Raw genomic sequence first — 72,089 nt, forward strand, 5'->3', positions numbered from 1 at the left:
TAAGATGGTTGAACAAGAATCCAAGATACTTGATTCTATTCACGAGAGCACCTGCGGCCATACAAAAAGATCCAACATTTTGTCATGTACCTCGAGTAAGGACATGGCAAGCACACGAAGCACTGTAGAAGAAGAGGCCAACATTGCTAAACTTTCCCAGGCTGCCAGCTCCTGAGAGAGATCAAGCAACAGAAGAAAACATGGTGAAAACCCTAACGGGCGCCATGATATTCTTCAAAAGTCTGCCAGATCTCTACTGCGCAATGCTTTACAAAATCTGCAGGATGCTACTTACTTGCATACAAGTCTTCAATGATCCTGAGTAGAAAGGAGCCCCATGGCTCTCATTTTTGGAAGGAAACAAAGGCCTCTATTATGATCTAAGTGGGCAGCCCTCAGAGGAAATTCTTTATGGCTTTTATGCCCAATGCATGTTTCTGCCCTCGCACAATATGCTAGCTTTTGAGGAGGCCTAAGTCATCAAAGATAAAAAAACCAACAAAAGGTGAGATCATTGTCCACAATACCAAGTATCCTTCACTAGTCACGGTCATCATTATAGGATTGGACTCATATAAGGAGAAAACACCCATCAAAAACCATCCAAGGAGATTAACTAGGTACTCCATTCATTAGAAAGAGGATCTAGCTCAAAAAAACAAATAAAGCCTCTGATTAGTAAGATAGAACAATATCAATAGATTAATGAGATCAAATTCATTCACAGATACTTTTAACCAAGTGACATCCTTCACAATAACCCACTGGGGATAAAGATTAAAGCAGGTTTTTAAGTGTCAATTCCTACAAATAATCCAAGGCCATATGAGAGAACAAAATTCCAAGTTTGATGTAAAAGGCAACCCCATCTTCCCTTGAGCACATGTCATCAAGCATAGGCCAATATCCCTTTAGCAAAGAAATACATCTTTTCCATAGACTAAATTAGGTACATTATCATTGTGTCATAAAATCAAACTAGGCGAAAACAAAAATAGTCCTACAATCAATCCTTAAGATATCTTCAAGGTGGACAGCCATGTCAAAAAACATTTGTAAGATGTAATCACTTATAGTGCCAAAGTTAGGTAAGCAAAGCAAGAACATTTAGTTAAAATAATGGCATCCATAGAGACAGATGGTTCCAAGGTGGTAAGCACAAAACAATCAAACAAAAGTTAACACTTAGTGAAGGAGAACCTAAGCCAAAGATGTAGCCTCAACAACCTCCACGTGTTGCAAGATAAGTGAAACCCTCACAAATCAGTTAGAGCCCTCTTACACTCACTCTCTCTAGCATGAAAAAGGAGTCCACTAAGTGAGGGATAGAAACACCGCACCTTTAAGTGAATGCAAGGTTGGATACAGGTTGTCAAGTCATCATTAGAGCGAAGAGTAGGTCCTATTGCTACTCCCTTCCTTCCATTTAATGCATACTTCAAAGCAGTACAAGTAGATTACATTGCCATCCATGAATCGATAACACAAGGTATTTGGGGTAGAAAAAAATACCTGATGAGAGGTGACCATCAAGATGAAGCCATGTATGGCAAGAATGGTGAACCAACTCAAGATCAAGGAGAATCCTCATCCCATTTTAGTATATGCTATGTCCATAATGAGGAGCCATTATGCTCATAGGTGAAGACATTAAAAGGAGCGTGCTACAAGAGGAGAAAATCAACGAACAAATAGTCTCATCGTAAGCATATGGGGAGGAGGCTCAATACAAGCCTACAAAAGGAGAAGGGAGGAGGAAGTGTTCTTTTCCACGTAAGTCTCTATTGTAGTGGCACCAAAGAGTAGGACATTCGAGGAGAAAGCCTAAGCATGATCTTGTGATGAGGGAGGCAGTTACTACTGACTTTCCAAGCTTCAAAGTAAGTTAGGTGAGGGTTTTTAGGAGGAAACTCCCATGCAGTTCAGCAGCTCTTCACGAGGTTTCGAGAGAGATTTGATGATGTATACATAGGAGGCACCACTTAAAGGGCCATTCAAAGAGGTTAAAATGTTGTAAATCCACTTGGAAGTAGACTGAAGGGGTCAAGTGTGAGGACCCATTCCGAGACTTTTGAAGTCTTATCCACCAACAAAACTTAGTAGAGCCTAGAATCTAGGTGCAAATTCCAATACAGACCCAAATTAGGGGCGGGGAGAACATCCTCTTGAGAGAGATTCAGAGGGACAACATGAAACCAATATTTTGCAGAGGGTTAGAGTAGTCAAATAGAGCAATCGCTAGAATGACTTTAGGTTTTTGTATGCTACTGGAAAAACCTGATCTAGGTAGTCACAAAAAATGCAATATCCAAAGGGATACCCCTTGAACTACCACAAGGGATTTATCCCACCATGTCAATTATTAGGTAGCTTCAAAAGAGGGTCAAAGGTTACAACAAGAGCCAAATGAACACAAGAAGGACGGTAGTTAAGGTGTTGAACCTTCAAGTCCAGCTATTGCATCTAGTGAAGAAACGTGCTAATGTGTATGTAGTATACTGAAACTCTGTGTGTGTGTGTGTGCGTGTGTGACTTTACTAGTTAGTTTTCAAAGCGTAGGCTTGATCCAAGCTACCAAGTTGGGGTAAGAGTTAGGAGGAAGGATTATTAAGAAAAACTGCAAGGTAAAGACTTATAGTAGTCACCCAAAAGATAATAGAATCAATCATCAGCTCCATTATGCATAGTATTGACCAATACTATGATACCCCTATCAATTGTGTGATCAAAGTGCATAGGTCCATTGACTTGACTCTCTCTCTCTCTCTCTCTCTCTCTCTCTCTCTCTCTCTCTCTCTCTCTCTCTCTGTCTCTCTCTCTCTCTCTCTCTCTGTGATAGTATTTGTTTTGTCTATGCCTTGGTTCTTTTGTTTACGATGAGTTGCAAGCGAGCACTAATCTAGAGGCTCAAGGCTAAGATGAGCTAAACATTTACCGTACATTTCATGAGGGTGTAAAGCATACCTGAAAGGAATTGTCAAAAAAGAGAGAAAACGCAGAGTTGAACTCTACAAATGCTATACAGACATGGTTTATCTTAAGATTACTCAACACAACTCATGGCCAATAGCCATGACTTGAATGAATTAGGAGAAGTTGGAGGATCCCTCCATCCCAGGGACGTGATGGAAAGAGTTGTGGTGGGGACATCGTGCTTAGCCTCCTCCATTGTGCTTATAGGTTTCATCCAAGGCTCACATTTTCTTACAACAAATTTGGAGGACTTTGGCTTCATCTTGTTATGAGTCTGGCATATTCTAGAGGCTTTCATGGCAATACAGGATGGCTTCGGTGCACCGTTTCAGGTTAAATATGATTCTCACTCAAAGGACCCACAATTTGATAACCCCAACCTCGTTGAGACATACAAGATACTTGCACAAGAGGGTGACCTTATAGTCATGGCTATGGATGGGCTCTTTGACTACCTCTACCCTTGCCAAATTATCAAGGTGCTTCAAAAGTGTTTCAAGAGTGGAGACACTATAAAGGATGGTGTTGCTAGCCTTCTGAAGAAGGCAAGGCTAAAAATGCTTTCATAGTGCTATTTGGGGAAGTAACCCCTGTGGCAAAAGTGTAGTCGAGGAAAAGCCCTTTTTAGATGCAATCACCTACGCTTGCACCTTGAAGACCTGCAACCTTATCTAAGCCATTGACAGGGGTGAGAGAATTCATGATGTGATTTCTTGTCAGGGATTGTTGAAGAAACATGTTGTGCTTAGCAATGCATTGGTCAATATGTATGCAACATATGTGCCCTTAAGATAGCACAACAATTTCTTGATAAGCTTCTTGTCCAAAACATTGTCTCTTGGAGCACGTTTCTTGCACTATATGCCCAACATGGCTGTGGGAAGAAAGCATTGGGCTATTTTAACAAGATCCAAAGGGAAGGCTGTTAGCGGGTCGCCGCAACGGACATCTGTAGCATAGCTATCCGGCACTAACATAATGTCAATACTCAAGGAAGTGATTCAGATGGGGCACGGAGACTCTTTGAGGTTGTCAATCTCAAGAAGTGAACCTAACAAGCAAACACACCAACTCCACAAGAAAATCACCACCCAATGTCAGCGAAATCTTCCTATGTCCTTTCTCATCGCTCTAAATCATCATGCCATTTCGACACTCGAACGGACTTGAAATGCAACAAAACTTTAGGAGGAGTTCTAAGACACCTAGGGTACTATCCTACCAAGTATGGTCACAATCCGACAAGGTTCCAAAATCACAATCCATCATGAAAAAAGTCCTGAAAACTACAAGAAATGTCGCCCTATGGTTTAAGAACGCTCTCCTATGGTCAAAATGTCATAAAATAATAATTTAAGCACTCAAATATGATGATTAGGCTCACTAACGCGTAGTCACAAACCTCAAAAAATTCGACAATGTTTACACTTGAATGAAAGAGCAAAGAGAGAGGAACACAATGCAAGTTTCAAAACTCAAAACGGATTACCCAATCATTAGTTGCGATGATTACAGATTGGAGCTTCGTAGTCGCTTGAGCGTACGCACAACAGAGCTCTCTCCTCTTCAAAAGATAAGTCTCCTTTCACATTAAAGTTATTGACCTTTATACCTAGGGATTTTTAAATGGCTAGTGGTTGACTCACATGGACCTTTACAATCATCATGAAACAATTACACCTCAGGGAATTGACCCGCTACTCTAGAATCAAGATTTATATAAAGTATCACTACACTAGCTCGGAAAAATAATAGACTACAAATGTGATGTCCGGCTATGTGTCCGACAAGGTGGGCACTCATTCGATCAATCCTCTAGCATTCCCCCCTTCCTAGCTCGTGTCATCTCTTGACACGACCATGTGCAGTCTTGTCATAGGATTTTCTTGAGTTGTGTCTTAAAGATTGATCTTTAGCTATGTATGCTTTGTGGTTTTGTATTAAGTCTGGTGAAGTGAAGGAGGAAGTCCAAAGGACATTCATGCACTGAGCACAGTGAGGTGTGAGCCAAGAAGCTTCTACAATGAGAACCCTTCTTGGAAATGTGGAAGCTATTGTGACGTCCTTTAATGTCACATATGCTACATTTGTTCCTTGAAGCACCCATCAACTTCATCTTACACTGCATGCTTTTGTTTAACAAATTTCTCATATGCATATAGAGTGTTCCATAATTGGCACTTGCATTAGACACTTTTTCTTTGTTTATTCCAAGCACTCACCTTGCATGACATGTACTTCAAGTTCCATTGCTCAACTCCAATAAGAGCGTATACCAAAGGTACTTTTTTCCCATCGGGTTTTTTCCCTTTGGTAATCTAGGTTGTTGAACCTAATCTAGGAGCCCCCATCATCATATTCTTGTATATATTCCTTTTACATCAACAATAAGGAAATGGCTACCCATAACGATCATCAATGCATTGGAATAAGAGGTACGGATCTCAAGCATGCTTGTCAAAAGCAAATCTTATCTTCAAGGACACAACAAAGCTTCAACACAAAACAATGGCAAGTTAAAGAATGGCTTACAACGACAAGCAATGAAAACTTCAATAAGCGAGCTATCCACAACAACCATACGTAGCTCACACAGTGCTACCTATTGCAAAAAACTCAAATTGCAATGGACCTTGACAAAAAAACCATCAAAAAGTCCACGGCACATAGAGGATCAGTTCTACAAACTCAGACACATCAAAATAACTCTTCACGGCAAAAAGTGGCAACAAAATGAGAAATGTGCAACAAAATACAAAGTTGCTTCGACAATTGAAGTCCAATTATGCATCAACAAGAATACAAAAGATATGAATCACTCAAGGAAGGGGGGAGCAACATCATCCACGACAAAGCACTTGCGAAGCTAAAGACCAACCAAGAAGACAAAGTTAAAGACAACCCTAATGACAAGACTACACATGTTCGTGTCAATGGACGACATGAGTTAGGAAGCGGGGAATGCTAGCGGATTGACCGAATGGACACCCACCTGGCCGAATACATAGCCGGACACCACATTTGTACTCTATTATTTTTTTGAGCTAGTGTAGTGATACTCTGTGTAAATCCTGAATCCAGAATAGCATGTCAATTCCCTAAGATGTAATTATTTTATGATGATCGTAAAGGTGCATGTGAGCCGACCACTGGTCGTTTAGAAAGCCCTAGGTATAAAGGTCAATAACTTTAATACAAAAGGAGGCTTATCTTTGGAAGAAGAAGAAACTCTGAAAAACGTACGCTCAAGCTACTAACCTGCTCCAACTTGTAATTGATGATTGGATAATCCGATTTCAATTCCAAAAGTTGCATTGTATTCCTCTCTCTTTGCTCTTTCATTCAAGTGTAAGCATTGTTAGTTTTGATGTGCTTCGCAACTACGTGTTTGTGAGCCTTAATTGCAGATATTAGTGCCTAAACCATTGTTTTTTGACGTTTTGACCATAGAAGAGTGTTCCTGGACCATAGGGTGACCTTTCTAGACAGATTTGTTGCAACTTTTAGGACCTTTTTCATGATGGGTTGTGATTTTAGTACCTTGTTGAATTGCAACCATACTTGGTAGGATAGTATCCCTAGGTGTCTTAGACCTCCTCCTAAAGTTTCGTTGCATTTCGAGTCCGTTCGAGTGTCAAAATGGCGTGATGACTTAGAATGGTGAGAAAGGACATATGCAAATTCCCTTGATCATTGAGAGGTGATTTTCTTGTCGAGCTGGTTTGTTTGCTTGTTAGGTTCACTTCTTGAGATTGAAAACCTCAAAGAGTCTCCGTGCCCCATCCGAGTCACTCTCCTGAGTATTGACATTATGTAAGTGCCGGATAGCTATGCTACAGACGTCTGTCGCAGCGCGACCCGCTAACAAAGGCCTTTTTGTAGATGTAGTCAATTATATTATGCTCACACCATGGAGACTCATGGTCTTATGCAAGAGAGAAAAATGTGGTGCCATCACAAAAAGTACGAAGAGTTCTTGATGGATAGCCTCTCCAAAATGTCGTCTCTTGGAATACGTTGATTGCATGATATGCCACAATGGTTGTGGCAAGCCTAAGTTCTGGGTTGTTTTAACCAAATGCAAAGGGATAGGCTTTCTTCCATATACAATCACTTAAGCTTGCAGCTTGAAGGCTTGTGGGCTTACGCAAGACGAACACATGGGTGAGAGATTTCACAATGTCTTTGCTACTCATAGAATGATGGAGAAACGTGTGCTTGGCATTGCTTTGGTTGATAAATGTGCCAAATGTGGCACTCTTATGAAAGCACAAAGTCTTCACTATCTTCTCCATGTTATCTTCACTATCTATGGTCAAAAAGGTATGTGATGTTTTCACCGTATACAAAGAGAAAGCCACCTTCCATATGCAATCATCTATGCTAAAACAATGAATGAGAGCAACTCATTCCAAAAAAGGGGTTTGAGTGGCCATCTTAATTTGCACAAAAGTGGTGCAAGGATATAGAGGATCTACTTACACAAGAGCATCTTGTCAAAATGGATATTGAGACCAGCGATGTAGGTGAGTGTATATTGGCCACTTTCAAATCATGGTAAAGGGAAGGAAAACCACAAAATACACACCAAAAAGTTCAAATATTTTGCAATTTTAAAAATTTTACATTGTTGAAATGGCTATTGAGACCATGGTGACATCAAGCATGTGATGCAAGCGACTATATATTGGCCACTTTCAAACCATGATAAAGGGAAAGAAGACCAACAAAATATACACATACATGCTCAAATGTCATGTAAATTTAAAATTATACATCGTCTCTAATGTACTTCAACAAATACATAGATCGCTAAAATCATTAAGGGAGATTTAGTACATAAAAAGGAAAATCATTAAAGGAAGCCTTTTGATATTATCAAACCATTGAACCTGTCATCAACTCAATGTACTTAGTTTGTGGGCATATATTGTTGTTCTTGAAAGATGTTGTGCTTCTAGTGAATTTGTTTTATGATTCTATAAACTTTTATGGATGTCCATGTATCCACATATCAACAATACATTGATTAAAGACTTAGAAAACATATTAAATAGTGTGAATGCCAACATTTGGTAGAACATATGTCTTTATTGTTTGGTATGTAGTCTCTTCACCTTCACTTGTTTTAGAGTACGTTTGGTTTTTAAAAGCAATGCTTTTCCTTTGTTTTATAGCTACATTGAGCTAGCCAATTATTATTTCAAATTACTTGCTTCTATTCTTTACACAAAAAATAATAATTTCTCTTGCAGAAAACAAGTTTGCAACGATGGATCTAAGCAAATACCACAATCAAGCTTCTTCAATACCAAAAGAAGTCCTCTTTTTATCTATTTTATCCAAAAGTTGCTCCCAACGGAGGAGCCCAAACCTGGCTCCTAACACTACGAGTCTCCCACCCTAACAAAAAGGAGAGCACATCTTTCAGTGATTATAATGATAAGGGAGAATAGTGCCACCTCCCCTCACACACTCATCTAATGATGGTGTGTGATGTGTCCGATATATAATCACTTGTAATGTGGAATGTGCACGAATGTGACTAGCATTAAAAGCACCTACATAAAAAAGCACTTGGAATTAGAATGCACACGAATGTGACTAGCATTAAAAGCACCTACATAAAAAAGTCTACAAAAAAGCAGCTTCTAGCATTTATTCTTTATCTGTGTTTAAGAGGAGGAAATACAAGGATAAAAGGTTAACGATATGAATGAAGTGATTTGCAATCTTAACACACAGACACTTATAATTCACTTGCAAGTGTCTCTTGTCCTATTGATACTCATCTTCATAGCTTTCATTAATGAAATGTTCTAATTATAAATGTTGATTTTTTGGTTGCTTAGAAGGATAGGAGTGTTTCACATACTAGACGTTTGCATAAAATGCAGATCTATAATAGCCCTCTCTCTTTCTCACATGCAAATGTTGACTCATAACAAAAAACATCATCTGTATGTGTGCACTTAGAGTTCTCCATAACATTTTTTTTTTTTGAAATCTTCGCAACCATCTGCCAATTCTCACTCATTGACTCAGACCTAAGTACATTATTCCTTAGCTTATATTGAAATGTTATTAGTATTTAACATATAAAACAACCCCCCCCCCTCTCGGGGGGGCCCTCTCTTCCCTATGATGCTTATCTTACAATACTAGTTCCTAAAGTTACCCCCTCAGGAAAAGTGTTTCTTAAGTCAAACTTCTACAAGTTTTTAGAAATTTGAAAACTCTACATCTAAGCAAAATGAGAAGAAAACTTCTCCTTGTAAATTTTAAAAAATATAAATATCTACTACTTTGAGAAGGTTTAAAGGAAAGTGTTTATTTATGTGTATGTATTTAACTAAAAAAAAACAAAAGAAAATTAAAAAAGTGAAAGAAGAAGCTTCTAAAATCAAGACCCCACCCCAAGAGACAACCTAACAATGGATGCTTAGGGTTCTTTGTTGGAGCGAGGCCCCATAGTAGGGGGGACTCACAAAGGGTGCTACTGTAGGGCAAGAAGATGGGAATCTTGGTTGGAGTATTTTCGTGCGACGCCTGTGGACAATGGACACCCTAGGGTGGGTCACCAGACTAATATGCCTTGCTGGCGGCCCCATTTTCAGAGATTTGGAAGAGGATGCCCCTCTCGCCTCTTGTAGCGGAGGGCAAAGGGCATCCATATTTACATGGTCTTCGTGATGATCCTGTTGTGTGGCAGTCGATGGAGTCATGCAAAAATTGGAAAGGGCTTGGTCTGCTTTGATGGCTTGGTTGTTGGTTGCAGCATGACGGTGGTGAGAGTGTTTTTGCTACATTATGTGATCCACATCCATTATACCCTTTGGTTATTGTTGGGACGTCTTACGTGATTCTTTGGGGGCATGTGGGTGACAGTGGTAGTGGCATCGACATGGTGACACTTCGAGCGGATCCGCGGGTGATGGTGACTATGGGCCCCGCTCGTACAGCTCTATGGTATGATCCAATTTTACTTTATTTCTTGTATGGTTTTCTTGCTGGTCCGGTTATCCTTGTAGATTGGAAGGGTAGCTCCCTACTCAGCCAATGTACTCCCAATGTACTCTTCTAAGCTTTGGTTTTGTTGTGAGCTTTATTAAGGGGGATGTCTTATAGGGATGGGAGTCTTTTGAATATCCGTGGATGAGGTGGATGGACGCATTATGCTGGGTGGAACTGGGTATGTATGGTCCTTTGTAATTATTTTTGGCTCCATGGCTCTTCTTGAGCATGGAGATGGTGTATGACTCTAAGCTTTTAATTTATTTTAACTCACTCAATTGAGTTGATTGAGTATTGCAAAATAAAAATAAAAAATTCAAGACCCCACCCTTCAAAAAGACACGATTTCTAGTTGTCTTCAATACTTTTAAACGCCACTTGAAGAACACATGTCTATCGATAGGAAATGAACAAACTTTTCATTCTTCTCCCCTTTGGCTGCTTGCTTTTGGACTGCATAACCAGTCCTTAGTAAAGGGTGGATTTTTGAGTGCAAATCTGGACCATTGAAAAAAGCTTGTCGACCAATGTCACGTGGCAAGTTAATGATAATAAATTTTATTTTAAATTATTTCTTTTAATCATTTATGAAGAGGGTGTTGACATTTGTGTACCCCTCTTTTAAAGAGGGGCATTGAGTATTGTGTCAAACATTATTTTTTATGTTTTTATAATATATTGTAAACTAAATAGTTGATTGTTGTCACGCTTTTAAAAAAAAAGTAATCTTTTATTGCGATCATTATGTTTTCAAATACTAGTCTTTCCTCTTACAAAGAAGCCTTTATTATGAAACTCTTCTAAGTAGGGAGCCAAAACGTTGTTTTCACAAACCTATTAATTAATTAGTTTTTGGGGGAAGGGGGGGGGGGGGGGGGGAGAAAGGAAAAGGGAAGGGTGGAGAAAAGAAAGGTAAAGGAGAAAGGGTTGGGGGGGCAGGGGATTGTTTTTTTTTAATGCTTAAGGGGAAACCATAGGCCAGCACAGGCGTATAGCCTAGTGGTTAAGCTTGAGTTTTTGTTCTCCTACATGCTGAGGTCAAATCATGTCCATTAGCAATGGTTTTAAATCGTGGGTTGATTGGAGATGTTGAAGCATCTTGGGAAGATTCTGTGTAATGAAAAGAGAAAGTAGAGCCGCTAGAGCCTTGTTGTTTATTATGAAACTCTTCTCTATAGGCGGTTCATTTTTAAAAAAGCAAAAGATCAAGAGAATAAAGGGAGATTCTCATGCGGAGTTACAAACCACAGAGAGTTTTTTAAAGGAAAGAAGCAATTCCCCATGTGCACTGAGCAGTGAGCACTGAGCGGCGGCGGCATGCAACGTGGTGGGCAACAAATAGCTCTCTCTCTCTCTCTCTCTCTCTCTCTCTCTCTCTCTGTGCACAGATTTCTGTAAGGACTGAGAAGAGCGAGACAGAGTCGGGTGATTTCAAGAGAGGGAATTGGAGGCGATCGTGAGGAGCCCACACTGTTGCACGAGGGGGAGTTCTCAGAAGGGCTGCAAGCGAAGGTGCAGTCGTAACGGAGGTAGAGGTTGGGACGGAAGCAGGAAAGACAAAGGTAGAGGTACGCGGGTGGATGCTAGGCATGAGAGGCGTGCGGACATGTAGGGGTAGCTAGCATGGAAGAGGGAAGGAATATCCGCAGGTAATGGATTTTTTTAAAAGTAGAGCGAGTAGAATGTTCAAGTAGAAATAGCCTTGTGTAGGCCATAGTGAATTTTACCTTGTTTCTTCAATACTCACAATAGGTGAGTTACATATATTACCATCTAAAAAAGAATTACATATGGAATGTAGCCATGGTATCACAAGCTACAAAGGGATCCACCCCTCTCAACATAGACCCACCTTTGCCTATAAAGGGGGCCACCCTATCCATAGAATTTTGAGACCGGGTACAAAGGGGGCCACCCTATTCAGATCGTGTAGTACATGGCGAACATGGGAGCCACCTAACCGAAAGGAGTTGAGAAGGACCGAAAAGGTGACGAAAGCCACCATACACCGTGGGTTGCCACCCCACTTATGTATTTTTGAATTTGCCACAAGGAGGGCACCGAGAACATAAAATCGAGTAGTCTAAGATAAAGCACCGTAAGAACCATCCCTATATGGGGATGCAGAGGAGTAATGATCAATATCTCAACAAAGGAGCTACAACAGGGGTATAGAAAATCCTGGTATCTACCGAATGCCCCAAAGATACACATAAGCTCAAATAGAACACCCCAACCACCACCAGTAGCAAAAAAACCATTGTTGACACCGATCCACCCGTCAAGAATCCCTTTTGCCCACGGACTTCATGAGCTTGACCCACCCTTCACACCTCATCAACCGCCCCAGTGATAGGTTCCATCGGAAGCTCCACTGTTGTATCCTTGCCAAGGATACACACAAGTTTCTCTCCTTCTTGCGAGAGGCCCCCAGGGCACCGTATGCCCAAAAATGGAGAGTCGGTGAAGCTGTCTCTGAGGCATCGGGGTTGCCCACTAGCTAGAGCCTCCTCGCCTAGAGCCACCCCTATAACATAAGCCTTTCCCCATCCTCGCCCTCTCTATAGGCTCGCAGGGACCCTAACTTCAATCTTGATCCCCCTAAAACAAGCCAATAATCTCTTAGCAAACATAAGAACCGAGCCGCACAGAGTGCAAGCAGGGGGAGTGATACCCATAATATAGAAGGTGGCAATTCATGGGAAGAATGGAGTTGTGTTGAAGCATTTTGATTACTTCGAGAAACAGGGAATAGGGTGGCAACGTTTTTCATTACCTGGAATCTAATGAGATGCTCATGGGAGGTTTGAGTGAAAGGGAAATGGAAAGTGAAGCAGAGGTGCAAGCACTGCAACGTTGCAAAGGAGAAGGCAATGACATGGAGGAGATCAATGGCCACGTGGAACAAAAAGGACATGGGACAGGGATACACTATGTTTTTGCATATATATATATATATCGATGCATCCAATTTATTAGGTGGAATCTATAGAGATTCCTCCTTTGCCAGCCTGGATTTCTCTACCTCTCTATCCTCCAGATATCTCCACTACTTTGCAGTGGAATCGAAATGAGAATGATGACAAGTGCGTTCTGAGAGATTTGATCTCACCATCCAGACACCACGAGGGAGTTGCATCATAAGCGATGTCTCTGCCAAAAAAAAAAGCCCGTGTCTCCTCCGAATTGCCCCATTCCCACAAGGTGCGACTCGGCTCTAAATTGGAATTTGGACATCTCCAGTATGTCCTCTACATTTCAAAAAATAGCGAAATATACAGAATCTTGTAAAGATGCTTTGTGTCACTTCAAAGGCCCGTGAGGCGAGGAGCAAGAAGAAGTGGTGTGTGGCAGCAAAGGCGCAACGCATGAGAAAGTCAAGGCAGCCAACCAGAGCAGCTCCCAACCCTCGTGCAATGCAAGCCCGGAAGGGGCGCAAGCCAGGCGGTGGGGGAGGTTTTGCGACAGAGCAGGCTGAGATGTTTTTTTTTTTTCTAAAGATTGCTTTTAGTGGGATTTGGTCAAGAGGCTTCACGGTGGGTTGGCTTAGCTCAGAAAGTTCTACTCGAAGGTGCAGGTCACAAGCTAAATCTCATTCAGGCGAATGAATTTTGGAGACTCTCTATCCTTCAAAAGGAACTTGAGAAGGAATGAAACGCACCAGTATGTCACCAGTGGGGGGGCCGTAGAAAATTGAAAAAATTGCTCTAGGAGGCTAGCCTAGGAGCTTTTAAAATCCATCGTTCCCAAACAATCGCTGCGCTAGCCTCGCCCAACGCCATATCTCTGAGTTTAGCTCTCTTTCTTCTCCTCTCTCTCTCTCTCTCTCTCTCTCTCTCTCTCTCTCACACACACACACACACACACACACAGACACGCGCGGGCGCGCGAGCTCCCCGCACGCACGAGCGCTCTCACCCACAATAGCCTTTCTGGTGTCTCGTGTAGCCCTCCTTTCACGAGCACGAAGCTAGGGTTTCTCAGAAAGCTCTTTTCTCAGTGGCGCAGGAAGAAAATGTTATGCCTGCCTTCTGAAAGACACATTGTGAGTTCAGTCAAAGTGAGATAGAGGCAGACGTTGAGCTCGAGAAATTGGGGCTGAGCGGAAGCAAAGAAAGGCAGTGGAACTTACCTCTTGGTAGCAAGAATCTCGCTTTCTTTTCTGCTTTTATGCTGATTCAGAGATGGAAGAGCCTCTTCTTGGGTCGTACAAGAGGCCCAGCATCCTGGTCAACCATGGTCTCTTTCAAATTCCGGAAGAAAGAGAACCTGAGGCGTCCAGGATTATCCCTATAAGTCCTTCCAGTATCAAGGAGAAGCTCATATTTGGGTCCCCTGATGCTAGTCCCAAATCCATGTTTGTGTGGCCTGATAAGTCCAGAGATGGTTCCGAGACGGAAGAGCCTCTTCTTGGGACGTACAAGAGGCCCAACATCCTGGTCAACCATGGTCTCTTTCAAATTCCGGAAGAAAGAGAGCCTGAGGAGGCCAGACTTATCCCCATAAGCCCTTCCAATATCAAGGAGAAGCTCATATTTGGGTCCCCTGATGCTAGCCCCAAATCCATGTTTGTTTGGCCAGATAAGTCCTCTTCATCTGAACATAACTGTAGTGAAGATGAAGATGAAGGTGAGCAACCTCTCGTTCCTGAGGATATATGTACTTGCGGGAAGTCTCTCAACGATTCAGTTAAAGAGTCACAAGCCAATGCCTTCGATGATTCTTTCATTGACAGTCTAATTATTGGTCCTCGCCGCGCTGAGGCAAAGTTGTGGAATGACTTGACAAAGCTGGACCTTGATGTAATGGCCCCAAGCCCAAGATACAGGTCCTTGTCTTCATCACCGTTGGCGGCCTGGTTTTTATCTGAAAGAGATGCAGCCAAAAGGAAGTCAGAAAGAGGGTCAGAAGATGGGTCTTACACTATAGCTATGCCTCCAGGATCGCCAACCTACAAAACAACCATGGATTGCAACACTTGTACAAAGAGGCTTCTTCATAGAGCTCGAACAGCTCCAGCACTGACTGGTCGAATAGCAGGAAAAGACAACAAACCTCGTAGCACCAGGGGTCTCTCAGCCTTACCAACATTGTCCGTCGTTTCACAGGCATTTATTGGCCTTTTATTGTACCTTGCAGTGGGTGTGCTTATATATTCTTGGAAAGAGGACGAGTTCTCCGGCTCAACGACGCACTACATAATAGATGCATTATATTTCTGTATTGTAACTATGTGTACTATTGGATATGGTGACATTACCCCAACCACCCCTGCCGCAAAGCTTTTTTCATGTGCTTTCGTGCTAGTGGGATTTGGTTTTATTGATATTCTTCTTAGTGGAATGGTAAGCTATGTTCTGGACAAGCAAGAGACACTACTTCTGAGTGCAGTTGCTGCAGGTCACCATGAGACCGCCGAGAATTACTTGGTAGACATCAAGAAGGGGCGGATGCGGATTCGTTCTAAAGTCACTCTTGCTTTTGGAGTTGTTGTCATGTGCATAGGAGTGGGGACATTGGTTATGCATTACCTGGAAAGCCTGGGATGGTTGGATGCTTTTTACCTCTCATGTATGTCTGTAACGACTGTAGGATACGGAGACCATGCCTTCACAACAATGGCAGGCCGAGTCTTTGCTTCGGTATGGCTGTTAGTGAGCACCCTTGCAGTAGCTCGGTCATTTCTTTATCTTGCAGAAGCGCGAATTGATAAAAGGCATCGGTTGATAGCAAAGCTTGTGCTTGAAAAAGAAATGACAATTGCAGATTTACTGGCTGCCGATCTGGACAACGATGGCTGCGTTAGGTATCAATTCCAATTTTTAACTATAAATTGAATGACGCTGATGTCGTGTCCTGTTATTGTTAGGGACCTTAGATGGTTCAAGTGCACCTCATTTGTTGCAATTGTTTGACCTGATCTATTCTATGCAGTTGATGTTTTCTCATGTCTTTAACTTCTTGATTGGCTTCACTATTATTGGCGTTTTGACTTCTAGGGTTTTCCTGACTTATGGTTCTTCCCCCTTAATTACCAGCTGTTTAATTTGGAAGGCAGTGTTTCTGTATGGTTTGACTGGGGTTCTTGCAGTTGGGGTTGTTACCATTGTGTTTTGTCACTTGTGTGATGGGTCCGCTGTATGCTTTATACAAGTCATGGGATGCGATGGGGGCAGCAGTACCGCCTATGCCTATAGTATCTTTGTGAGAACTCCTGAAAAGGACGGCTGGTCCCAAAATTAATTTTTTTACCCAAATGGGAGGCAATAAAATAGGTTGTTGCCCCATTCCGATAGAGAAGTCATATAGTTGGGTGCAAAAATTGTCTTGAAAGCTTGCCATGTCCTTGGAGCATGTGGTTCTGTCGTGATTGAACTCCACCACTACATAGCATTATTCTTAAGAAATCCCGTTGCTCGAGAAATCTTGGATTCTTCCGTATAGTTCCTCAAAGCATAGATGTTGTCGAATTGTTGGAGAGACTGTAGAGCTTTCTTCCGATCTTTCACCCCAAAAAAGGTGAAAATTTTTATTGTCGTGCCGCCATCTTTAAATTCTTTTGGTTGGTCAGGTGCGTATCCCGGATACGGATAATAAGGATATCCATATGGGCTCCAACCATTGTATCCTGGTGGCGATAGTGGTGGCAACATCGATGGCAGAGGCGGTTGCACTGTATTCCTGAAGACCCCCCCAATCGGAACAGACGGTTGAGAAGGTTGCCAGTTAGAGGCTCTTGCACTTTCTGGTGCCGGAGGAGGGAGTACCACTTGGGGCATCAGAGGGTGAAACCGGCTTGTAGCCTCACTAAAGGGTGGTAAACTTTGGCTTTCACCGGATCTAAACATTGTTTAACTTTACTTGTGCTTTACAAAATGACTTCAAAGATAAACCTGGTACTAGGATTCAACACTTCAAAACAAATCACGACTTGGTAGCTAAAGTTCTCCCAAGTAGATAGTGACATCATGTTGGCTTGAATGACTGGCGCCCCTTTCGGTATTTCTTGATTTCAATTAAACTTGGAGAATTTGTAAACTTCTACGAGCTGTCCCACTTATATCGGACTGAAAATTACCTACTCTAGCCCAATTTTGGTAGCAAGAGGATAGTAGAAGGCTTCACAGACAAAACCCCCATGTAATAGGTGACTTTTTGCACGCATTAGAGCACTTTTATAAACCTGGCGAGAAAATACAGCACACTGAAATCTCTGTTTTTCGTCTTTAAAATGCATCGGCACACCTGTTTGAAAGTTCCCTAGCTTCCTTGAAGCTCCTGGGACTCTTAGGCATCAAATAGGGTCAAAACCCTAAACCTGCAAAAAATTACAGCAAGCTGTAATTCTCTGTTTTGGGCTGTGATTTGCGTGCCGAATGCACCTATAGGTAGCCCTCGAGTTCCTTTGATTCAGACAAGATTTCTTGCGAGAAATCTCTCTAAATCGACTTGTACTTGCTTGGGAGTAGCAGTTAGCTAATCTGGTACTTGTGCAAGAGGCTCTTGTCTCGGCAATCGCTCATAAACCCGTAGAATTGTACATACAGATGAGCTGGGCATCACGATTCTGGATTTAAAAGAGGAGAGAGGTGCACGAGAGTAGAATCATCGTGCTACATAAAACAAAGGAGAAGGCAAGCTTTCCAATAAAGCTGTAAACCTGCACCCACTACACACACACACACACACACACACAATGTAGCTTCACAATGAGCTTCAAAATAAGCCCCAACAGCCCCAAATCGGTTTTGGGCGCCCCCTCCCAGCGGAGGTGTCTTGCAGAGCTCTCTAGAGCTACCACGTGTCCACTATGCCCATTTGGTTTAAATTCCTAGTACCAACCAACTTATGAAGTCTTGGCGAAGGGACTAAATGACTTTAATTAAGCCTAGCCACCCTTTTACTAGTTAGATTTCAGTGCCGATTGGCCCAACCATCTCGAGGTTGCCTGGCCTTCACTTCTATGAGTGAAACTCTCGGCAATTGGCTGTTTCACACTGGCCATGCAATGTCTGGCCATTTGTGACTTCAAAAAGAGCGTCTAAAAAATTAGATAGAAATCAAGGCAAAGAAACTAACAAATGAGATGTGAGGTGCAACAGAAGTGTTTAAGGATTTAGCTCGGATCTAGGATTTAGTACTCCGCATAAACACAAGGGACACTTTACTTTACTTGAAAGAACTAAACTGAACTGAATGAATAGAGAGAGACATAAGAGAGAGTGAAACTGGCCCGTAGGGCGGTAGATGTTGGCTTTCACCCAAAACTTTACTTTATTTGAACTTTAGGACACAATGGAGCTTCACGAATAAACCTGTGACTAGAATTCAACACTACAAGACATTTCACGACTTGCTAGCGAGCGTGCTACCAAGCAGACGACACCCTGTAGGGCCCAAAGACTGGTGCCCCTTTCGGTATTTCTTATTCTTATTAAACTTGAGGAAAACCTATAAACTTCTACAAGCTGTCCCACTTTTATCGGGTTGAAATTCCTCTACTCTAACCTGATTTCGGCAACATAACCACAGTAGAAGTCTCCACGGACAAAATCCCAAGTACACTGTGACTTTCCATGCACTTTAGAGCACTTTACAAAACTTGGCGAGAAATTATAGCACCTTGAATTCTTTGTTTTGCGCTCCGATTCGCGTGCCGATACAGCCCTCGAGCTCTCACACCTGTAGGGTCACTTGCCTCTTGAATTAGACGAGACTTCTCGCGGGAAAGTCTCTCTAAATTGTCTTGTACAAGCACCTAATGCTTTCTCGAGGCTCCCTTGGAAAATAAACGGTTCGAAGGCTTTCACTTAACCCTCACCAAGCTGTCCAAACCTGTCCATGGTTGTAATTGCAGGTTTTTGACCCAATTTTGTCAGCATAATGACGCAAAAATCCCTGTAGGTCAAAAGTACATGTCAAGGACACTTTCCCTTGCGATATGGAAGCTTTTTAGTGAGCTGCATGTTGTCAATTTCAGCAGTTGTAATTCCGTGTTTCTGTTAGGTGCCCAAAGCCCTGTTTAAGCATCGCTCGTCTTTCTTGAGGCTCCCCTCACGATGTCTTGCAGTTTAGGTTCGAAACCTTAAACGTGCAGTGTCACAAACGGGAGCGTATAGCAATATAAAATATATTCAAATAAATAGAATCACTTATTATTGAAGCTAGATGATATAGAGAACAAGAGAGAGAGAGAGAGAGAGAGAGAGAGAGAGAGAGAGAGAGAGAGAGAGAGAGAGAGAGAGAGAGAGAGAGAGAGTATTGGGGACCAGAAGATGGGCTGGTACCCCCCGTAATAGTATCTTTGTTACTGAGGAGAAGTCTATACAAGCACTTGAACCGAACGTATTACCACGTTCGTTCTAGAATAAGACTTGATGGTTCCTGGAAGCCTCGGTGTTACAAGATGGGCACCTCGTGCCAATAGAAAAGAATAGACTGAACAGACTTTTAGCACTTCAATAACAACCGAACTGAGAGAGAGAGAGGACACCGACACGGAGTGGTAGAATTCCACCCTAGAGAGTATTGGCCCCAAACCTTGGCGTCCCTTTCGGTATTTCTTTATATTGCATCAACACAGTACAAGGCGATACGTCGATACTCCAAACTGTGCACCTTCTCGAGGAAGCATGCCAAAGAATGAGCCCATGGCCTCATATTTAAAGGCCTTAGGCCCCAAAAGCATTTTACATGAAAAGCCTTTAAACTCAAAAGCATTTGGTCCAAAAGTGTAACTATGTTAGACTTTGTAAATAATTAATTTATTTACGAGAAAAGAATTATCTAATTAGTTGTGTGCACATCAGAATATATTTAGCAGTTCTGGGGCCTCAGGTCCGCCCAAGTTTGGGCAGTGCACCTCAGGGATACCCTAACAGAAAATACCCTGAAGCCCTGGCGATTGGGAAATCGTGTCTTCAATGAAGGGGTAGATAGTAGCCTCAGATTTCAGGCTCAGAAAATTACGCGTGCTAGTGCAAGCACAAGAATGAGATGGGGTCCTTAGACTATTAACCCTAAGGCTTGATTATTTCACGGCCTTAGGATAAGTTAGTTAAAAGTATTCTTAAATGATTTGCGCTGCACCAAATGGCCGGACAAGTGCGAACAGGTAATGCCAGAGCATTGTTGGCACGGCAATGCGCTAGGGAGCAGCTAACGTTTTCATTTGTTGCATCTATGTGTGCAGCTGTGCACTTAATTGCACATTTCATTAACTAGCATAGGATTTTTAAAGTCAAAAGTTGAATGGTTTTTAAATTTTAAAGTAAGTGTGCCACTTGGCACACTTTCCCATGCAATCTCTCTCTCTCTCTCTCTCTCTCTCTCTCTCTCTCCATGCTAGCGCCCCTCTTCTGGGAGGCTATAATAGAGCAGTCCCTCCCCCTCTTGCCAGGTTGGCAGTGCACTACCCCCCCCCAAGTTGACCATCCTCTACGCAATGAAGCTCTCCATTGAAGCTTGAGAGCAGCACCTTGTGGTGTATGTGGAGCCTCTGAGCACCCATCACCTAGAACAAGGCCTCTCATGGTTGCATGCAGCTTTGGGAGAAGTTTCATCGCGTAAAGTAGTAGAAAACTCTCTCTCTCTCCCTTGTCTAGCTGCTGCAAATTCCCTGTTTTCAGCCCCTAATCACTTGTATTAGGGTGAATTTCAGCAAAGTCTTAATAGAATCTCATTCCCCACTACCTACTCTACACATTCACCAAGTTTGGAGCATTTCCATCGCGAAAAGGACCTTTATTTTGGCATTGGAATGTGCTCAGGTAACAATTTCTGGTTGTGTGCAATAAATTACAGCAAGCGTGTGTGTGTGTGTTTTGCATGTTTCTGTGGTTGGTTAATTGCAGGGATGATTACGTCCAAAGTGGCACAGTTAGCGGAAGATAGACCCTCATTCGTGAGAGCTTCCGATGAGTTTTGTGGAATGTAGACTCTTCCCTTCGAGAGCTTCCCAAAATCTCACAGAAGAGGATAGATCCTCTCAGTAGTCAGAGAGCAGTTCTTCTACTCTCTCAGTCAGAGGCAGAAAAAGGCCAAGAAAGAATAGAGGACGGGCTTTCGTCTCGTTCCTGTGCTTGTAAAGATTCTCCCTTAGTAATAAAGATATTCTCTTTATGGGGGGGGACCAGCCCATCTTCTGGTCCCCAATGAAGTGTCAAGCTTTCTCTCTCTCTTAAATTCTCTTGAGTATTTGAAGTACAATTTAAAAGTCAGTTTACGCTTCCGTATTAGTGACGGAAGATGCTTCAAGTGTGGACAAGTTGGTCATATGAAGGGTGATTGTCCTACCAAACCTCCACAACCACCCTCTTTCAATGCAGTCCCAGATGTACAAGGAAATACAACCAAGGATGGAAAAGAAAGAGCTCTTCTCAAAGCATGGAGTAGTATCAACAACCAACGGGCCCTTATTTTGTTTGACCCTAGTAGTACAGACAACATCTCTACCAAGCTAGCTGACGACCTGAACTTGCAGCCCAATCGTTTTGGAGTTTCTATTCAAGCACAATCTGCTTTCAAAGGGCAGAACTCAAAACTCTACTCCAATCATAGGGAAGTTGAATCTAAAGGTCGACGACTACAAAGATCGAGTCTTTCTTACTAGCTTCACTTGAAGGATGCGATGTTATCTTGGGAATGCCTTGGCACTACAAGATGCATCCTATTTCTGACTATGTTCAGAAAACCTTATCCTTTGCTCATAAAGGAAAGGAGTATCTTGTACTTGCAGATGCAGGTGATTGGCGTATTCCTATCGCCAATCACATTGCCATCAAGAAAGAAATGAAAAAGTGTGTTTCAGCGTACTTGATTTTTGCAAGAGAGAGAGATGTGTGTGTTTCACAACTTTCTTCCTCTTTAGAGCAAAAAAGACTTAAGTTATTAGAAAGTTACAAAGATTGTTTTGCAGATGAACTTCCAAATGAACTTCCACCTTCGCGACCTGAGGATCATACAATTGATTTGATCCCTGGAAGTTCTCCTCCAAATCACCCCCCTTATCGAGTTAGTCTAATGCAGCAAGAGGAAATTCTCACGCTGGTTAACGAACTTTTGGAGAAGGGCTTAATAAGACCTAGTACTTCTTCATATTGTTCACCTGTCTTGCTAGTACAGAAAAAGGATGGCACATTCCGTATGTGCATAGATTATAGATCTCTAAACAAGATCACAATCAAGAATCAATTTCCAATCCCTCGGATTGATGACATTCTTGACAAGTTACAAGGAGCAAATGTTATTAGTCGTATAGAATTGAAGAGCGATGATAGCTCCTCAAGATGTGCATAAGACTTCATTTAGAACAACCTTCGGGTTGTATGAATTCTTAGTGATGCCTTTTGGACTCACTAATGCACAAGCCACATTCAACAGAACGATGGATAGAATGTTCCACTCATATAGAAGCTTCACAAGCGTTTTCTTTGATGACGTCTTAATCTTCTCAGAGACGGAAGACGAACACTATAAGCATCTCGCCTTAGTGTTTGAAGAATTACGCAAACACAAATTATTTGTGAATGCTAAGAAGAGTGAGTTCTTTCTAAAAGAAATCCACTATTTGGGCTATATAGTATCTCACAATCAGGTGAGAATGGACCTTGATAAGATTCAAGCAGTTGTAGAATGGCCTACGCCAACTACAGTACATGATGTACGAAGTTTCCTTGGCCTCTGTTCCTATTATCGGCGTTTCATTCGAGCTTTTGCCGCGATAGTAGGTGCCCTCCATGACCTGACAAAGAAGCGGATTTCATTCCATTGGGGTTCTGGACAAAAACAAGCTTTCGAAAAGCTTAAGTATCTACTCAGTCACGGACCTGTTCTCACCGTCCCTGATCTTCGCAAACCTTTCGAGGTATATTGCGATGCATCTGGAGATTGTGTAGGAGCAGTTTTGAACCAAGAGGGTCAGGCGAGAGCCTATGAAAGTCGGCGCCTTAAAGATGTAGAGTTGCATGTCTCCAGATACGAGAAAGAGCTAATGGCAGTAATTCACGCTCTTTCTATTTGGAAACACTATCTATTAGGAGCTGATTTTATTATCAAGACAGATCATCAAAGTCTTCGCTACTTTCTCACACAGAGAAAGTTATCAGAAAAGCAGATGAGATGGGCCAACTTTCTTTCAATGTTCCATTTTCAGATTTTACACACTTCTGGAACGAAAAATGCAGTTGCAGATGCTCTCTCCATGCGTCCAAAGATCAATGCACTAACAACAATTTATCATGAGGAACTAGAATCTCTCAGCGAGATGTATCCTCAAGATCCAGACTTCGCCACAATTTGGGCAGATCTTCAAGCTGGTCACTCAAGGCCACCTTATTCCATTAGGGATAATACACTCTATCGTCAACAAGCAATATGCATAGCTCAGCCCTTACGACAGAAGATGTTGGATGAAGCACATAATTCTCCTTATGCCGGGCATCAGGGAATTGCTTCCACCACTAGTGCCCTCGAAAGGTATTTCTTTTGGCCAACACTCCGTGCGGACATTGAAAAACATGTACGTGAGTGTTTAGTGTGCCAAAAAGTAAAATATGACAGACATAAAGTTTATGGCAAGCTTCAGTCGCTCTCTGTGCCTAACATGCCATGGGAAAGTATTGCCATGGATTTTATTACGGATCTTCCTAGATCCAAGAATGGAAATGATGCAATCTGGACTATAGTAGACAGATTCAGTAAGCAAGCACATTTTCTTCCAGTAAAGAAGACGATCAAAGCTGAGCACATGGCTAGAATATTTCTAGCTCAGATTTTTAAACACCATGGATTGCCAAAGACTATTGTCAACGATAGAGATCCCCGCATGACTAGTCTATTTTGGCAGGCATTGTTCGAAAACTTGGGAACTAAGCTTGATTTTTCATCAGCTTATTATCCTCAAACAGATGGTCAAAGTGAAATCGCTAATGCCAGTGTTTTAGATCTCCTCAAGTGCTATGTTTCGGAAGGACAATCCGAATGGGAACAGTACTTACCAATAGTTGAGTTTGCGTATAATAATACGATACATTCCTCAACTGGTAAAGCTCCCTTCGAAATTATTTATGGGAAGCCACTCTTACTTCCTATTATGGTTACCAAAGAAAACATCTTCGCCGCAGATGAATTTGTGCGCAATATTGATATTGCCCATCAACAAGTAAAGCAAGTGATTCTTCGTACTCAAGAGTAACAATAGAGAAAAGCAGACAAGCACAGAAGGAATCTCAATCTTGAAAAAGGACAATATGTCCTGCTTCGGTTTGAGAAAGCTAGATTGAAAAAGCGGGTTGGAAAAGGGAAAGTTGTCAAACTTTCCTATAGATTTTACGGCCCTTTCAAAATTACAGATAAAGTCAATGACGTGACTTTCAGATTGGATTTGCCTTCTCACTGGCGCATCCATAATGCTTTTCATGTTAGTCTCCTCCGACCATATGTTGGACCTCCTCCAGTGGCGCCAGTACAAGAAGATCCTCCTGAGGTCGAAGAGACTGAGGAAATCCTTCAACCTAAGAGATTGAGGAAATCCTTCAACCTGAACAGATAATACACCACTCGGAGAGACAACTCAAGTAGGGGAGTTTACATCGAAAGTATTTAGTCAAGTTCAAGAATTACACTCCTTTAGATGCAAAGTGGATGACTGAGTCCGATCTTAAGGACTACCCAGACATCTTGCACAGTTATGTTGACGCTCTATAGTTGAGGTTAACTGTTTAGAACCAAGAGGGATGTAACTATGTCGGACTTTGTAAATAATTAATTTATTTACGAAAAAAGAATTATCTAGTTAGTTGTGTGCACATCAGAATAGATTTAGCAGTTCTGGGGCCTCAGGTGCGCCCAAGTTTGGGCCAGTGCACCTCAGGGAGACCCTATTAGAAAATACCTTGAAGCCCTAGCGATTGGGAAATCGGGTCTTCAATGAAGGGGTAGATAGTAGCCTCAGATTTCAGGCTCAGAAAATTACGCGCGTTAGTGCAAGCACAGGAATGAGATGGGGTCCTTAGACTATTAACCCTAAGGCTTGATTATTTCACGGCCTTAGGATAAGTTAGTTAAAAGTATTCTTAAATGATTTGCGCTGCACCAAATGGCCGGACAAGTGCGAACAGGTAATGCTAGAGCATTGTTGGCACGGCAATGCGCTAGGGAGCAGCTAACGTTTTCATTTGTTGCATCTATGTGTGCAGTTGTGCACTTAATTGCACATTTCATTAACTAGCATAGGATTTTTAAAGTCAAAAGTTGAATGGTTTTTAAATTTTAAAGTAAGTCTGCCACTTGGCACACTTTCCCATGCAATCTCTCTCTCTCTCTCTCTCTCTCTCTCTCTCTCTCTCTCTCTCTCTCTCCCTCTCTTCATGCTAGCGCCCCCTCTTCTGGGAGGCTATTAGAGAGCAGCCCCTCCCCCTCTTGCCAGGTTGGCAGTGCACTACACCTCCCAAGTTGACCATCCTCTATGCAGTGAAGCTCTCCATTGAAGCTTGAGAGCAACACCTTGTGGTGTATGTGGAGCCTCTGAGCACCCATCACCTAGAACAAGGCCTCTCATGGTTGCATGCAGCTTTGGGAGAAGTTTTATCGCGTAAAGTAGCAGAAAACTCTCTCTCTTCCTTGTCTAGCTGCTCCAAATTCCCTGTTTTCAGCCCCTAATCACTTGTATTAGGGTGAATTTCAGCAAAGTCTTAATAGAATCTCATTCCCCACTACCTACTCTACACATACACCAAGTTTGGAGCATTTCCATCGCGAAAAGGACCTCCATTTTGGCATTGGAATGTGCTCAGGTAACAATTTCTGGTTATGTGCAATAAATTACAGCAAGCGTGTGTGTGTGTGTTTTGCATGTTTCTGTGGTTGGTTAATTGCAGGGATGATTACGTCCAAAGTGGCACAGTTAGCGGAAGATAGACCCTCATTCGTGAGAGCTTCCGATGAGTTTTGTGGAATGTAGACTCTTCCCTTCGAGAGCTTCCCAAAATCTCACAGAAGAGGATAGATCCTCTCAGTAGTCAGAGAGCAGTTCTTCTACTCTCTCAGTCAGAGGCAGAAAAAGGCCAAGAAAGAATAGAGGACGGGCTTTCGCCCCGTTCCTGTGCTTGTAAAGATTCTCCCTTAGTAATAAAGATATTCTCTTTATGGGGGGGGGGACCATTCCATCTTCTGGTCCCCAATGAAGTGTCAAGCTTTCTCTCTCTCTCTTAAATTCTCTTGAGTATTTGAAGTACAATTTAAAAGTCAGTTTACGCTTCCGTATTTTTGTGACAAAAAGCATTGCCCAAAGCTGCCAGCATTATTTACGAAAATCTATACAGCCTACCACGTCATCATGTCAGCGCAAAACGCAGGAATCCGTACGGCCTGGCACGTCAGCACTGTCAGTGTTATTTTCGGAGTGTTTGTACTGCTGTCACGTCATCAGCTGTGCGTGTGTGGGTTGGTTCTGCTTTATTTTAATTCCTTTATGTCACTGGGCCCCATCATGCGGGGTCCCCATAAGTTGGTAGGACTTCTTCTTCTGTTAGTGGTTCTTCTTAGGGTTTAGGCCCCTTGGCCAGGATCTGCAAGTTGGTTCCTTTCTTCAAGGCTTTGACACGTCAGCAGTTTGTGACACTCGGCTTCCTATTCGAGGGTGAAGAAAAGTTGAAATCCGGTATGGGAACTGAAGATTTGGGCAAAGTTTCGGTGGCTAAGTTTGCCAGAGCGGAGTACAAGCATCAACTGCAGGTCGACACGTGTGAAAAGATTGATCAAGCACTGGAGAGACGTGAGATTTGTGAAACACCTGAAGAATCACCCGATTGATGAGATTCACTCGAGATGGTGCGAGGCCATTGATTCTCCTCTCAAGTCCTGAGGAAAGCTGAAAGGACAAACGAGCGCAGAAAAGAGGAAGCTGTACTCGCAGAAAGAGCTGGAGAGAGCTCTTGATCAAAAGATGAACCAGATAATAAAAGGCTTGAAGCACTCTTGGAAGAAGACAAAATCGACGGATTTCCTTGATTATTTGGGTCGGAAGTTGAGTTTTGAGGTGGCAAACAGATCCGAGAAGCATGCTTGACGACATCCCTTGTGAGCTACCTCCTAAACGAGGCAATGATGACCATGCAATTGAACTTCTTCCAGGAAGTTCACCGCCCAACAAACCTCCTTATAGAGTTTCTCAAGCTCAACAAGAGGAGATTATGCGGCAAGTGCATGAGTTAGTTGAGAAGGGCATGGTTAGGCCTAGCTCATCTCCATTTTGTTCTCATGTGCTATTAGTGCAAAAGAAAGATGGCATATATCTATGTGTGTCTACTATAGAGCACTAAATAGGATCACTATCAAGGATAGGTTTCCCGTTCCATGCGTAGAAGACCTATTTGATAAGATACAAGGGTCCACCTACTTCAGTAGGATTGACCTATAAAGTGGCTATCATCAAATTAGGATAGTTGATCATAAAGACGGATGACTTATGTCTTCAGAGAGTTCCAACAGTTCGTCGTCCTCTAGTTTTAGAGAGGATGAGAAAAAGGCGGAAGAAGCGGAGAAAAAGCAAGAAAAGCAGATTTCGGAAAAAGTCTAGAAGGCATGGAAGGCCATCTAGCGGTTCGAAGGAGGAGAGCTCGTGCTCTTCTGACGGTGAGGAGATGAAGGAGTTCAAGGAAGGGGGTCAGGGCGTCAGGTTTGAGAAGTTTTCAGGCTACTAGGACACTCTTCGAGCCCTTGAGTTTGTACAATAGTTTGACGTTGCCTTCTTTGGAGGTCGGTTCACAGAACACTTCAAGGTGCGAAGGCTTAACAGCTATAATACGTGCACTTTATTTAGAATACGGGATGTCCGGTATTAATGTATTAGTACGTCTCATACCGTTTTCTATTCTTGCTTAATTTTGCTCAAAACGTATTCTATTCTAACAAGTGTGTTTTAGAGCTTCATGGTGCTTGTTTAGATTTTCTCGTCTTTGTTTTAGTAAATTTGCTTTTGTTGTTCAATCTTGCCATCTTATTTCTTTACTAGTTGAAAAAGGATACTCATTCAAAAGAATCATGAAAAATGTTCGTTCATTTTTGCATTGTAGTAAGTTTATTTTTAATGTTTCTTCCTTTGGAATGTTCAAGATAATCAGTAGTAAATTCAATAGAAGTGGAGAGCTAAAAAGCCCACTTATTGTTTGACTTAATAACACCTTTTGTTGTTGTTTTGATCTCTAGCGCTTCTAGTATTTTTACTATAACTTGACAAATGCTAGCCTTTACCATGGCTGAGTATGCCCATCACCTCTGTAGGGTGATAGAAACTCAATTCGTTGGTTTTGTAGAGTACGTTCAAAGCATGAATGACCTCTTTACAAACCTGCACCTACTCTTGGGCACTGGCAACGTGAGTAGGGATGTCACGCTGTTGTCCAAGCTATGCATGATAAGAGTGACAATCTTATTCTTCCTGTTTGGACAAGCAGCAAGTTGAGGTCACATATTGTCAAGTTTGGATCTTTGCTCTTCGTAGGTTTGTAGTAGTATTTATTTTTTGATTTCGTATTTAGCTTACCTGAAGACTTAAGAATGTGTTCCTTTAGAAGTTGTTGTGTGAAGTTTGATTTCTAGGATTAAGTTTTTAAGATGTCTTATCCTTTTTTGCTTAAAGTTGAGTACTTGTTTTAAGCCAAGTAAGTTGCGTCAACTTATTTTACGCATGCCTTTTCTAAAAACATTATTGTTTTATCTAGTTTTGTTTCGTAGCAAACAAAGTGATTTAGTTAGTTAGTTTGTTTGTTTTTGTTTTTGTTCTTTCTTTTCTTTTCTTGTCCCCCTTGCTATTATAGTTTTATGAGTGCTTTATTCCCTCTTATAATTCGTGAGTTCAAACTATTCTGAACTTATGAAGGTATATATGCTATGATTAAACATTGAAGAGTCATTGAGGAGGTGCATTGAAGAGTGACTGAGGAGGTACATGACTGGCTTCATTTGTCCTTATTAAAGTATCGTATCTTAAAAAGTTGTCGTATTTTTTTTTTGTTTCTCACAAATACGTCCACGACGCGTATTGTACACTGCATATTAAACGTACTGTGGTTGCTATGTGTGAAGGGCGACATCTTACTTGAAAGGAATTGCATAGATATGGTGGTCTACCATGTTGTTACGCAGAAAGCACTTTTGACGTGGTTAAAATTCAAGAAAATTTTCACGTCAACTTGGATATCAGTCCTCAAGGCTTGAGAATGACTAAGAAAGATACATTGGATGACTATTGCCAGAGGTTTTGGGATACTTATTTTGCCAGTATCTTCGTTTCGGAAGATTACGTTGAGAGACCAGATTGAGCGGTTTTGTCGTGGTTTGCCAAAAGAGATTCGAGAGTCTTGTCTAAACCAGAAGTCTGACTCTATTAGAGACTTATGGGACATGCTAAGCAAGGATTTGAAATGCATACTGGCTCGATTCTCTATCTTGTCATGTCGCATCATTCTTGTTGTGTCAAGGCATGCCCAAGAGAGCGTCACTTCTAGCTTCCCTTTCAAAAGCTTGTAGCCGACTTCGGCATGGTCCATAAGTTCTTGCATTGTCGATACTTGTTTAGACAGACAATATTCCTCTAAAAGTGATGGCAGTCTAATAGTATATCTCTCGCATTGGTCCTGCGAGGGACTCATCTTGAAGAAAGACACCGGAAGGTAGATGTCGAGAAACCTTTGGTTGTTGTCTTTCATGGTCGCCCTGGCAAGCATTTTCAATTTGCCCCATTCTCACAAAATCTGGACCAGTTAGAGAGGCTCTTGCATTTTCTATTGCCGGAGGAGGGGGTACCACCGCGGTGTCAGAGGGGGTAACATGTAGAAACTAGATCGGGAGATTTTGTTGAGGATGCCGCGAAAGTATGTCACGAAGCTCGTCGAGAAGAAACTCTAGGTACTCTATCGAATCCATAAACGCTATTGTGCTCTGTTTGATCTCGGTAAGACTGGTATGCTTAAGAAAAGCACACGAGTGGAGCTCTGATACCGCTGTCAGGAGGGCCCTACATGCCAACAGAAAGGAACAAGCGGAACAATCTTTTAGGCTTGAAAGAGATGCATGACACACGAGACGCGGAGTGGCGGAGTTCCACCCCAAGAGAGCATTGGCTCCAAACCCTGGTGCCCCTTTCGATATTTCTTTATACTGCTTCAACTTAGTACATACTACAAGGTCCCGCGAGAATGCGAGAGAGAGAGCCCACCCTTTGTTTTTAAAGGCCCTAGGCCCATCCAAAAGCAGTATTTGAAAAGCATATAACTCAAAAGCATATGGTCTTCAAAAGCAGCCAACACAAATCCAGGAATTCCACACAACTGCCAAGTCGACAACCAACACAATTTGTAGCAGTCCGTAGTTTGCCATGTCAGCACGTCAGCGTAAATTTTTGGATGGCCGTACACCTGTGCTATCTCATCAGCTTCATATGCTGGGTCCCATTGGTTGTGTGTGTGTCTTTGCTTTCTTTAAATTGGGTCCCATCAGACGGGGTCCGTAAGTTGGAAGAACCTTAATATTTTGCCCCCCCTTGGCGAGGATCTGTAAGTTGATGAGAACTTCTTCTTCTATTGCTTCTAGGGTTTAGGCCCCTCGACAAGGATCTACAAGTCGGTTAGGGTTAAATATTAGTGCTAATTCTTTCTATCTTTTGTGGTGCGTATGCCCTATCAACTACCTCATTTTTGTGGTAATTTTTTCGATTTAATGCTTCTTTTAGTGCTAGGCTTCATTATGGCCGAGTCTACCCTTGATCTCTAGAGTCATGACGGAAACTCAGTACGTTGAACTTTGTGTTGATGTATGCTCATGTGTGTGTGCGTGTTGTGTGTGTTGTGTTTGGGAGCATATGTTAGTACCTAGTTCTACACCCACTATTGGGCACTGATGACGTTAGCACTGAGCAGGAGGTATATTTTTTAATGTATAGCGGACATGTAGACTTCACATTGTGAAGTTTTCGTCCGAGTTACGACCAGTTGTGTAAGGTGCAACGGAATGAATGTTGTATTTTCTCAAGATTAGTGATCTTTATTTGCTCAAGGTTCCTTTTAGTTCTTTCGTCTTGTAGAGTGCTGTGATCACGAACAAAGTGAGTGGATATTGTGCGTGCAAGTGAATGAGACTGAGAGAAGGAGAGAGAAGAGATACGACACGTGAGAGGTTGTAAAACCCTCCTCCGAAGGCCCCACTCTCGTCGGCGAGAGTGGTCTAATCTTTGATTGTACAAAGGTGTACAATGCGTATGCAATGGACTGATGCAATGGGACTATGCCGATGACGACGACGGTGACGACGACGGCGACTTAGGCTGAAATCTGTGATCTTCTTGGTGGCTGAAAATGACTGTTTCTCGCTGGTTTCATGGCTGAAAATGACTGTCTTGGTCGGGGTTGACGGGCTGCTGAAAAACGCTGAGGTATTTGCTCTTTGGCTGTGTTTTTGGAGGAACTACGGCCTGCTGAAAATGCTGAGTGTCTGCTGCGTTTTTAATGGCTGAATCGCTGAGGATAAACGCTGGTTTTTATACAAATTGAAGGGCTGAATATTGCTGCGTTTTTAATGGCTGAAAACGATGAGGATCTGCAACTATTGCCTAGAGTTAGTAGAACTTTGGAGCTGTTGCCAGTAAAGGTAAAAACGCCAGGGCAAGAGGAAACTTGGGATGGTGATAGCAGATTCTGAAAACGTTGATGGATGGAGTAGCCTTGCCAAGGAATTGGGGAGGGTCTTGCTGAGAGAGGGAGGGACACCTGTTGCTTGGGGAAGCCTGCTGTGCCTTTGCTCATTTGCCAAATTGTGCTAACTTGGGTTTGCTTATATATTAACTTACCCAATTTGCCCTACTGAGTACCCAACAAAAGTCACTTAATAAATAAGTGAAAAATGTTAAAAATAGGGAAAAATGGGATGAAGTCATATGAAAAATCCCCAAACTGACTCTGATGGAATCTGATGGAAATGCTTATGCTTATGCAGTGTGCAACTAGAGGATATGCATCTACATTGAGTGACTGGGCATGCACGGTCTACGAATAGACTCACAAAAGTGCCAAATCACTTCTAATCTAACTTGACTGGACTTGACGGAAACCTTGCTATAGTGTAGCTTGTCCACGGACACATAGGGTTGGGATGTGTCACGTGACAAGTTGATTGTGCTAATTCTTTCTATCTTTGGTGTGTATGTCCTATCAACTACCTCATTTTTGTGCTAATTTTTTCGATCTAATGCTTCTTTTAGTGCTAGGCTTCATTATGGCTGAGTCTGCCCTTGATCTTCGGAGTCATGACAGAAACTCAGTACGTTGAACTTTGTGTTGATGTATGCTCATGTGTGTGCGCGTGTGTTGTGTGTTGTGTTTGGGAGCATATGTTAGTACCTAGTTCTACACCCAGTATTGGGCACTGATGACGTTAGTGGGGATGTCATGGTATTTAGTCAATACTATGCATGATGGAGCTGATGGTTATATTGTCTTGTGGGTGACTACCATGGGTCTGGATTCATCTAGGTATATCAAATCCATATAGGGTGCCTATTGAACCTGAACCAAAACAGGTCTGACCACACAACCAAACAGCCTTTAAATATTAGTGCTAATAGCCACACAACCTAATAGCCATATAGGGTTACGACATTTATATTAGTGCTAGGCTTCATTATGGCCGAGTCTACCCTTGATCTTCGGAGTCATGACGGAAACTCAGTACGTTGAACTTTGTGTTGATGTCATGGTATTTAGTCAATACTATGCATGATGGAGCTGATGGTTATATTGTCTTGTGGGTGACTACCATGGGTCTGGATTCATCTAGGTATATCAAATCTATATAGGGTGCCTATTGAACTTGAACCAAAACAGGTATGACCACACAACCTAATAGCCTTTAAATATTAGTGCTAGTAGCCACACAACCTAATCGCCATATAGGGTTACGACATTTAAATATTAGTGCTAGGCTTCATTATGGCCGAGTCTACCCTTGATCTCCGGAGTCATGACGGAAACTCAGTACGTTGAACTTTGTGTTGATGTATGCTCATGTGTGTGTGCGTGTTGTGTGTGTTGTGTTTGGGAGCATATGTTAGTACCTAGTTCTACACCCACTATTGGGCATTGACGACGTTAGCAGGAGGTATATTTTTTAATCGTATAGCGGACATGTAGACTTCACATTGTGAAGTTTTTGTCCGAGTTACGACCAGTTGATATTGTGCTAATTCCTCATTTTTGTGCTAATTTTTTCGATCTAATGCTTCTTTTAGTGCTAGGCTTCATTATGGCTGAGTCTGTGTCACAAAGTGATGACGTGGCGGACAGCAGAAGCCCTAATTTCTGCCAGAAACCCTAAAATTCCTGCAAACCCTAATTTCTGCCAGAAACCCTAATTTCCGAAAATCGCGGAGGCTGAATTTTTTTTAATAAAATTTATTATTATTATTATTTTTTTTGGAAAATGATGAGCGACGCAAATTTCGCTTTTTCTCTACTTAAATGAGAAAGAGAGAGAGAATGCTTTTGCTTTCATGTTTTGACTCTCTGAGAGAGAGAGAGAGAGCAATTGCTTTTGATTTGAAGCTTTTGGGGCTCTGCTTTTGGGCATCCCTTGTAACCTTTAAATTAGTGGTGAGGGCCTCACTTCTCAGAGCATCTGGACGCAGAGTCTGAGAGTGAAACCCTAACCGCTCTCTTGTACTTTGATGATTGATAAATATAAAAAGAAATATCGAAAGGGGCGCCAGTCTTTGGGGCCAATATCTCTAGGCACGGAACTCCGCCGGGCCAGTGCAAATCTATTGTGATCTGTGAATTGTTTTGAAGTGGTTATTTGGTGCTGTTGCGGTTGATTCTTGACTTGGAGTGTCCAAGTCTGTTACAGTGGTATCAGAGCACGACCGATTTCTCTTCTACAGGAAATTCGATCCCCGAATTTTTTTTTCTGCGGCACCTATGGCTTCAGGTAATGATCAGTCGACTCCCTCTGCATCTGGAGATGCGGGCTGGGATCACAACGAAGATTCAGGCAGAGAGTATGGCCCGCCTTGGCCTACTTAGGCGGAGCGGCGAGAGATAGAGGGTCGCGAGTTGATCGGCGATGCAACAAAGATGATGCTCAATTTTGCCAAGGACCCGAAGATGGCAAAATATATGAACCAGACCTCTTTGGAAGAGGTACAGACGGAGTGGCAGAGAACCACAACACCACTCCCGAAACCCGCTCTCAAGAAACCTTCTATGGGGGAGCAGGAGAGAGAGCCCACTTGCTGTCCTATGCAATGAGAGTGAAGGAGAAGAGAAGAGAGGCGCTGAAGAAGCTCACGCAGAGAAAACGTGAGAGAGAGAGAGAGAGCTCGTAGAATTTTTGGGAAAAGCCACGCTCAATCTTTTGGGCTTCACATTTGAGTATATGAGTAAGTGACTAGGGGGCCATTCACACTTGGGCCCCCTCACTTATAAGACTTTTAACTTATAAGTTAATAAGTACAAGGCACTTAGGCCTTTATTCCCTAACAACCTCCCACCTAAAGGCAATGTACCTTGGGAGATCAAAGAATCAACTAACTATGATACATCAGCTGATCATGCACTTACTCATCCAACACCCATCATCTGTCGGCAATATGCAAACCGCTCTGCTGGAAGACTCTTGGTCAAAAGATCTGCAGGATTGTCATCTGTGTGCACCTTGACAAGTGTAATGCTCTTGTCATCAAGCACACTCCTGATAAAATGATACTTCACCTCTATGTGCTTTGTCTTGGCATGAAAAACAGGATTCCTTGCAAGCATAATAGCACTCTGACTATCACAGTGTAGCACAGGAACGGGTGACTTAATGCCAAGCTCTTCTACCAAACGCATGAGCCACAAAGCTTCTTTGCATGCCTCAGTGGCAGCCACATACTCAGCCTCAGTGGTAGACAAAGCAACACATTTTTGCAGTCTAGAAATCCAAGAAACTGCACCTCCTGTGAATGTAAACACATATCCAGAGGTAGACTTCCTGCAATTTGGATGTCCAGCAAAATCTGCATCTGTAAAGCCATGCACAGATGTCTCACTCTTCCCAAAACAAATGCACAAATCTTTAGTGCCTTTCAAGTATCTCAAGATACACTTCACTGCTTCCCAATGCTTTTTGCCAGGATTGCTCATGTACCTGCTTACCACTCCCACCGCAAATGCAATGTCCGGACGTGTAGCAACCATAGCATACATCAAACTGCCAACGGCTGATGCATAAGGAATCTTGGCCATTTCAGCCCGCATATCATCTGTGTTTGGGCAGTCATGTGCAGTCAGTTTTACATATGGAGGCAGCGGAGTACCAAGTGCCTTTCCCCCATCCATATGAAAACGATGTAGCACCTTATTAACATAATCTCGTTGAGATAGATACAGACGCCTGTTGGGTCTATCTCGAGAGATACGCATGCCCAAAATATGATTAGCATCACCAAGATCCTTCATGTCAAAGCGATTCTTTAAGCTTTGCTGTAATGCATCCAACTCCGTGACATTGTTACCCGCAATAAGCATGTCATCAACATACAAAATCAGCAATAGAAGAGATCCATCACTTGCCGTTTTGATATACAAACAGTGATCAGAATTACTTCTATTGTATCCTTGAGACCTCATGAATGTATCAAACTTGTGATACCATGCACGGGGAGACTGTTTTAAACCATACAAGCTCTTCAAGAGTCTACATACTTTCTCCTCTTGCCCTTTTGACACAAAACCTTTTGGCTGCATCATATAGATCATCTCAAGCAAATCGCCATGCAAAAACGCTGTTTTGACATCCATTTGCTTTAACTCCATATCTTCAGAAGCAACCAGGCCTAAAACAAGACGTAATGTGGCAAGCTTTACAACAGGAGAAAAAATCTCATCAAAATCCACACCATGCTTTTGCTTGTACCCTTTAGCAACCAAACGTGCCTTGTACTTAGAAGAAGCATCAAATGTGACCTTGGTCTTGTAAACCCATTTACATGGCAGAGCCTTATGCCCTTTAGGCAAATCAACCAAGTCCCATGTATGGTTTTTCTCCAAAGACTGCATTTCTGAAACCATTGCTTTGAACCATTTCTTACTGTCTTCCCGTTGCATAGCCTCTTTATAGCAAGACGGCTCACCACAATCAGTAAGCATGACATAGTCCAAAGACGGTTCATATCTATCGGGGGGCCTTGTCACCCGAGTAGACCTACGCACCCAATGATCCATAACAGGTGGATTTTCAGCCTGTAAACCATCAAAAACAGCAGGCTGTTCAGCCGGTTGCATCGCAACAACGGGCGGTCTAGGAGCATCAACCTGTTCCCCTACCTGTGGTGCATCAATGGCAACTTGTTGGGGCTGATTTTCAGCACCATTTTCAGCATGTAATGGTTGCTGAACATTGGGCCTTCTTGGCTGTCCATATGTAACATCTTCACGAAAAACAACCCGGCGCACTTCCTCGACCTTTGTGGGCTGTTTGTGCATGCAATTCTCATTGAAGATGACATCATTGCTGCGTATGATTTTCCGTAATGCGGGATCCCATAATCTATACCCCATTTCACCATCCTCACCATATCCTAGGGAAATGCATTTATGAGACTTTGGTTCTAGTTTGGTGCGCAGTTCACTCCGGATGTGAACATAGGCCTCACAACCAAACACTCTTAAATGTGCATATGAGGGTGGCTTGCCAGACCACACCTCCTCAGGCACCTTTCCACCCAAAGCCTTGCTAGGTGAGCGATTAATCAAGTGAATAGCTGTTGCACAGCTTCTGCCCAAAAACCATGAGGTAATGCAGCATGTGACAGCATACTCCGAATTTTCTCTTGGATAGTCCGGTTCAACTTCTCTGCAACTCCATTCTGAGAGGGATTAAAAGGAGCCGTGACCTCTCTTTTAATACCTTTAGTAGCACAAAAGTCTATAAATGCTTTTGATACATACTCCCCCCCATTGTCTGAGCGCAAAGACCTAAGCTTCTTGTCGGTTTGATTCTCAACAAACGCAAGAAACTTCTTGAAAGTATCCAAAACATCGCTTTTAGCACGTATTGGATACACCCACACCTTACGTGTAGCATCATCGATAAACGAGACAAAATATTTCTTTCCCCCTAAGGACAACTGTGGCATTTCACATACATCGGAATGCACTAAGTCTAACCTGTCAGACTTCAAAGAAAAAGACCTTTTGTGCGGTGTTTGACTGTGCTTACCATAAATACAGTGCTCAATGAGAAAAATCAGCATACCTCAAACACGGCAAATAACCACAACGAGACAGAGTTTCCATTCCTCTTTTACTCATGTGTCCCAACCGGCCATGCCACAAAGAAACACTGGGCTGCTCGGTTACGGCGACAACATGGTCACGCACACTAGATACATGCAAAGGATACAAAGTGTCCGATTTACAACCCTTGGCTACAATCCGGGCCCCTTTACAAATTTTCCATTTGCTATCACCAAAAGTGGTGTGATAGCCTGCATCATCTAGCTGCCCTGTACTAATCAAACTCTTCTTGAGTTGTGGCACATGACGCACTTTGTGCAAAACAAAAGTCATACCATCAGCAAAAGAAAACTGGACACTGCCAATACCTGCAATGTCACATGCATAGTTATCTCCCAAATAAACAGTGCCCTGCACCTCACCTGAGTACTGTGTAAACCAATCCCTATGAGGTGTTACATGAAAGGAGGCACCTGAATCAAGAATCCAAGTATGCATGTCCACATCAGAACCCATAGCAAGGGTATGTGCATCCACATAAGAGGCATTGAGTACATCAGTGCTGCTGTCACTGTCACAACTACTAGCAACATTGATTTCCTCAATTAACACAGTGCTCTTCTTGGCATTTCCCTTGTTCTTTGCATCAGTTTCAGCACCCTTGTTCTTCTCTTTCTTCCACTCATAGCATTCCCGTTTATAATGCCCTTTCTTTCCACAATGATGACACACAACATCTTTCCTACGAGATTTGTTGTGTGCGCTGTCCTTACTGTTAGATTTCTCCCTGTGTTGAGACCTGCCTCTCAAGTGCAATGCATTAGAAGACCCACCTGTGGTGTTCTTCCTGTTCATCTCTTCCATCAAGAGAGAACTCTCTACATCTGCATACTTAAGTGACACACTTGAGTTACTAAGAGCTGTCCGGAATACATCCCAACTCTCGGGCAATGTGCATAGCAAAAAAGTAGCTTTGAACTCCTCATCAATCGTGAATTTCAGCTCTGTCAGTTGGCTGAAAATAGAGTTGAATTCATTGAGGTGCACTGACATGTGCGTGCCCTCCTTCATGCGGAGATCCATAAGCTTCTTAAGCCAATACACTTTACTGGCAGCACTCTGCTGTGCATACAACTCGTCTAAACGCTTCCACATGCCCCATGCTGTCTGCTCATTCTCTACATTGAAGAGTAAATTGTCAGACACCGAAAGCATGATCGTGGAGAGAGCCAACTCGTCCACTTCTTCCCATTCTTCAACCTCCATATCAACCGGTTTCACACCCTGTAACTTAATAGGTTTCGCCTGTTTCTTCTGCAACATCACATTATAACATTGCTTCTTCCATATAGCAAAGTTATGGGCACCTTCAAGCTTGCGAATGTGCAACAAATTGTCACTTTCACTGCTAGAAGCCATTCTGAGTGATTGCAAACACTGAAACCCTGTTTTGCCGACCTAAACACGCCCAAATGTGCGCAATCGGGCAAAAAAAAACAGCTTGCTGTTACAGAAAAACAGCGAGAAAATTTCACGCGAAATCACCCCAAAACGGCGTACATTCACTGCCAAACCCTTACCAAAGGTTTCCACAAGGTGTATACATCATTTGCTTGCTGAAATTCCCTGTTTTAGGGCAAAAATCAGACCTGTAAACACCTGTTTTGCTGAATTTTCAGAACCTCGTTGGTGGAAACACCTGTAAGATTGATCTGTGAGACTTGCCCTAATGAAATTGCATCAAATTGACCCCGAAATTGGTCAATTTCAGCAGAAATAGGCTGCTGTTCGCCAGTTTTTGAAACCCTAATTTTGGGGAAACTGTCACCGGAGGTCGATTCTACACGGTGAGAGGATCCCTTCGCGACAGAGTTGATCGAAAACGGTTGAATATCCTTCCCGCAGCGAGCAAGAACAGAATTCTGATCTGTGTTGCGAAGATGGCTCTCTTGGAAACCCTAAAGCTCTGATACCATGTGTGGGGGAGCAGGAGAGAGAGCCCACTTGCTGTCCTATGCAATGAGAGTGAAGGAGAAGAGAAGAGAGGCGCTGAAGAAGCTCACGCAGAGAAAACGTGAGAGAGAGAGAGAGAGCTCGTAGAATTTTTGGGAAAAGCCACGCTCAATCTTTTGGGCTTCACATTTGAGTATATGAGTAAGTGACTAGGGGGCCATTCACACTTGGGCCCCCTCACTTATAAGACTTTTAACTTATAAGTTAATAAGTACAAGGCACTTAGGCCTTTATTCCCTAACACCTTCTGCCTCCAAGAAATATACGGAGAAGGAACTGGAGAACGTGGTTGATGCACGGATTGCTCAGCTTTTTGACACGCAAAAGAAAGCCAAAAAAGCACGGCAAAAAGCAGAAGAAAGGCACTGACTTCCCGGCATATTTGGGTCGTGGGTCGACATTTGACAAGGCAAAGAAATTGAAGAAGCGCGTCAAGTTTGAAGACCTACCCAGTTCTTCTTCTTCTTCTTCTGACAGTTCTTTTAGCTCCTCGGATTCGAGCGAAGAAGACAGAAAAGGTAAAAAGCGAAGCAAGAAGCAACGCTTTGGAAAGGGCAAGAGAAAGGCAAAGAAGGCTAAATCTCGCCCGGAGACTGACAGTTCTACTGAGGACTCGTCTACAGACAACTCAGATTCCGATGACGGAAAGTTTTATGCGAACAAAAAGAATTTTTACAAAGCCAACCAGTATGACTTTCTCGAAGATAAAAGCAAGAAAGTCCGAGAGTTTAAGGAAGGTGGCCACTCGATCAAGTTTGATACTTTTCAGGATACTCAGATGCTTCGAAGGCTTTGTCTTTTATACAGCAGTTTGACATCGCTTTCGCGGGAGGACGCTATTCAGAGTACTCCAAGATTCGGAGAGCTGCCTCTTACTTTAAGGGGAATGCTCGTACTTGGTGGTCCACGCTTCTATTAAGCAAGACTGTGCCAGTTACATGGCTAAAATTCAAGAGGCTTTTTATTTCTTCTTGGTTGACTCAAGAGTTTGAGCGAGATATACGAGCTGCTTGGAACCATCTCCGGATGACCAAGAGCGATACAGTGAGATCTTATTGTGAAAGATTCTGGAGCTCTTTTCTACCCGCCTCTTCATTCAAGAAGATCTCGTTCAGAGAACAGATTGAGCGGTTTACCTTGGGTCTACCTACAGAAATCCGAAATCACTGCTTGGAACAGAAGTCAGCTTCTGTTCAGGAGTTGATGAGTCATGCGAAGCGGGGCTTTGCCATTCACTCTGGCAGTCTGACCTACCCCACAGATGAGGCCATGACACAACGAGCCGAACAGACTTCTGGGAATGAAAGTAGAATGAAAAAGAGCAACCTAGGGGAAAAAAAAGGATGCACGACCCAAGCTTACTTCTGAGGAGAGAGCTCGCTTCATCAGAGAGGGGAAGTGCTTTGGATGCGGGGAACATGGACAAATTTCCGCAAAGTGCTCTGATAAGGCATAGAAAGAACAGAATGATAAAGACGACGACAGATCTGAGAGTTCGAGAGCAGCTGAGGAATGTGGCAGAAAAGGCAGATAGAAAAGCAGAACTGGTACCACATGGCGTGGGACCTGCACCGAATCTAATGAATGAAAGTACAAACTTTGCCGCTTTCGGAGCAAAGTGAAGGATCAGGAAGCTCTTTTGAAGGAGCCAAGGCCAACTTCTTTTCACTTGGAATTGGCGGCTTGATTTGGAACTACGCCCGACAGACTGACGCCACAGGCGGAGGTAGTTCGACTGGCACCTGGATGGGATGTTGCCATTACACGGAGCATTGGCAAACTTCGTTTGCAATGACAGGGGTGTTCAGGGCACGCGAGTGACGTTCTACTTGGGATCCCTTGGTACCACAAGAACTACGCCGTGGTTGACTACCGGGCCGAGAAAGCGACTTTGATAAATGAAGGGCTTAGAGATTGTACATGATGAACTTCAGTTTTCTTACTCATTCTTTTGGGAGAACTGAACGATGGATAAAGGTTGAATATGTTTTCTCCACGCTCATGCCGATTGCTTTTGAGAGGGCCTGAAGATCATACCATTGATCTGATATCTGGAAGCACGCCACCGAATCGGCCACCTTATCGTGTGAGCCGAGTACAGAATGAAAAGACTATGAACCCAGTGAAAGACCTCTTGGAAAAAGATCTTGTCCAGCCTAATACTTCACCGTATTGCTCTCCAGTGTTGTTGGTTTTTGATGAAAGACGGATCTTGGAGAATGTGCATCGATTATAGCACTCTCAACGAAATCACCATCAAGAACAGATTTCTGATTCCTAGGATCGATGATATACTCGACAAGTTACAGGGATCCTCGTGCTTCAGCAGGATTGACTTGAAGAGTGGGTATCATCAGATGAGGATAGCGCCAGGAGATGTCTACAAGACTGCTTTTCGGACGACTTTTGGGTTATTTGAGTTTTTGGTGATGCCTTTTGGCTTAACCAATGCTCCTGCGACATTTAACCGGATGATGGATAGGATTTTTCGAGAGTACAGGCTATTTGTTGGCACTTTCTTTGACGACATCATTGTTTTCTCCTAGAATGAGGCAGAACAGAGAGATCATCTGCTTCAAGTCTTTCAGGCATTACGAGATCACACATTAGTGATTAATGCTAAGAAAAGTGAATTTTTCCTACCAGAGATACATTTTTTGGGACACATTGTGTCAACAGCAGGAGTGCAAATGAACCCGGCCAAGATAGAGACTATCTGTGATTGGCCCGATTTGAGGAATGTCCATGAAGTTAGAAGCTTCTTGGGACTGTGTTCGTACTACAGGTGGTTCATACGAAAGTTTGCAGAGGTTGCTTCCCCTTTGCATATCTTGACACAGAAAGGAGTCCCTTTCTCGTGGGGACCCACAGAGGTGACTGCCTTTCGGACATTGAAAGAGAAATTGACTACGAGACCTATTTTGACTTTGTCGGACTTGCAGAAGTCATTTGAAGTATTTTGTGATGCTTGTGGTCGTAGTCCGGGTACGGTCTTGATGTAAGAAGGCCATCTCATAGCTTACGAGAGCCGTTTGTTCTCTAGGCCGGAGATGACAACACAGATCTATGGGAAAGAGCTTTTGGCGGTTATCCACTCTCTTACTTAGTGGCGGCATTACCTACTCGGAGCGGATTTTACTGTCTTTACAGACCATCAGAGTTTGCGCTACTTCTTGTCACAGAAGCAGCTTTCGGAAAAGCAAATGCGGTGGGTGAATATCTTGTCACAGTTCCACTTCCAGATTGTCCATGTGTAGGGACAGAAGAATGTGGTGGCAGATGCTTTGTCTCGAAAACCGTTGGTTCTGGCTATTTCCGCGATACATCATAGGAGCTTCGAGGATATGGTCGATCAGTTTGCCACAGATACAGATTTTGCAGATATTTTCACACGGATACGGGATGGGGAGACAATAGCTGGATACTCCCTTCGGGAAGGCTACTTGATGAAAAAGACTATGTTGTGCGTTACACAGCCGTTGAGAGAAAAGGTTATGACTGATTGCCATTGTCCATCTTTTAAGGGTCACCGTGGCATTGCTACCACCATGAAAGGGGTAGAGAGAGATTTCTTTTGGCGGAGACCGAAGAAGGATGTGGAAGAGTTTGTGTGCAGTTGCTTGGTATGCCAGAAGGTCAAGTTTGACAGGCATAAGGCACAGGGATTGTTACAGCCTTTACCCATACCCACCCGTCCCTGGGAAAATATTGAAATGGATTTCATTTTTTTTTAATCTCCCGAGAATACAAAATGATCACGATGATTTTCCGATTACATGGCACGTCTGAGACGATTCTCTCCGACAGAGACCCCAGATTTATGAGTTGGTTTTGGAAGGCAATTTGGGAGAACATTGGCACGCAGTTGCAGTTCTCGTCATCGTTCCACTTGCAGACTGACGGGCAATTTGAGATTGCCAATTCAGTGATTTTAGATTTATTGAAGTCTTGTATCTCGGATCAGAAGACTCAATGGGAAAAGAACCTATCTTTGGTGGAATTTGCCTACAATAACACGATACACTCTTCGACGGGGAAGACGCCATGTGAGATTGTTGAAACTGCTGCGAAGGTTCCATCCTTCCTGAGCACGAAAGATTAGAAATTTGAAGCGGATGAATATTCGTGAGATTTGGATACGGCTTTTGCCAAGGTTCGCGAGACTTTGCAGGAGTCAAGAACGCCGAAAAAGGCAGCGGATCGCCATCGTTGCGACTGGAAACTGAAGGAGGATGATTGGGTGCTCTTACTTTTGAGAAGGCACGCCTAAGAAAGAAAAGGGAAAGGAGAGGCTTTTTCCAAAGCTTAGTATGTGATACTACGGACCTTTCCAGATGACTGACAAGATAAATGATGTCTCCTTCCGATTGAAAGTGCCAGATACTTGGAGGATTCACAATGCATTGCATGTGAGTCTCTTGAAACTTGTTAGGGTGATGTGCCTGATGATGGGAAACCTGATGAGCAACCCAAAGTGGAAGAAAACGAGGAGATCCTTGTTCCTGAACAGATTTTGGCACATAATGATACGAAGAAAGGTAAAGTCCGAAGGCGGTTCTTGGTTAAGTTCAAGAACTTTCCTGCATTTGATGCGAAGTGGATGGAGGAGGAAAACCTAGCAGATACTCCTCGGATTGTGAAACTTTACCTGGATGTTTTGGTTTAGCATAGTCTACTCCAAACGGAACCCAGAATTCAGCTTGGCCGAAGATCTGGTGCAGTGGGATGCACAAGAGGGGAGTCACTCCACTCCTTTGTCAACAGATGCCTCGATTTTGATACTAAAGTCACTGATGTCTCTTTGAGCTTCAGGGATACTGAGAGCTGACAGTATTCTGCTGGATGACTTTATGAAATGGAATTCTTGATTATGATACTGATTTGTTCTTGACTTCTTTAGCCGAAATGACTGCAGCATTTTGGTCTGATTGATCTCGAATAGACATGGTTGCAATAAGGGTTAGTCAATCGGACATCGTTGAGGTCCCGATTGGACCTAGATGTGATTGCTAGCTACATTGCCGATAAATCATGGTGTAAGATCCGAATGAATGTTGAATGTCATGTGATGTCCTGTGATGTCGTGTGATGTGACTGTCGATTTTGTACATGTGCTAGATGTGTGTTCCTAGTACGTAGGTACTAACAATCAGTGTCTGCTAAGACGGTTTATGGCTTTTGTCGGTTTTGCAAGCGTAATCGCGGTCGATTACAATGCTTTCAAGAGGGGGGTATGTCACAAAGTGATGACGTGGCGGACAGCAGAAACCCTAATTTCTGCCAGAAACCCTAAAATTCCCGCAAACCCTAATTTCTGCCAAAAACCCTAATTTCCGGAAATCGCGGAGGCTGATTTTTTTTTTAAAAAATTATTATTATTTTTTTTTTTGGAAAATGATGAGCGACGCAAATTTCGCTTTTTCTCTACTTAAATGAGAAAGAGAGAGAGAATGCTTTTGCTTTTATGTTTTGACTCTCTGAGAGAGAGAGAGAGAGAGCAATTGCTTTTGATTTGAAGCTTTTGGGGTTTTGCTTCTGGGCATCCCTCGTAACCTTTAAATTAGTGGTGAGGGCCTCACTTCTCAGAGCATCTGGACGCAGAGTCTGAGAGTGAAACCCTAACCGCTCTCTTGTACTTTGATGATTGATTAATATAAAAAGAAATACCGAAAGGGGCGTCAGTCTTTGGGGCCAATATCTCTAGGCACGGAACTCCACCGGGCCAATGCAAATCTATTGTGATTTGTGAATTGTTTTGAAGTGGTTATTTGGTGCTGTCGCGGTTGATTCTTGACTTGGAGTGTCCAAGTCTGTTACAGTCTGCCCTTGATCTCCGGAGTCATGACAGAAACTCAGTACGCTGAACTTTGTGTTGATGTTTGCTCATGTGTGTGTGCGTGTGGTGTGTGTTGTGTGTTGTGTTTGGGAGCATATGTTAGTTCCTAGTTCTACACCCACTATTGGGCACTGATGACGTTAGTGGGGATGTCATGGTATTTAGTCAATACTAAGCATGATGGAGCTGATGGTTATATTGTCTTGTGGGTGACTACCATGGGTCTGGATTCATCTAGGTATATCAAATCCATATAGGGTGCCTACTGAACTTGAACCAAAACAGGTCTGACCACACAACCTAACAGCCTTTAAATATTAGTGCTAATAGCCACACAACCTAATAGCCATATAGGGTTACGACATTTAAATATTAGTGCTAATTCTTTCTATCTTTTGTGGTGCGTATGCCCTATCAACTACCTCATTTTTGTGGTAATTTTTTCAATTTAATGCTTCTTTGAGTGCTAGGCTTCATTATGGCCGAGTCTACCCTTGATCTCCGGAGTCATGACGGAAACTCAGTATGCTGAACTTTGTGTTGATGTATGCTCATGTGTGTGTGCGTGTTATGTTTGTTGTGTTTGGGAGCATATGTTAGTACCTAGTTCTACACCCACTATTGGGCACTGACGACGTTAGCAGGAGGTATATTTTTTAATCGTATAGCGGACATTCAGACTTCACATTGTGAAGTTTTCGTCCGAGTTACGACCAGTTGATATTGTGCTAATTCTTTCTATCTTTTGTGGTGTGTATGCCCTATCAACTACCTCATTTTGTGCTAATTTTTTCGATCTAATGCTTCTTTTAGTGCTAGGCTTCATTATGGCTGAGTCTACCCTTGATCTCCGGAGTCATGACAGAAACTCAGTACGCTGAACTTTGTGTTGATGTACGCTCATGTGTGTGTGCGTGTGGTGTGTGTTGTGTGTTGTGTTTGGGAGCATATGTTAGTTCCTAGTTCTACACCCACTATTGGGCACTGATGACATTAGTGGGGATGTCATGGTATTTAGTCAATACTAAGCATGATGGAGCTGATGGTTATATTGTCTTGTGGGTGACTACCATGGGTCTGGATTCATCTAGGTATATCAAATCCTTATAGGGTGCCTACTGAACCTGAACCAAAACAGGTCTGACCGCACAACCTAATAGCCTTTATAAGCTTGGGTGGTAATCACTTTGCAGTTGTTTCTAATTTGAGCTTCAGAAGTCCTTTAAAATCTATTTTAATGTTTAGTGATGAATGTGTTTGTAAAGTCTCAGATTTAAGACTGAAAATACTCATATATGGTTTGTCGTCTTTTTGCAGCAAGTCGGATTTTGTGGTATACAAGCTGAAACTGATGGGCAAAATACTTGAAAAGGACATATCTGAAGTTTGCAGGCAATTCAGTCGACTGGATACTGATAACTCTGGAAAAATAAGTTTGTCCTGCCTCATCAACCTACATGAAGCCTCAACCGTGTCCAAATGAACATACCTAGGACTATCGGTTTCTGGCTCTGTATTGTTCATACGTCATTATTTAAGCTAAATTTCTCTCCTCCTCATGGTGTTCTCATGCATGTGCGCTTGTAATATGCAAACATGCTTGTATTAACTGTGCACTTGGAAAATGACACCCCTGTATTCTTAGGGTGTCTTGTGAGGAACACAGGCACTTCCGGGTTTGCTTGTGGTGCTACAGTGAGAGAGAGAGAGAGAGAGAGAGAGAGAGAGAGAGAGAGAGAGAGAGAGAGAGAGAGAGAGAGAGAGAGAGAGAGAGTGGGCACGTGGGTGCACCAACCCTAACTCTAATATACCCCGCATGCAATCCTAACCCTAACGCGTCCTGTTCGCCTGCAACCCTAATGCTTAAGCTGCTGCCCTGCTCCATCTCCCCAACCCTAACGCCCCACCTGCTGCCTGTTTCGCTGCGGTTTTTGCCTTCGCCACCCTGCTACCGCGCTCCTGAACCTTGCATGCGCTCCTCTTGCTCTCCTCACCGCCTCTTCACCCCCGCTTGCCTGTGCACCTGATCCTCCCCGCCACCATCCGTCTCCCTGCCACTTCCCAGCTGCCGCCCCCCCCCCCCCCCCCCCCCCCCCCCCCCCCCCCCCCCCCCCCCCCCCCCCCCCCCCCCCCCCCCCCCCCCCCCCCCCCCCCCCACCACACACACACACACTGTCATTATACTTGGCTATGATTTGATTCAAGAAGCGTGTTCATTTTGAGGATGACACAAGAGCCTCACTTACCCTTGTTAAGCTAGGACTCACTTGCTGGCCAATGCTAAACTTTTTACCCGGCCGGACCTAAGTGCTTGACCTAATGGCTTACCTGGACATGTTTGCCTGCCATGTGTATTTAATTTGCCCTGTGGTAATGACCTGGAATATTTACCTTGCTTTGGTCTCAATGGGAGGATCTGGCTCTATTGTGCAGGATGGAGCTGATGAGTACACTATTTTGTAACATAACCTACTATTGCCCTTGCTTATGCTATGCTTGTGGTGGGCAGCATTAAGTTGATTGGCGATGCCTGACCTACACCTGTATCTCGGGGTTTGCTGTCGCGATAGTACAATTACAGTTATTACAATTACAAAACCCATTGGTTACATTATTTTTTGGCATTCAGTTTGACTGACATGAAGATTTTTTTGGGGCTTATATGGTTGGCTTACTTTCCATGATGATTTTATTGGGTCCCGAAATAGATTTCTGCTTTACTGATGGGTACTACTGTTTGTTTAGTTTGGCTGGGTTGTATCACTTGCTGCAATCACGGTTGGTCCCTAACCCTAGCTTTGCTGCCGTTACTGAGGATTGAAGATCATACAAGAATGTGACTAATTTCTCTGATTTTATATGGACATTCATTTGGAGTACTCTAGTACTGCTCTAGGTTTGAGCTTGGCTTGGAGATTTGTGATTATGACCTACTAACATGGATCATCCTCTCAAGTAGCTACTGATTTGTGCATTATATTGATAATGCGTCTTCTCTTACAGTTGGAATCACTTGACTCTGTTCTGGCTAATTGATTCATTTTGGTAGCTAGTTTAGCTGGTTCGTGCTGTGTTTCTTTCCCTTACAACTGGGTAAAAATGTTTTAGAAACGGTTGTAGGGATTTTCTCTCACTTGTATAGCATGTATAAATGAATAAGCACCATGGATCATACCATTCATATAGAATTGATCGGACTCTGTAGGTATTGCCCGGTTTGGAAATGATCAGATCTAAATTAAAGTAAACTATGATATTGAGCCAGCTTAGTTCTCTTTGAATTTGGCTAGCTCCTAGAAACACCAAACTGTGAAGATTTGACATAAAACTATGCTTATGTCCCTTTTAAGGATATTCATTGTGCCTATAATTTTGTTTGTGTTGAGACATTCATGCTATTCCTTAAAGGCATGTAAATACTTCTTTGAACCATTGGCAAACATCTTTTAAAATGTTGGCGATGCTTTGTTTTGACAAAATTGAAATCTGGTTGATTATTATACACAGACTTTTAGAGCATGGTTATTTTTTCCCGAGAAAAAGATCCTTCTAGTAGTTAATGAAATTGCCACAACCACCTCTACAAGAGAGGGCTACAACAATCATGATGGGGGGATACTCCAAATGAAAAATATAGCATATGTACAATGAGTGCCATCTGAGCACACCTTGGACCAAGGTGAAAAAAGGCCCAGGATGCTAGAGTTGAAGGAAAGCCTCTCTATGCTCTCGCATGCGGTCGGAGCTGCCTTGGAGTCTCTCGAACTCTCCTATGAGAGTATGGATCAACTCTAGCTAAAGATCTCGAACAGTCTCTGTTGGTGGTACAGGGCGAGGCTGGAAGATGCGGAAGCAGCGGGCCCGCTAGATAAACCAAAGTGTCGGGCCGTCGATGAGCTCCCAACACTCCTCTCTTTGATTGCACCACTCATGTGGAGTAGCCTCTGTAGAAGGCCTGGAGTGTAGGACGACCACCTTGCATCACTATCATCGTGCCTGGTGTAGGATAGCTCAAATTGAAGTGTCAGGCCCGTGAGAGTGGACCAAGCAGCTGTCCCCCAAGTGTACTGCCGAGCAGTTGTTCCCCAACCGAAGAACTCGAAGCCACACTTGCTATGGCAAAGGACAGACCCAAAGACAGTGACATTGACTCTCCACACGATGGTCACAAGCTGCACATGCAGTCGAGAGACCACTATGTACAAGCTAGCTCCCAACTGCTGAGCTTGGTGTGCAACCAACCATCGGAACAAAGTGACTCGCCTTGGTTGTCTGGAGTTCCACAAGCTCTCCCAAAAAGATGCCAAGAACTTAGTTGTGAGACCCTCCTCCTGCCAATGAGGTGCTACAGCAGGACGAGCATCTCTCTGCGTTGCCAGTATGTGACGTCCCAGTCGAACAGTGTACTGAAAGAAAGGGACACTTGGATGGTCTGTTGAGGAGAATGGGTCCCTCCAAAGCCACTCTCCAGGATCCCATTGTACTCGTGCCAATGGACAACTCTCCCAAGCCCACAGTCTCCAGTGAGTCTCAAGCGCTGCTTGGTCGGGATCTATGACACAAGTCCTCCCACAGATGCCTACCACAGGGATCCTATGGAAACAACACTTTGCAACCTGTGGGGCCTCTACTGCAACTCGGTGTAAGCGTCCCTCACCCTGTAGCTCGAAAAACAGGGAGAGTATAGTCTCGGAGCAAGCCCGAATTGAGATGAGAACCTCCAGTCGCGTGAAAGCCCCCATCCATCTGGGCGTTGCTGACTCGAGAGATGTGAGCCACTCAGTTGGTACTGCCTCTGAGATGTCCTGACACATGCTCTGCATCCCTCTCGTGCCCTGTAGTTGAATGCCTTGAAGCTCCTTTGACAAGCTTGAAAACTATAGCCAGTGACCTAAAGTGCGTACTGGACCCTCTGCCATGGGACCTCAGGAAACATGAGGCCAACTACCAACCAAGTGGCCTCTCCGAGTGCTAAACATGGGGTTCCAAACAAGGGGTTGTCTCAGGCGCTCCTCTGTGCAAGTATGTTGACGTTGCTCTAGGCCTCTCCACAGTCGCTCCCAAGATTGGAGCAGACTCACAGCGAAGCGGTCCTCCAGTCTCCTGCTCAAGCCAATTCTACGCATCTCTGTGAAAATCCATCTGGTCGAGGGTCGCCAGGGGCCTCCAGCCTGAGGCACGCTAGTACTAAACCACTAAAGCAAGAACTCCTTCCAGGGCTCCTCTCTTGGAAGAAGTCCTCTGACTATAAACTTTCCAAGCTGTGCTTTGCTCTGTTGTGCTGGGTCTATGATCCCCAATCCTCCCTGAGAACAAGGAAGAATGATGACTTGCCATGCCACTTTGGCCCGGGCTATCTGAGTGTCACGCCCTGACCAAAGGAAGTTCTTGATCAGCCTCTCTACCTGGCTGATACAAGAACTCGAAAAGATCCAACAAGAAGTGATGTACCACATAGTAGCCAACAACACCTGGTTGGCCACTACAACTCTTCCTGCCAGAGAAAGTCGTGCGGAGGTCCAATGTAACAACTTCCTCCTGATAGAGAGGAGGAGGGGAGGAATCTGCTGTAGTCCCATGTATAATGCTCTCTAGAAGTGGTTGAATCCTCAAACTCAGAGTCTTGACAAGAATTTTGTATGCTGAGTTGAGGATGGTGATGGGGTGCCACTGTCGAATCCCATCCAAGGAGCCACCCTCTTTGGGAATGCGGTAGATCAAGCCCTTACTCATGCTGTCAGGCATCTCTCCTGTGTGCAGGATGAACTCAAAAGCACTGCAGAGATTTGTGCCAAGCAAGTCCCAATACTCCAAGAGAAAGTTGGGAGTCAAGTCATCCTCATCTAGACAGCTACCACGGGGGAGTGCTCTAAGAGCCGTGTGAAGCTCCTCTAGTTGAAGAGGTAGCTCAAGCCTCTAGCGCATCTCCTCAGTCACAAGACAAGACATCTATGGCCACACCTGCTCTCTGCATGCATCTTGACGCTCTGATTGAGGATCTGTAGACAGTAAATCACGGTAAAAGTTAGTGGCAACTGCACGCATGTCCTCTAGCTCTAAAGCAACTGACCGTCGGGGCTTCTCAACTGGCTGACCTTGGTATGCGTATGCCGGGGTCCCACTGCTTCAAAGAAAGCGCCTATCACTCTGTCACCCACTGAGATGCGTGTCAATGGAAAGCAAGCTCATGGCGCCTCTTCTCTGTGCTCACGAGCTCCTGGTGAGCCTGATGTAACTGCTCCTCCAAACAAGGACTGTTGCATGCTGCTCCTGCATCCTCTACAATGAAGCAACGCCCCGTTGGAGACGCTGCTCCTCTCTCGCTGTAGCCACGTGAGCCAAAGACTCTTGGAGAAAGAATCGACTGAGCTGAGCAAGTCTCGAGGCCACTCTGTCAGCAGGAGAATCCTGCATGTCTAAGCTCTCTGTCCAAAGAGCCTCCACTCGCTCTTTTAGTGCTAAGTCCAGCAAGACCCTCTCAGGGATGCGTAGCATCGTGCTCCCTCTCCTTTGCCTATCAGTCATCACTGTAAGGATCACTGGTGCATGGTCTGAAAAGGAAGTCCTTGCCAGAATGCCAACTGTCCCACCCAGGTCACAGAAGTGGTCACTAGTGTAGAAGCGATCTATCTGAGATAGATTCACGCCTCCCACTCTGCGGTATGAACGAGAGAAGGCCATGCTGTCTGGGGGCCTCACAAAGCTAGAATGCTGCCACACATCTGAAACCCGCAATCATACAAAACCTCTTCCAAGCTGCTAGCTCAACTCCATGCACAATAGTATGGCTGCTACCAATCCTGTCAGAGGGTTCCTCCAACATGTTAAAGTCACCCCCTATGCACCATTCTGTAGCGCGGCAGAGACTCAACAATCTGAGACCAAAACTTTGCACGTGCACTCGCCACATTGGGCGCATAGATGTTCAGGAAGCCCACGAGACAACCCTGAACCTGCATAGTGATCCATTGAGCCCTGCCTGGCACAATAATCCCTCTGCCACAATGGCCGGCTGCAAAGAATCCACAATAGTCATACATACCCCGCCCTAGATGCCTCTAGTCGAAATGCAGTTGACCAAAAAGTCTCATATCGTCCCCGTAAAAAGTTGACCACAATGTCTAGTGCGGCTCTCAAACAGATGATGCTCCTGTAGCATAAGAAGGTCAATCTCTCCTCCCATAAGGCATCGCTGAAGCTCGTGACAAAGCCGACCCCTCTGACGCTGAAATTGAGGCCCACCTAATCCCTGTACGTTCCATGAGACGATCCTCATGGGTAGCGAGAGACAACTGATGCTGTCGCAACAGGTAACCGTGCTATCTTCGAGGCAGGCTTGGATTGGGAGTAATCCGCATCCGAGCGTCCTCGAGATAGGTGTGATTGCATAGAGTGTCTAGCCCAAGCCCAAGTAAACTGAGCCGTGCGTAAAGCAACTTCCTCTGTCTAGGAGTCCTCATGTATGTGTACATAGCATGGCGGGCTCTGCATGTGAGCAAAAAAGTGAACCACAATGTGTCTACATCCTGTTGTGTATGGAGGTGTCACAACAAATTTGGCCAATGGCCAAAGAGTCTGAAGCAAGTCTTTGTAACCCCTAGGTCTCCCATGTAATGAGAGAATTCTAGGGTCTGTGTCTGCAGCCACTCCAACACTGAGTCTATAGTCCACTCGGCCTGGTCCGAGCCGCATAGGGGAAAAGAGAAGCCAACTGTTAAGTCCAAGTCCTCTATCCCCCTAGCTGCAAGGAAGATCACATGAACTCTGAAGCAGGCTGCCTCAAGGTCTGGTGAGGGGTCGTCGAGAAACCGTGTAAAGTCGTAGGCAAAGAAATCCCAACGACGACGAATGTCAAAGCTCGTCAGACCGTGAGGAACTGCTACAAACGGAGATGTTTGTACTAGAAGAGGGGGTCGCAAGAAAGGCTGCCCCTCTCTCGCCAAGCGACTCGCGGCAAAGGCGCCGTCAAGAGATCTCCTAGCAGCCGAGGAGGGCCCTGCCCCCTGGGACGGCTGTAGGATTGGAGTGGGAGGAGGTGAGGGAGCAGGGGGGGAAGGGGGAGGGAGGGGGGGGCTGTGGAGGGTGAGGTTAAGGTGGAGGCTGGAGCAGGGACCACCTCTTGCTGAAGAGGGTCAAAATGGTTCCCCGTGGGAATCCACTATTGCTGGGCAGGAGCCTGAGGACTACTCTCAGTGCCAGGCTGGCGCGGTGGCCCCTGTCGATGTCGACCACGAACTTGCTGCCAGCCTTCCTTTGCTTGAGCCCTAGGCTCGGAGGGTGGCTCTGCCTGCGTACTCTGTGACTTTGCCTGCTGCTGCTGGCTAGCCCTTAAGAGTTGGGGCTGGGCTTGTGGTGTAGGTCGGGGTCTCCTCCGTGGACATGCCTTCGCAAGATGGCCCATCTGTCGACAAATGAAACACTGATTGGGGAGGCTCGAATACTCCACGCTCTATCGGAACCAACCCCCACTCACCCTAGGAAGTAGTATGACCTTCAGGAGAGTGTGGGTGTCCCTAACCAGAACTTGTACTAAGGGAACGCCGGCCGCCTTGGCAACAACTGAGGCTGTCGTGCGAGGTGTCTCCAAGACAGTCCCAATCTCTGAGCATATCCTGAACAAAAGTGGTAGTTACTCCCTCCTCAAACCAGGAAAGCAGACGAAGATGGGAAGGTCTGCCTCCTCTACCAGAACATCCGAAAAGCTGGGTCGAAACTGTGTCTCTACTGTTGAAAGTGGGCTCGAATTGCTCGGATGGTCAAGGGGCTCATCGTGATGACCTTGGACGCCATCTCGGAGATCTCAAACTCTATCTGGTAGTAGCCGCGTCCGAGGAACTGAACGTCCAAGATCTTGCCCACCTCTACAAGAAGGCGAGCCTGGAGAAGGTCACGTCGCTCTCCTTTCTGGGTCTGGTGCTGAGAATCTTGCAGATGGCGGAAGTTGCCTATAGGCGTTCCACCTCTGCGGCTAGGCTCGCTTGCTCGATCGGTGAGAGAACAAGTCGAATGGTGGGCTCAGCGGGGTTGGGCGAGGGGACTTCCTTGGAGTCCCTCTCTGGCGGAGCTTGAGCTTCCATTTGTGTCTACTGTTGTGAAGAATAGGCGGAGAATAAGGGTAGCGTGCAAGCGGGCGGGGCAGTGGGCAGACAGGCGGGTAGGGCAGCGGGGAAGGAGGGGGGGGGGGGGGGGGGGGGGGGGGGGGGGGACGGCGAGCGGGCAGGGTGACAAGCGGGGTTGACTAGCGGGTGACGGGGGGGGGGCGGGACAGGGGGTAACGGGAGGGACTATGCTCGCAAGAGGGGAGGGCGGAAGGGCAGCGCGAGGGCGGGGGGGGGAGGGGGGGGGGGGCAACGATGGCGATAGGGGGAGCTGCCGTAGCAACAACGATTGCACGCTCAACTTTAATATTCTTCTTGTCTTAAGTACAGATTAGAAGTGGAGGTTGGAGCATGGTTTTGCTCATGACAAAGTAACATATTTCTTTAAGACGATAAAAGGCAATACTGAAAAATTATTTATAAAAAAACTTAACATTAAACCCGACTTTATTACATTTGAATGAAAAACTTTTTGATAACTATGGTTATGCCACTTTATTCAGAAGGGGGTGATGTCCTTTTGAACTGCATAACTGCATAACAGTTAAAAATAATATTCATGATAAGACAAGTGCATAACTTATCTGGATATTCCAAGACAATAAAATATCCAAGACAATAAGAATTATTCAATAAAACTAAAAAAGATAACCCAAATTTAAAGGTGTAAAGACATAATGGGAATTTAAAGGTGGTAGGCCGTGCCAATTTTGCAAAGTGGGTTTACTAGATAGAATCTACCAAGATGCCTCTTAAAGCTTTGAGGAGAAGCGTGGACCTGGTGGCAAGCACATTATTTTCTTTGATTTTATTGCATTCTACGGCCAGGCACGTGGAAGAGAGAGAGAGAGAGAGAGAGAGAGAATCGTTGCGATCGTCTGTGGACGCTCCATCTGCCTTGCATTTGGTTGCCATGTTTGTGAGAGAAAGAATTTTTTGTTTTCTTGTGGGGCGTGGAGACACGAGCTTGGAGATCATCTCATCGTAGGCATCACTGAAAAAGGCGCTCCGGGAGAGAGGCATGTGCAAGGGCGATGACATAAGCAGCGAGCAATGGCCTCTACGAGGGCGATGTGAGAGAGAGAGAGAGAGAGAGAGAGAGTGTTCTCTACACATCTGTTTGTGGCCTTCCTTTGGGTGCTGCGATAGTCCAGGTTGTTAAGCGATGGGGCAGGTAATGGAGGCGACCTGTTAATTGGATGCTGAGTGCAGCACTGCAGCCATGCAAGGAGATACAATGGCGTCAGAAGGCTTGCATGGGCGGAGAGAGAGAGAGAGATGCCATGTCTGGACGACACAACGGTAATGAGAATAGACATGGGGGTGGAAGTTTACTTCTGAATTCAAAGATTCTATGGATTTTATGGAATGTGGCTAACTAATTAATTGGTTTGGGATGTTTGGACAGAGTAGGTAGGTGTAAAGACATATTTGGGTCTAGTAGGTAGGTGTAAAGACATATTTGGGTCTATTCATTAATTAGTTTGTTTAGAAGATTCTCCTATACATTAGCAACCAAATGCAATCTCTCGGTTGCATCCGCACACGCGCGTAAGCGATCTGCCCCCTTTCCTCTGCCTCAAGTTCCTGCAACCAGGAGTCGCCTCGAACGACAAACGCTGCGAGCACCCTCTGCCAATGCCCCCGTTATGTCCCTTGTAGGCAACATTGCTCCGCACCTCACGCAATGGGGCTCCGACCTTGCGAACTTTACCATATTGTGCTTGCTCTTGCCCATACGTTGTCCACAGTTCATGACCTCACCCCTCCGACGACACGTATATTGCGCTGAGCACGTACGCCTCGTCCCGGGTGCCTTGCGACTCCACCCCTGCTCTTTCACTTCCCATGGAGCGCTACGAAGAAACGCAGTAGCGAGCGGTGTCGGAATGTATGCGGTCTAGCCGAGAAGGTGCAGAACCTCTGGCTGTGAGAGTTCGTGATGAGAGTCACAAACCCTTTGCGAGAAAGCGTTTGTGGCGAATCACCAACCCTCTTTCTAAGGGTGACATAAAATCTAAGAGCGTCCGTGACAGCAAAGTCACAAACCCTCTTTCCTATCGTGCTTGGAAATTGCTCGTTTGCGTAGTCGAGATTACGATGAGAGGATCACCAAACCACATTCACTTAAAAAGACCATTTAAAAACACCAAAGTTTAAGCCATGAAACCTCGATGCTCATACAAGCACAATTCTCAATCAACCAAACCTCTTTCATGGTATCATGAAGCCTTGCCCCCAATTACATAGTCGTAATATCAAACAGTTGAAAGGAATGCTCGAGCTTCCACCTTCACGACGACCATTTTCTGATTTTGTAGAGATTTAAGAGCTTCTATATTGAAGCCCAAACACCATTTTGATAAGGGGAAACCCTAATTCACTCCCTCACTAGCTCAGATACAAGATTTCGAAGAGGGGGGACTGTCCTACACATAGATTGAGCAACCATGGAAGCAATTACACAGTAGAGAAAAATTGCTGGTTTTTTCTGTAAAAAGCCCCCTTCTCTCTCTTCCCCATGGCATTTTCAGCTGATGTGTCAATTTTTGGGCCATTTTGCCCCTTTGGACCAAAACTAGGTCATTTTCAGCTCATTTTTGACCCAAAAAATGCCATTTTTGATGCGAAAAATCCCAAACGCAGTCAGAAAAATCCCTAAATTTGTGGGATCACTCGCATAAACATAGAAAGTATAGATAAGCATCATTTTCCATCAATATACCATTTTGGGTCACTTTCCATGCAATTCTGCAACGGCGCCTGTTAGCTGCTATTTTTGGCAATTTTTGCCCGCATCAATCTTTATAGGCGAGATGAGTGTGCCATCATAAAACACTTGGAATATATACATTGTAAAACCAAATTAAGCATCTTATCAAGTGGAAAAGCATGCAAATGTGCCACATCCAGGGCCACGACTCCCCGTATAGGTATGTACATGATAATGACCGCAGTAGATGCTTCAACATATATCACAATATGTACATGATTGCTTTTATTTGCATACATCGAGAAGTGTGAAGAGTGAGGTGAATGTTTTATTTCACACTATGTACGTGCCACGGCATGACATCCACCCCCTCTGAACCTGCACATCCTCCGGTATGTGCCACAACAACATTCGTAGAGCATTAAAACTCATGGTCAGATGCCATATTCTCACTTTCATCCTCAGTTTGCATATAGGTGGCTTCATCATCCTCTTCACTTGGTTGTGCATCGAATGGATCAGAATCCCCTCTTCTTTTGAACAATTTAATTCTTTTTCCTGCAATGGGAATTTTCAGTTCTGTCCCATCCAATTCACGCAAGGTGTAAGTTGCATTTCCATGCACATGTTTGACAACATAAGGACCAAACCATCTCTTTGCAAGCTTCCTTATTGTAGAGTGCTGGTTTTCAAGGCTACTATCGTACACCAACACCCAATCAACTTCTTCAATGTCTTTCGGTCTGAGCCTATGCATCTTGTCAAATCTGTCTTTGTTTTTCAACCTTGCATTCTTTAGTCGAGTTTTTGCAAGCTCAATGTCTTCAGGCCTTCTTTCTAGTTGCCGTATGCGCAATGTAAGAAGGTCTTGTCTACTCATTCCATCTTCCCATGGCAATACATTCCATGTAAGAACTACATCTTCAATTGGCATCACAGGTTTTTGACCATACATCAATTCAACACGCCTATAGCCAGTGACTGAACTATGTGTTGTACGGTCATCCCACAATGCAAATGGCAGTAACCTTGGCCACTCTCCAAGCTTACCTTCACAAGCCTTAGCTAAAGCTTTGATTATTGGAGGATGCCCTCTTTCACTTTTGCCATTTCCCTCTGGGTTATAAGCACAAGTTAAAGCTAGTTTGATGCCATTCTAGAGAAGAATTCCCTTGCTTCATCAACATCCAATTCTCCTCTATCTGCAGTTATCTTTCCCACACACCCATAGTGACAGATCACATCTTCAAGAAGAAATTTACATACAGCTTGTGTACTCTTTGTCCTCAATGAACGCCCTTCAAATTGATTAGACAAATCTTCTCTTGCAAGCACCAAATACCTCATTTGCCAAAGTCCCAAAGGCATTGTAACCAAATCCACAACCCATTTGTAATGCATGGCTAATTGATAAGTAGGATGTAGTCCATCACGATGCCGTACATTTGAATACATTTGGCATGTCACACAAGACTCCACAAACTCAGCCAAATCCTTATACATCCCTTTCCACCAATACCTTTCTTTTACCTTGGCAAATGTTGCCCATACACCTTGATGTCTTGCCCATAAACTTTCATGGAACTCCTTGATGATTTGTTGCTGAGTAACCTTATCGCATACTACGCGCAATGGTGTTCCATCTCTTCGTTTAGGATGCTTCCATAGGTAGCCATCCCTCAAGAAGTATCCATATGCTTTTCTTCTTATCCTCTTGAATTCTTGGTCAGTCCAATCATCCTGCTTCTGTAGAGTACTTAAGTAGCGACCTATCAAGAGCCATTCATCCTCATATAGTTCCTCTGAAAAGGACTTAAGTGAAGACACAAAACATGCATGACTACTCTTTGCATGATCAATAGTGTAAAACTTTGTGCCAACATCATCTCCCTCAATAATCATGTCCTGTTCATCTTCATACCTTGCCCTAGATAGCATATCTGCCATTGGATTGTCTTTCCCTGCAATATGCTTGAACTCAGGATTCAAGGACTTTATGTAGGCTATCCATCGTAGCATTGCAATATCAGGAGTCGAACAGTTTGTGATCATTCCAAGAAGAGGCAAACAATCAGTTTCCACAACCACTGATGCCCCTATCAAGTACTCCTTGTCACACCTCAATGCTTTAACCACCCCCCATAGTTCCCTTTTCACTTGTGCATAATTGCGTTGGCGAGAACTCAAAATCTTGGCTCCAAATCTCACCACGTACCTTTTTCCTTCATCATCATCTTGCCCTACTTCCCATCCTATCCCTGTAGGACTCGTGTCCACTGTCACAATGGCAGGTATCTCACATGCATAGTCTACCTTTCTCAAGGTTGGCGATGAAAGAAGTAGCTTCTTTAGCTTTCTCATGGCTTTTGTGTGCTCTTCTTCCCATCGAAACTTTTGATTCTTTCTCAACAACCTATAAAGGGTATCTGCTACATGTGCATAATGTGGTATCCAAATAAGATAGAAGACGCAAGCACCAAGAAATATTCGAACTTCAGTTATATTTGTACATGTTTCTTTCATGTTTTTGATTGCATCCATATTTTTTGGACAAGGCCTTCTACCATAAGGACCACACATATGCTCCACAATCAACACTTCATTAACACCAAATACAGATTTTTGCCCTGACAGGGTAAGATTAACTTCTTCAAGCTTTGACAAAATCTTCTCACAATCTTTGATATGGTCTGCAACGAACTTACGGCACCCCCTTGAATCCATAGCTTCATCTTTATCTTTGTCTTCACATCCTTTGATGGGCACATCATCAAGAAATGGCATTGTGATTTGACGTATGAAGTCACATAGAACCATGTTCATCCCATTCATCATGTGTGCAATTGAATTTGTTGCTCCTTGAGGTAAGGTACACATCCTTACCAATCCCAAAGGTGTTTTCATAGTTGTCAGATCTCTACTCTCAACATCTAGCTGAAATTGATCGTATCTTGAATAGAGATCTCCCATTGAGTAAATTGACCTTCCTGCAAACGCCTCTGTAAATTCATCCACTATAGGTCCTGTACCCACATTCCTGATGGTAACCTTGTTTACAGGTTGCATATCTTGTATGAACCGCAAAGCTCCATTCTTCTTAGGCACAGTGAACCACCTGTTCGAAAATGGCGCACAAGAAGGCTCCAAGATACCCATGCTAATCTTTTCATTGAGTAGTTCTATTAACTTTGACAAATGTGCTTTTGGAACCGGAATTGGACGTAGATTCCAAGGTACGAGAGGGATAGTGAAGATCACCATAGGTGGAACAACATTAGGATCAACACACCCTATCTCATGTGGCTGGAAAGAAAAAGCCTTACCATGTCTTGAAAGCATTTCTTTAAAACTCTTCTTCTCTTCTTCTGTTAAAAACTCTTCACAGGCAACTTTTATCTCTTTTAGGGATTCCATTGTGAACTTGTGTCCAGTTCTTTTTGGATCCCTGAGACTCGGCTGCAAAGAAGCTTGCTCTAGCTTTTTCTTGCAATCTGATGGTAAAGGTAAGGCCACTGGTCTCACTTTCTTTGCCACCGTTTTGTACTTGGTCTCGACACACACTTCCGGTCCTTCATTAGCATTGAAATCTTTTTTATCTTCAAAAGCCTCAATCACATCATACATTTACATAGAGCATACTTCCACAATGTGGGTTCCATCTTGCATGCTAGAATTCATTATAGCTTCAAGCTCAAGCATAGTCTCTACATGAGAAACTTGTTCAAAGAAACCTAAAATGTATTCACTATCCTCTATGAAACCATTTTCTTTCATGTATTTGTGTACACTATATACATATTGTTGTGCACTTCTTTTATATCCTCAAGCTTCATAAAACATATTGACCCATGCTCTGTTAATCCATGGAAACCTGTAGAAAAAGCTTCTTCTCGCTTTGGGTCAGGCGAGAATCTTTTTCTTCTTGTACCATTGCAATCCCGCTTCACAATGGTACATGGCCAAAACCCCTTGTCTCCCTGTACTCTTTGAACTCTTTGTTTGCTTTTGGTAGAGGATACTCACGAAGATTATTGAGGTTTCTCTCATGATTCACACACACAATCAAAAATTGCACAGCTGGCTTCCCATCTCTGCTCTTTACCCTAGGATAAGCAGAACCATCATCCAAGACCTTTGTTTCCATGCGAACGGCTGTGATGTATGGCTCCCCAAGGATAAGAGGATAGGTAGACATCTCTTGCACAAAGAAATTTTGCTCATCCTTCATATTACCAATCGTCACTTTCACATTTGGACAAGCTCCATACAACTCTCCTGATGAGTTATTTGCAGCTCTAATCATCCACCCATGGTCTGTGTCTATAGGCCACTTACCCTTTATGTAAAGACTCTTGGACATAAGATTGATCTCAGAGCCATGATCTATCAATACAACATATGGCTCCTCAAGATCACCCACCTTGACTAAGGTTTGTGTTGTAGCTCTTGCCCAATGACTTTTGGAGTAGTGGCTTTTATAGGAAGCTTCATCATCATCATCATCATCATCATCTGCAAATCGAGCATGTGCATCTCTTCGAGAAGACTGGTAGCATCCTACCACATTTTCATCACAATCACTCTCTTGGACATGTATTCCATGTGCCTTAAGTGACTCCCCTTCACCCTCAGACTGTGGAGGAATAGCTCAGTGAGAGTTTGCCTCTTTCTTTTTATGATATCTATAATTTCTTCACGAAACTCGCGTTTAGCAATGCCAAGAACCTCACCCAAGGTAAACTCAACTTTGCTATTCAAAATCCTTTCCTCCAATACCTGCTTTAAGTTTGTGGCAGCTTCAATGTCAGATTGTAGTTTGTATGCAGGGCCTTTTGCTTTAGCTTTTCCTTGCTCTTTCTTCTTTCCTATAGATGCCTCCTCCATAGGAATCTCAGGAGGAGGAGGCACATGTGGTGGAGCCTCATAAGAAGGTCCTGAATCCTTTCTTCCACCAGTTCTTGTAACCCTCTTTGAAGTAGAAGGACCTGCATCTCCATTCTCACGTCTGCGCTTCTCTTCCACAATTGCTTCATTGTTATAGCATTTTTCAAGATAGGCATGCATTGATAAAGAGTCCACAGGGTCATCCCAACCTGTTGTATGGCGTATGCAATCACTAGCTTCATGTAATACCTGTTTAGTTACCTTCCTTTTTCGGCTGAGGCTACTGCATATGGCCACAAGCTATCAACCTCCTCAAAATCATCTGGAGTATACTTTAACACCTTCTTTGGAATTAGCTCTATCTTTGCCAATAGGTAGCAGCGTCCACTGTAGAAATAGCATGACTAGTTGCCATATCCTCCACTAACTTCTGCATACCTCCTTTTCCAAAGTTAGTTCCTAATGGCATACCTGTCTCCCGCAGATGGATCTTGCCATCCTTAAAAAACACAAGATCTCTTTTTAAGGCATCACTAAAGCTATCACAATCCTTTCTGCCATGGCCCCGTGCCATCACACCATATGCATCTGTGCACAAATCCTTCTTTGCTTTGGGATTTTTGTCCTGTAGAGCAGGTTGTTCTTTTTCTTCAAGCCTTGTTAGCTTTAACTTCATTTCTCACATGCCCTTAACAAGCTCATCAAGCATTGAATTATCACCTTTTGGACTCACAATTGTAGGCTTTGGTGGAATCTCTGACGTGCTAGGAGGAGAGGTACTACCATTCACCACCATCTTGTCCCTACGACGTTGCGTAATATCAAGCAATGAGACTGCGTCTTCAACCTCTTTCCACTCAGCCTTTAGACCCTGTTCAGTATTCTTGTCTTCAAGGAGTAGCTCTAGCTTTTCTTGGAGCTCATGACCTGCAGCTTGAAGGAACAATTCGGTCTTTTCACTATCCAAAGTGGCTCGCTCTATTCCTGACAGTTGAGCATAGCAACGCTCAAACTCTCTCAATAGTTCAGTGATGGAAAGTCCTTCTTTTGGCTTTGCAACCCATTCCAAGAAGGTGCTTTTTGTAACCCTTTCAGAGTCCTCCATGAAGTATACCTCCTTTAGGGCTAATTTGAATTTCTCCCAACCTTCTCCATGCTCCTCCCTAATTCCCCTTACATGGTCTCTAATCTCGGGAACCACAACAAGCTCAAAACTACGAATCATGTCCACCTCTGGAACCCGTTGTAGCTCCATATCCTTTACAAAAACTTTGTGAAATCTTTACCTTCAAATTGGTCCATTTTGTTCACAATAGCTTGAAGGGCTTTGGTTGCTGACACCTCCCTTCTTTCTGCAGCCTGATGTTGTTGCATAAACATGGCGAATGCTTGAAACATTTGCATTGTGCCTTGATCAAAACGCATGCCTTGTTGCTCTTGTTGATCCATAAATTTAATTACTTGTAATTAAACCTTTCAAAATGAGTTTTTGAACCCCCACCCCAGCTGCTTCGCATCGGGTTCACCAGAAATGTCGGAATGTGTGAAGTCTAGCTTGGAAGGTGCAGAGCCTCTCGGTGTGAGAGTTCGTGATGAGAGTCACAAACCCTTTGTGAGAAAGCGTTTGTGGAGAATCACCAACCCTCTTTCTAAGGGTGACAGAAAATCTAAGAGCGTTCGTGACAGCAAAGTCACAAACCCTCTTTCCTATCGTGCTTGGAAATTGCTTGTTTGCGTAGTCGAGATTATGATGAGAGGATCACAAAACCACATTCAATTTCACTTAAAAAGACCATCTAAAAACTGAAGTCGCGGAGCGGAGCGTGGGTCGACTCTCTCTCTCTCACACACACACAGCTTACAGTACGCAGAGATCTGTTAGAAGGGTTATCTCCCAAATCCTTTAGTATTCACAAAGAATATGTTAGTATATACAAAGAGTTAGAGGTAAGTGAGTTAGGCGGGCGGCCGGCCATATCCGCATAAGAGGCCACTTGGGCTTTAATCCCAATAACCTCCCACTTAAAGTCCAATGTGGCACTTTAAGTAACTGTAAATCTATGAACATAAATGTACAAAGATTTACATGGCTGCCAACTATCCAATGCCCAATAACTCACGACAATGCACAAAGCCCTCTCCTGGAAGTCCCTTTGTGAGTAGATCAGCAGGATTGTCCTTGGTGTGGATCTTCAGCAGCTGTATCTGCTTGTCTTCAAGTACTTCCCTAATGAAGTGATATTTGACATCAATATGCTTAGTCTTCGAATGGAACACTGGATTCTTTGCCAATTGTATAGCACTTTGACTATCACAATATAACTCTGGCATATCTGCATTGATTCCCAAGTCTGCAACCAATCTACCAAGCCAAATAGCTTCTTTGCATGCCTCATTTGCTGCAACATACTCAGCTTCTGTAGTAGACTGCGTAACACAATCTTGTAATCGAGATCGCCATGATATGGCACCTCCAGCCAATGTAAAGACATAGCCTGATGTAGATCTCCTCTTATCCAAGTCTCCTGCATAATCTGAGTCAGTGTATCCTCTGACACTCAAATCCTGACTACCATAGCATATGCGCATACTCTTTGTATGTTTTAAGTATCTCATGATACCTTTCACTGCCTCCCAATGTTTCTTGCCGGGATTTGACATATATCTGCTAACCACTCCCACTGCAAATGCAATATCCGGACGTGTAGCAATCATTGCATACATCAAACTACCCACTGCAACATACTCAGCTTCTGTAGTAGACTGCGTAACACAATCTTGTAATCGAGATCGCCATGATATGGCACCTCCAGCCAATGTAAAGACATAGCCTGATGTAGATCTCCTCTTATCCAAGTCTCCTGCATAATCTGAGTCAGTGTATCCTCTGACACTCAAATCCTGACTACCATAGCATATGCGCATACTCTTTGTATGTTTTAAGTATCTCATGATACCTTTCACTGCCTCCCAATGTTTCTTGCCGGGATTTGACATATATCTGCTAACCACTCCCACTGCAAATGCAATATCCGGACGTGTAGCAATCATTGCATACATCAAACTACCCACTGCAGACGCATATGGAATCTTATCCATTTCAGCCTTTTCTTCCTCAGACACAGGACAATCTTGTTTGCTAAGTTTCACATATGGTGGCAATGGAACACTCAATGCCTTTCCCTTCTCCATATTGAAACGTTGCAAAACCTTGTCAATATACTCTGTTTGAGATAACCAAATCAACTTCTTTGATCTGTCTCTCTCAATGCGCATACCAAGTATATGACTTGCCTCACCCATGTCTTTCATGTCAAACGATTTTGCCATCTTTGACTTCAAAGCTGAAATTTCTTCCAAGTGTTTGCCGGCAATCAACATGTCATTCACATACAAAATAAGGATCAGCCAACTGCCATCCTTAGCCTTCTTTGTATATAGACAGTGATCGAACTCACTACGTTTGTAGCCTTGAGAAAGCATAAACTGGTGGAACTTATGGTACCATGCCCTCGGTGATTGTTTTAAGCCATAAAGACTCTTTAACAACTGGCATACCAAATGTTCCATGCCTTTCTCAACAAACCCTTCTGGCTGCTGCATGTAAATTTCCACATCTAAATCACCATGCAAGAACGCTGTCTTGACATCCATTTGGTGCAACACCAAATCCAATATAGCAACCAATGCAAGAAAGCATCTCAATGTAGTCATCTTAACCACTGGAGAGAAGACTTCATCAAAGTCAATGCCTTGTTCTTGCTTAAAGCCCTTGGCAACAAGCCTTGCTTTGTACTTTGGCTGACTATCATGAGCGGTGATCTTATACCTGTAAACCCATTTACAAGGTAGAGCCTTTTTGCCCTGTGGTAATTTAACCAACTTCCATGTCTGGTTTTTATGCAGAGCTGTCATCTCTGACTGCATGGCCAACTGCCATTTTTTCGAGTCAACCACTTGTAATGCTTCCTTGTAACAAGATGGTTCTCCGCAATCTGTGAGCATGACATAATTTAGAGATGGCACATAACGATCAGGTGGTTTGGAGACACGCTCAGAACGTCTCACCACAACTGATTCTGCCTCTCTAGCCACTATAGGCTGTTCTTGAGCCTGACCATGCTGTCTTGATGTGCTAGCACTAGGTCCATCTTCCCTGAAGACAACTCTTCTGATCTCCTCTGTCTTCTTTGGCTTAGCGTGAAACTTGGCTTCATTGAAATGCACATCATTGCTACGAATAAGCTTTCTGGACTCAGGATCCCAAAGCCGGTAACCCATCTCGCCCGATTCTCCGTAGCCAAGAAATATACACTTCTTGCTCTTTGGTTCTAACTTATTTCTGAACGCCTTAGGAATATGGCTATAAGCTTCACAACCAAAGACTCTGAGATGCTTATACGAAGGTGCCTTGCCTGTCCATAGCATCTCGGCCACTGCACTCTTATCCAGAACCCTACTAGGAGACCTGTTGATCAAATGGACTGCTGTAGCCACTGCTTCCGCCCAAAATCCATTAGGCAACTCAGCATTTGACAACATGCTTCTGACCTTCTCTTGTATGGTCCTATTCATACGTTCTGCAACCCCATTCTGTGAAGGATTATATGGTGCAGTAAGTTCTCGCTTAATCCCTTTTGCTTCACAAAAGTCTTGAAAAGCTTTGGAAACGTACTCTCCACCATTGTCAGTTCTCAAGCACTTCAGCTTCTGACCACTCTGATTCTCCACCAGCTGCAAGAATGTCTTAAAGACCTTGAGCACCTCATCCTTGTGCTTCAAGAAGTAAACCCATACTTTGCGAGAATAGTCATCTATGAATGTACAAAAGTACGCTGCTCCCCCTAGTGACAAACTAGGCATTGGTCCGCATAGATCACTGTGTACAAGAGCTAACCGTTCGTCCCTACGATTCCTCTTTGATCTGTGCGGTTCCTGTGTTTGCTTACCATAAACACAATGCTCACAAAACTCGAAATCTTGAAATGAAAAGCCAGGCAAATAACCATAATGAGAAAGTATTTCCATTCCTCTTTTTGACATATGTCCCAACCTACGATGCCACAGTGACACACTTGGCTGCTCAATCACATTAATTACATGGTTTTTAACCTCTGAAACATGTAAAGTGTACAGAGTTCCTGACTTGCTGCCATGTGCTACAGTCATCGAACCTTTGGAGATCTTCCAAGCGTTGTTCCCAAAAACTGTCACATAACCCGCATCATCCAACTTCCCTGTACTAATCAAGCTCTTTCGGATTGCTGGAACATGTCTGACATTCTTGAGCCATAAAGAAGAGCCATTCTGAAACTTCAACTGCACATCTCCCACTCCAAGTATGTCACAAACCTGCTCATTGCCAAGTCTGACATAATCTTTAGTAGCCACATATGATGTAAACCACTCTTTTTGCGGAGAAACATGTAAAGATGCCCCTGAGTCGATAATCCAATCACTCATAGCATGTCCATCCTCTGCAGTCAAGAAAACAGAATCAAGATTGCTTGTAAGGAAGATGTCACCAGCTGCTATACCAGAATCACTGTCTGAACCAGATCCTGTGACATTCACCTCTTCAATCTTCACTGAACTCTTCTTTTCATCTTGCTCAAAACTCTTTGTTTTGCCTTTTTCTTGTTTCCACTTCGTACAGTCTCGCTTCATGTGACCCTTCTTGTCACAATGGTAGCATTCTATGTCATCCTTTGACTTCGAATCACGAGACTTACTTCAGTTTTGTGCCTTCTTACCCTTCTTCTCTTTAAACTGTTGTCTCCCTCGAACGACCAAAGCACTATTGCCTTTGCCTTTGTCAATGTTCTTCCTGTTCACTTCCTCTGTGAGCAAGCTGCCTTCTACATTGGCACTTGTAAGACCTTCTGGCGCGACAGAATTACTTAACGCTGTACGAAAAGTATCCCAACTGTCTGGCAAAGTGATTAAGAGAAACATAGCCTTCACTGAATCTGGAAAGACTATCTCTTGTGCTGTTAACTGGCTGAAAATTGAGTGAAATTCATTCAGATGATTTGACATGGCTGTCCCTTCCTTCATCTTCAAATCCACCAATTTCTTGAGCCAGTAAATCTGAGAAGCAGCACTTTGTTTCTCGTACATATCACATAGCTTTTGCCATACGCCATACGCTGTAGTCTCTTCTGCTACGTTGAAGTAAACATTTTGTGCCAGTGTCAGCATGATTGTGGAACAAGCTAACTCGTCAAGCTCTTCCCACTCATCTTCAGCCATAAATTCTGGTCTCTCCCCTTTGAGCTTCAGTGGCTTCACTTGTTTTTTCTGCACCAAAACCTGCCAAATCTGCTTCTTCCAGAATGGAAAGTTTGTGCCATCCAGCTTCTTTATGTTGTAAAGAGTCTCACTGTGAGAAGATGCCATATCTGCCAAACTGTTTACTCCTGAGAAAAATCCGGCAGAGTTTCCCCTGTAAACTGGCCTCTGTACACAGTAAACAAGCTGTAATCAACAAGCTGAACACCTCTCCTCAGGAACTGTCAGTATTTTGAAAATTTTTGACAGAGTCTCCCCTGTAAACTGAGCTCTGGGAACCAAAAGATAGCTCAAAAAACAATCATAAATAGCTGACCAGTGACAAATCCTGTAAGCATACACTGTCTCCTCTCTGGGCGATGACAGAACCTGTATCTGTCTCAAGACTGAACTCTGAACAATGCCTCAACGGCCTGACGCATAAGATGCAATCCAGTGTCTACACAAAGTCATACATCCTAAGGGATAAAAGTCGCCGAAGAAGATGCGTGTAGAGGGGAACTCCAGCAACCTAATCCACCTCACACTGGGTAACCCAGCCCCCAGTGCTTGGCTTCAAAAAACCTCACACACGACCCTCTCAAATGGCTCAGCAAACTGCCCAGAACTAGCATACATCCTATAATAGACCAATCACTGTCCTATGACCGCTGCGGCGGTCTGTCTGCTAGCGTGACTCACAACTAGCAGACCCACAATCACAGTACATCAATCTGCAATACATGCCAGTGGTGTCAAGCCGTCGTATGGCCACACCTCCCCTGGAACCTGGCAAGCACAAGAAGTAGCAATGCAGACTGCAATATATATATCTAATGATATATATGTGTACCTGGTCTATAGATGATGCTCTGAAGACGAATAAGTGATGTATGTCGATGTCGATATTGATGTCGACCACCTCCTGCTTGCCAATCTACACAAGACGGATTTCTTTGTGGCTGAAATCTATCTTCTGCTGTAGTGCTCAGAACGAAATTCTGAGGGCATCAACGGCTTCGAAAGGGGGGTAAAACTCCAGGTCACCTACTGGAAACGCTCCCGGAACGCCGAGTGTGAATTTTCGAACTCCGGATCCAGAATCTGCAGAAAAAGTGCGCGCGCGCGCGATTGCGCAAATCCGCACTGAACCAAGGCACCAAGGCTCTGATACCAATTGAAGTCGCGGAGCGAAGCGTGGGTCGACTCTCTCTCTCACACACACACACAGCTTACAGTACGCAGAGATCTGTTAGAAGGGTTATCTCCCAAATCCTTTAGTATTCACAAAGAATATGTTAGTATATACAAAGAGTTAGAGGTAAGTGAGTTAGGCGGGCGGCCGGCCATATCCGCATAAGAGGCCACTTGGGCTTTAATCCCAACAAAAACACCAAAGTTTCAGCCATGAAACCTCAATGCTCATACAAGCACAATTCTCAATCAAAACCCAAACCTCTTTCATGGTATCATAAAGCCTCGCCCCCAATTACATAGTCGTAACATCAAACAGTTGAAAGGAATGCTCGAGCTTCCACCTTCATGACGACCATTTTCTGATTTTTCAGAGATTTAAGAGCTTCTATATTGAAGCCCAAATACCATTTTGATAAGGGGAAACCCTAATTCACTCCCTCACTAGCTCATATACAAGATTTCGAAGAGGGGGGACTGCCCTACACATAGATTGAGCAACCATGGAAGCAATTACACAGTAGAGAAAAATTGCTGGTTTTTTCTGTAAAAAGCCCCCTTCTCTCTCTTCCCCACGGAATTTTCAGCTGATGTGTCAATTTTTGGGCCATTTTGCCACTTTGGACCAAAACTAGGTCATTTTCAGCTCATTTTTGACCCAAAAATGTCATTTTTGATGCGAAAAATCCCAAACGGAGTTAGAAAAATCCCTAAATTTGTGGGATCACTCACATAAGCATAAAAAGAATAGATAAGCATCATTTTCCATCAATATACCATTTTGGGTCACTTTCCATGAAATTCTGCTACGGCGCCTGTTAGCTACTATTTTTGGCAATTTTTTAACGCATCAATCTTTATAGGCGAGATGAGTGTGCCATCATAAAACACTTGGAATATATACATTGTAAAACCAAATTAAGCATATTATCAAGTGGAAAAGCATGCAAATGTGCCACATCCAGGGCCACGACTCCCCGGTTGGGTATATACATGATAATGACAAAAGTAGACGCTTCAACATATATCACAATATGTACATGATTGATTTTATTTGCATACATCGAGAAGTGTCAAGAGTGAGGTGAATGTTTTATTTGACACTATGTACGTGCCACGGCACGACAGCGGGTACATGCGACACACTCTCTTTGTGTCCGGCTACTCTTAGAGCAAAAAGATCTCTCTCTGCCCTCGTCTGGATACATGGCGTCTCTCTCTCTCTTCCACGCACCCTCTGCTACATACGGCAGCCCCATGCAGCGTTCAAATCCACAATATTCCTTTCCTTGAATTTTCCCTGACAAATTCTAGGAACCGAAGGAAATTTTTTGAGTTTTCACACTATGGTCCTCTATTTTGAGAAGGAATTTCTCCTTTTTCCCTTTTGCCTCAAACGACACTCTTGAAATTCAAAATAACATGATATTATTGCAGCCATGGCACTAGCATATTTTCCATTGTTCGCATTTTAGACTATGTCTCTCCTTTTTCCTTTGGCCTTAACCGGTATTTTGAAAATTGAAAACGACACGATATTAAACTGACACACATTTTTCGTGAACATTGGTACTCTCCATCGCTCCTTCTCTTTGGCTGTCTGCCTCTCTACTCTCGCCTTTACACACGCCCATGAAAATCTCCTTCTCTTGGCCATTGGCACTTTCCCTAAGATACCACAAAAGAGTATGTATGGCAGACGAGGAACCACCGTGTTTTTGAAGGAGGTTTTGAGGTGGCAAGCTTCGCAGAAATTATACAAGAAAGCAAAGTGCTAATATGGACACTTGGCCGCAAGCAACAGTCGGAGGATTGGTCTAGGACTACTTGTGCCTTGTTGTCAACAGACAGAATGCCTAGGTTGGGGACAAATCTTGGCCATCAGTAAATAAAAGATCTCAGAATGACAAGATTATGGACATTGTGTGTCAAGGATGAGAGGGCGGGTTGGTAGGGGTGGTTGCCCTGATAGCCGATGTAATTATGGTCCCTCGATGTTGTCATGGCTTAACATGAGCATGACAAGACCTTGTAATTTTTTGGGCTGTTCAATTTAATTCACTCACAATTGTGAGTTTTGCAAAAAAAAAAAAAAAGATACCACAAAAGAGATAAGTAAAAGGTATTCACCTTTTTGCCTCTCAACTCAAAGAGCATCTCCTTTGATTCTCTCTAAAAGAAATGGAAAAAAGATTGTGGGGACATGCTGGCCTTCCGATCCAAGAAAACAATAAAAAAAATATTTTAGACAGTAGTCTAAACTAAAATATTTTTAAGTAGGACAAGGATAATCAATGATAGGTTCATCGATACCTGCAATACTTATTCAAGGCTAAAGAATCTGTTGTCTTGTCTAAATGGATGCAAGTGAGAATGCTATTTTTATTTATAAGTAATTTGGCTTAGTTGTTTGTCCGACTTCAAAGATCCTTGTTGATTCAACCTGAATGACTTCCACATCTCTATTTCTTTTGTATAGGAACATTGGAATGATTCAACATTCTTATTATGTTGTGCAAAAATGAATATAGGGGTAAGTCGTTTTTGTACAAATCTTTACCCAGTTGTCTTTTGAACTTTATGTTGTATATTTATTAAGTTTGATACAACAACACACATATGCGGACCTTCCTTTTCACCCCCTACCTGCAATCCATCCTCGCCTAACCCATCATCCCGCACCGCCTTTTGGGTTCAAACTCCATCGACTCTCTCTCTCTCTCTCTCTCTCTCTCTCTCTCTCTCTCTCTCTCTCGTATTCTAGCACCTTGTACGGTTATATTAAAAGATCTACATTGCAAGATATGTGATTGTAATGAGGTTTTCTC

The 72,089-nt window shown here is 43.6% G+C and overlaps 1 protein-coding gene across 1 annotated transcript; it reads left to right on the forward strand.

Annotated features, from left to right (window-relative positions):
• The first annotated feature begins 14,004 nt into the window (after positions 1-14,004).
• LOC147457938 (two-pore potassium channel 5-like) lies at positions 14,005-46,658 on the forward strand. The gene is made up of 2 exons (XM_086512706.1): positions 14,005-15,793; positions 46,420-46,658. The coding sequence occupies exons 1-2, from the start codon at positions 14,172-14,174 to the stop codon at positions 46,583-46,585; spliced, it is 1,788 nt and encodes a 595-aa protein (XP_086368832.1). The 5' UTR covers positions 14,005-14,171; the 3' UTR covers positions 46,586-46,658.
• The last annotated feature ends 25,431 nt before the right edge of the window (positions 46,659-72,089 follow it).

The sequence above is a fragment of the Adiantum capillus-veneris genome, chromosome 5 (assembly GCF_014529385.1).
Source record: "Adiantum capillus-veneris isolate H3 chromosome 5, ASM1452938v2, whole genome shotgun sequence".
Lineage (NCBI taxonomy): Eukaryota > Viridiplantae > Streptophyta > Polypodiopsida > Polypodiales > Pteridaceae > Adiantum > Adiantum capillus-veneris.

Excerpts from the sequence above, each read along its gene's own strand:
- LOC147457938 (XM_086512706.1), top strand. The coding sequence starts at position 14,172 with ATGGAAGAGCCTCTTCTTGGGTCGTACAAGAGGCCCAGCATCCTGGTC. Across the intron at positions 15,794-46,419 it reads GACAACGATGGCTGCGTTAG|CAAGTCGGATTTTGTGGTAT; the intron begins GTATCAATTCCA and ends GTCTTTTTGCAG.